The 72,089-nt window shown below is 42.6% G+C and overlaps 2 protein-coding genes, 1 long non-coding RNA gene and 1 pseudogene across 8 annotated transcripts; all 4 read right to left on the reverse strand.

The window, feature by feature from the left end:
• Nucleotides 1–3,213: 3,213 nt before the first annotated feature.
• On the reverse strand, nt 3,214–12,133 carry LOC136478321 (lysine-specific demethylase JMJ703-like). 2 transcript variants are annotated; one of them, XM_066476728.1, is made up of 12 exons: nt 11,264–12,133; nt 9,043–9,380; nt 8,864–8,944; nt 8,708–8,785; nt 8,147–8,617; nt 7,627–7,851; nt 7,357–7,518; nt 6,391–6,777; nt 4,942–6,313; nt 4,299–4,402; nt 4,027–4,224; nt 3,214–3,753 (listed from the first exon to the last, which is right to left on the reverse strand). In XM_066476728.1, the coding sequence occupies exons 2-12, from the start codon at nt 9,376–9,378 to the stop codon at nt 3,484–3,486; spliced, it is 3,684 nt and encodes a 1,227-aa protein (XP_066332825.1). In that variant the 5' UTR covers nt 9,379–9,380; nt 11,264–12,133; the 3' UTR covers nt 3,214–3,483. The 2 variants fall into 2 exon arrangements, with proteins under 2 accessions (XP_066332825.1, XP_066332826.1); XM_066476729.1 differs by having other exon boundaries at nt 6,391–6,759; nt 11,264–12,125.
• LOC136470713 (uncharacterized) lies at nt 11,481–23,917 on the reverse strand (annotated as a pseudogene).
• Nucleotides 23,918–29,209: 5,292 nt separating this feature from the next.
• LOC136475148 (uncharacterized) lies at nt 29,210–34,751 on the reverse strand. 3 transcript variants are annotated; one of them, XM_066472702.1, is made up of 5 exons: nt 33,468–34,751; nt 31,987–32,045; nt 30,792–30,876; nt 29,822–30,383; nt 29,210–29,401 (listed from the first exon to the last, which is right to left on the reverse strand). In XM_066472702.1, the coding sequence occupies exons 1-4, from the start codon at nt 33,511–33,513 to the stop codon at nt 29,824–29,826; spliced, it is 750 nt and encodes a 249-aa protein (XP_066328799.1). In that variant the 5' UTR covers nt 33,514–34,751; the 3' UTR covers nt 29,210–29,401; nt 29,822–29,823. The 3 variants fall into 3 exon arrangements, with proteins under 3 accessions (XP_066328799.1, XP_066328801.1, XP_066328798.1); XM_066472704.1 differs by lacking the exon at nt 33,468–34,751 and having other exon boundaries at nt 30,792–30,858; nt 31,987–32,155; XM_066472701.1 differs by lacking the exon at nt 33,468–34,751 and having other exon boundaries at nt 31,987–32,155.
• Nucleotides 34,752–37,796: 3,045 nt separating this feature from the next.
• Nucleotides 37,797–40,436, reverse strand: LOC136475149 (uncharacterized). Of its 3 annotated transcripts, XR_010763107.1 has the most exons (5): nt 40,085–40,436; nt 39,772–40,001; nt 39,634–39,684; nt 38,657–38,756; nt 37,797–38,162 (listed from the first exon to the last, which is right to left on the reverse strand). It is a non-coding gene; the product is annotated as an uncharacterized lncRNA (long non-coding RNA). The 3 variants fall into 3 exon arrangements; XR_010763105.1 differs by having other exon boundaries at nt 39,772–40,436; XR_010763106.1 differs by having other exon boundaries at nt 38,657–38,762; nt 39,634–40,436.
• Between the last annotated feature and the right edge of the window lie 31,653 nt (nt 40,437–72,089).

The raw sequence follows: 72,089 nt of genomic DNA on the forward strand, positions 1-72,089 counted from the left end.
GTTATTTGGAATATATAGCTACCATATATTATATTACATCAATCCCAGCAGCTAACCATTCAATTTGCATACATCAAGCCCCTAATTGATAGAATGTCTCCACATATTAAATTGTTTAAATTAACCCATAGCTGAAAGAAATTATACATTGGAAATGTTTCGACTGATCACAAGGTCCAAATAAATAAATTAAAGGCTAGCTAATAAGCAACTATATATTTTTCTTATTAATTAACTAGTTTGTCATTTGATGTGTACTCCCTTCGTCCTGTGTAATATAGCACATACCAGCATTCAAAAATTGTACTCAAATATAAGCGATTCTAGGGGACAAAAAACAGTTTTGTATTAAATACTTTTCGCTTATCAATCAATCACCATTAATCATGTCGCTGATGACGTTTGATTAGGAAATACAGTGAGGGCACATGCATCTTTTGCACGTGTTCTCTCTTATTCTGTCCTAAGATTTCTAGAATGCACTATTATCTATAGCTATAATTAGGGGCAGATCTAAAGGGGTTTATCGGGGTCTGTCGACCCCGATGAAATTTGTATATCATGTAGTAAATTACTATTCATGCTCACGAAATTTTATATCATGTAACGAAATTGACCCCGATGAGCCCAATGATGTTCTTAGCTAGATTCACCACTGCCTATAACTAATTGATTGATGTAATTAAAAGCATCACATTGCTAATAATTCAATCTTGAACTATGCGTGGGAATGATTTTATTTTGTATCACTAGTGTGCATATCTTAAGGGTAGCTAGAGCAACTCGTGATCCGATGTAATACCACCATCAGCATGACCTCAGCTATATGTGCTATATATGTGTGCACTGCAATTAGTAGCACAATGCAATTTTGGGCGATGCAAAAAGGTTTGAGGCGATCGAAAGCCCAACGACAGTATACACGCCAAAATTGGTACCGTGCCTTCTGGAATCTCTGGAGTCCGGAGATGTAGAGCCCATATATATGTTATATATGCTGATGACCTCCTTATCCTTTGTAGTAGTACGTTTAGAGCAAAAAGAAAGAAAAAAAACAGGATGCAGAAGTCAAGGAGCTCGCTACCGGTCAGGCCCAAAAACAGACAGAAGGCACGCACACAGAAAACAGGTTGAGAGAAAGCTCTAGTCTCTAACAACAATATGCATATCATCACGATCTATCCCTTCCTCATCAGCGGCAGGTCGACGGCAGCTGTGCATGCATCTTGCATGGCTGCAGAGCCAGCAGCCAATTGAGTGGATCCCAAAAGACAGGTCTCTGGTTAGTTATCGGCTGCCAGCGCACACACTGACAAGTTGCAAAAATGCAGACGCTACTGACGTATACTTGCGGGTGGACAATTTCTAGTCCAGCACAAAAAACTTAACCAGCTAAGCTCGCTTAGTTCATGATCAATGATCGATATAGATGTCCAAATGGGTGGCACGGCACGACACAACACATGAATAGAATTTTACTCGGTTCAACTCAAAGTGCGTATTGTTAAATTTAACATACACGAATAGAATTTAACTATACTAAGTTCATCGATAATCAGAGTAAAATAAAATCAAAGTACACTTTTAATAATCTTCAATATCGAAGTGAACTAAATTATAATGGATAATTATTTAATAAAATGATATGTCAAGTGAAGAAATTCAAATAAGAAACAAGTACTCCCATCATACTCAAAAATAAAGTCGTTTTGGACAGCGACATGGTCTCCAAAGTATTACTTTGACTCCTTGTTTTTATAAAAATATTTATCAAAAAGTGATATATGTATATTTTTATGAAAGTATTTTTCAAGACAAATCTATTTATATGGCTTTCACATTTCCAAACTCAACAACTTAAAAGTTATTCATGATTTATATTCCTAATGTTTAACCCAAGTCTTGTCCAAAACGACTTTATTTTTTAGTATGGATGGAGTAGTCGTTTTTCTTTTATCAATATTTTTGTAATTACAAATTTATTACACAAGTAGAGATTAAAATATGTGTATTGTATATAACGTAGACAAGGATAGCCCATCAAAAAATAACATAGTTATAAATACATATTTAATAATTAAATATATCAATTAATCAATCATTATTTATATAATATTTATCATCAAATTATAAATTACATAAAATAATTTACATCAATAAATAAATTAATTAAAGTATTAAAGGAAATTTACAATAAAAAAATATATTAGGTTTAAACTAAATTAGAAAAAACTAAAATTAATTTAATCTTTATGTACCATTAATAATATTAAAGTAATATTAAAAGTTATTTATAGATGTACTATTAAATAGTTTCAATGCATCGTTAGTAATGTTAAAATTGAATAATTAGTCACTAGTCATAGAGAGAAAACTTTTATATAGATTCATTATACCTTGCTCTTCACGAATACAGATAAATGTCGGATATTTCATAGTTTTGTCTAATTCAGATCTGGAATTGAATAGAGAAAAATACTGAAAATGAATTCGGATACATCCATTTAGTATCAACATTAAAAACGGATACAAACACGCATGTCGATATTACAAGTTTTAGCGGACACAGACGTCAGACAATTTAGATATCCATTTTCATTTTTCATCCCCTAGCCACAAGTGCAAACATTGTCAGTGCATTGGCGTGCGCTTGCATGTTGAAATCCGCTCAAGGTTGGTCCAGCTCCGTCTTTTGTAACGAGAGCCATCACATTCCATGAGCGCTCCAGGACCTAACCATGCGAAACACACGGAAGATTTTGCCTAGTAGCACCAGAAGCCAAATGCAAAGGCATTGCAAGTTTGCAACTAGTTGTGTAGCACTAGATTTTCTTGGTGGGTAGCGTTGCAGGAGTATATTATATTTACTTACATGTATGAGCAAGAACAGAGACTGACCAGGGTAAAAAGTTGGCCCACATGGCAGCGACCACTCAGATGTTCATTGGAGTACTGTTGTGTAACAGCGGTTTGCTAGCATCCATGCAGCCGAGAACCTGAAGTACATGGACTATCTCCACTCTGACCAACTCGGCATATATATTACTCCTATCTGCTAGTGTTAACAGACATTTCTGATGTACAACCTTTCAAGTAAATCTCAGGTCTCATGTTGCGTTTGCCGCCTCACTAAAAAAAGAAGGTAAATTATTTCGTTTAAAAAAAAAAGAATAACTAAACCTACTCGACAAGAACAATAGGACACCATAAGAGTTTCCAGACAGACAATATTTATTTCCCTTAACATTGAGGAAGAACAGAACGGTATGTACGCTGGTCAGTGGATGAGGTGTCAGTCATCCGATCGCATAAGAACACCCAAATGGGGGCAGGATCTCATGGCATGGAGCATGGACATGGACACAAAAATACAAAGAGTGGGCACGGGGCGCAACGGAAGGAGCAGCTCTCTCAGTGTCGAAAACTGCTTGATCCCGTCAAAGAAAATCCCATGCTTTCAAGAGATTAGAGTATTTACGCCTGTCAGCGCCACTGCTTGGCCATCTCCTCGTCGAGGATTTGGGCAGCCTGCCGCCTGGAGAAGTCGTTCAGACTGCTGTTGCTCACCAGTAGACTCCGTAGGGCTAGCAGCTCCTTGCGGTTGGCTCGCTGGAACAGCTCCCTTAGTGCATGCAGTGGACCCTGAGCCTGAAGTGGCGCCATCTGCCGACTGTCACGATCTTCAGTGACAATATGGCGCCTGGATCTCCAGAACTCTGTGCAGATGTGATCTCTGTCCCGTGCCTCGATTGCCTGAGAGGAATTAAAGGAATGATTCAGCCGCACAAATGTCAGTCACCAGTGGCCTGAGAAATTAATAGCATAGGGCAAGCTGCACAACTACACACTTAACAAGCCTAGCATGTAGCAGCAATGGCTGCTATGTGTGAACCATCATACAGTTATGCAACCCTGAAACAGGTTTCACTTCTCATGAAGTTGGTGTGTTTCAGTGTTTCTTCTCTCTTTTTCGTTTCTTGAGATGTAGTGTGTTTCAGAGTGCGGTCAAGTGAATGGTTTCCTCACCTGAACTATTGACGGTGACAACAACCCAAACATTTCAAAACCATCAACTGATCCTGGTGGCTGTAGTGCAGGAAGGTTAGCTCTTCCCATACTGAGTTGCCTCCGTATCTCCATATTCAGCCTCTCACGGACCATGCTCCAGCACTTGGTAGGTGAGACGTTGATAAAAAGTTCACCTGGACAGTTTTCCAGAGTCACCTGTAATATGCATCAAGCAACATATATCAAGATACAGAACAGATGTACAGATGGTACAAAAGGCTGAAATTTACCATAAACAGAGGTCCCTGCGGTCCGGCGTCTAATATTTCAGATATGTAGTACGCCATTTGTGTTGGATCCACGATGCTTAAGTATTTTACTCTGCTCCTGAACCCTGTGTTTACAAAGGTAAAACATGTTCAGGAAATCAGAAAAACATAAATCAAACTGTTGACAAAAATCAAATACTCCCTGTGTCCCAGAATAAATAGATTCCTGGAGTTGTCTTAAGTCAAACTTTTTAAACTTTGACCGAATTTCTAGAATAAAACATTAAGATTTATGGTATCAAATTAGTATCATTAGATTTACCATAGAATATATTTTCATAAGGTGCTCATTTTATGTTATAGATATTGTTACTCTTTTCTATAAAGTTGGTCAAACTTAAAAAAAAAATTGACTGGCGCGGATTCTAGTAATTGATTTATTTGGGGACGAAGGGAGTATATCAGTAAAGACACTCAGATAAGTAATAAACCAGTAATTAACAGCAGCAAAACATTCCTCTACCATGAATACTGCTACATATAACATAAAAATCATTCAAGGATGCAAAGCTGCAAAAGGTAGCTCCTTATAACAAAATCTCTTCTAATTAAAACAAAGCTGGAAGATGCATAGAGGCATGCCAATTGTCAGGGAAAGACGAACCTTTTGGGAAGATTGCTTGGCTTGAGGACCACAACCTCCCATATAGCACAATACCAATTTCCAAAGGTTCAACTATGCTCTTAAATCGATGCACGACGTTGGCTATCCGAGGGCCCTTGTGTGCACCTCCATTCCTATTATGATTTTCTAGAGCAGGTTGCACCAATGCAGCTGAATGACCCCTAGCTTCTGAACCAGATAGAGATTCAGATTTTCTTTGAAGGCATCCATCACTTGGTTGCTGGTTACCAAAATTTGGATGCCCAAGATGGGCACCGCATGAACTTAAACCCCCATATGTATTTTTCACAAGTGAAGGGTCTATGAGAGACTTTGAAGCAAAGACACCAGCTGATGCTTCCTGAGATACACTTTGTGCTCTTAAAACAGTTCTCGCAAAGGGCTGACTTGATGAAGCGCAAGCCCTAGTCTCTGGTGTTACGTGCATTTGGTCCTTGTAAGAGTGACACTGAGTTGCATTAGTGTTAGATGCCATCAACCTATGTGAATTGTTTGAGCTCTCCATACTAAGATTCATGTTGCTTCCTTGATCAACCATTATTGGTGGAATGTTATGATGCCCACCAAGTGAAGATATACGGTCTCCAGCCCGAGAAGATTCTCTACTCCCTTCAAATACTGCCAAGCCATATGCATTTTTCATAGATTCACCTTTAGTACTTAAGGACCTTGTCGCAAAATTGGAAGAAAACGATTGACCAGAAGGAACTGGAAAGTTTAGTGAGCCTTTGTGCCCTTCAGGACTGACACTGTTGTTTAGCGTACACGGTACCTCATTCTTCGTGCATGTCTCCTTTTGTAGTGAAATATTTCCAGATTTTATTTGCTCAGTAGAAGGACCAGAAGTATCCGTTTCCAAACTAGATGTGTCCAGCATCTTATTTCCATTATTATTCTGTTCATTGCAAACCATCGAAGGTTCCAATGATACTGTTGACGCCTGAGACATGTAGGACCTTCTGGGGCCATCAGTTACTCTGCAAAGAGTCTTCGAATCTTGGTCTTTTTCTCGTTTGACACACGAGCTCAAACTTAATCCAAGATGAGAGACACCCCATCTGTGAATTGCACTTAACTTACCACCTAAAGCATCAGCTAACAGATTTAGCTCATTGACATCATAACGGAATAGGAAAAATCTTTTGTCCCAGTCACATGAACAAAGCTCCTTTGCATGTACAAGGCAAGTATATTTCTCTGGGCAACATGGACAGCCAGAAGCAGAAAGATGCAGATCATAATAGCACAATGCACACTCCCTTTCAGTAGAATCAAATTCAGCATCCATTTTTCTAGATTGAGAAGGAGAGCATATATTTTGTCTTTGCACCAACTCCATATCGATTCTTGCCTGAGCAGGAAATTACATAAGATTTCACTGATTTTTAAATAAAAACATTATTTATAAATAGTGCAATAGGCATCTACCTTAAGCGATTTGCATATGGTGCTGTCAAGTCCACACATGCTTTTCCACCTCAAGTTATCAGCAGTATTTCTCTTGAGGAACAGGATATCCCACTGAGTTCTTATTGCTTCTCTTGCAGCCCCAAGCAACAGCTTATCATGGGAAACAGTAATTTTACGAGCTTGCTTACGATAAAGCTCTACCGCATCCTGTCCAATTGGTAACCAATCAATCGGTGCCACATTAACAGCTTCTGCACAATTGAAGCCACAATTGAAACCAGCATGGTATGCCCGTGGGAATGTTAGGACAAACTCTCCCTCATGCTGAACACATCGGTAGACTGGTACTCCTTCAGATTTAAGCAATGATGGTGAAAATTGAGTAACCTGCGAAGGAGTTACCATCTTATAAATGTACCCCCATTCATATGTATCAAAAGGAAGGCAACTCGTGCAAACATCACATGCCACAGCAGAGCCAAATCCCATATAGCCACCATCACACCATTATGCTAAATATTCATCATACATATAAATAAAAAACATAATATTTCTGGATATTCAGATGACCATATATTTACCTTGTACATGTACAGTTAAGGTGTTACTGTTTATCGCACATGCAAGTGTTTAGTTTTAATACAGGAACACTTCATGAATATATCGAAAGATGCGATACTTCAGGAGGTGACTCGGTTGCTGGCAAAAAATCTCTAATACAGAAAAGAAGACAGGTGTGAGAGAACAGGACTTTTTTTAACATTACTCAGCACCAAATCTGTTTACTATTTATAGTGATGTTACAGCATAATATAAAATATAAATGGACCACATGAGGGAGGGAGAGAGATGTGGGAAGACACGTTGTAGTAAGACACAATAAAAGAAATAGCACCTATTTTGCGTTCTGATAACTGTTAACTGATGATGCATGAATACCTGAAGCCCTAGTTTACAATAACTAGTCAAGAGAGAAACGCTTACCAGGTTGTGAAGCAAATCAGGTTGTTCCTCAAACAAGTCAGGTAGATGTTTCCTCATTGCAGCCTCCAAATTCACGGCATCCTTTCCTGGAACTCCATACCACATCTTTGGAGCACCCCAATGCATGTAGTTCAGTGAGTACAAATGATGGTCTTCAACATGCTGTCAGCAGAGACATGGAAGTGTAAAATCTCAGAACATGAATATTAAATTTGGATAATGACAACAATCTTAATTGTAAGGGAAGTAGACATCCAACGAGCATCTTACCCAGCAGAATGATGAAAAGCACATTCCAACATACACCCAAGGTACCAAAACACCAGAGATGTCACCACCCTCAAAAGATAGAACTGAACCTTGTAGTCTAGGCAAGTTGTTTAGATTCCAACCAGACTCTGTGTACTTATGCTCAACATCAGATTTTACTACGGGAGAAAACTTTGGGAAGCCACTACCAAAAGTTCCAGTCTCCAAATCGGCACCATATACTACCTGTATGAGAACGGATTTTTTGGATAAGTTAGAAGATAGCAGGACTATATGTCAAAAACAGATATTAGAACTTCGAGTATGCTATAGTTAGGCCAAAAAATATCTCATGCCCAAGTGCAAGGACTATGTTCAGGCAATCAGGAATCATATACAGAACAACAGACCTGCACTGGAAAGCTAAACCAGAAACTCTCTAACAAGTCCAGATCTAAAACGACATATTTCTTTCTAAAGTTTGAACAGAGCTACGAATTGCAAACGACATAGTTACTCTATGATAGTAGAAGTCTGATACCTCTATCTCTTCAGTAGGCCTTTCGACTATGCGCCAATACTCGCCTTCAATGTCTTCGACTGATGGCACTGAGTCCCCGGACACTTCTTTCTTAAAAAACTGTTCACTGAAGTCATCCGCATACTTCTTAAATGTCTGAAGTGTGAACTCAGGTCCAGGTTCAAATCCAAACCTCTCTTGATTTTGCTGCATCCCAGTTTGATTGTGATTAATGTTACTGTTACCTTCCAGCTCTAAAAGCTTTCTCCGCTTCTTCATCATCCCACCTCTTCTGGTCTTCTTGGATGATTTACGGTTTTGGAGCTTGTCAACCTTCTGGACCCGAGTAGAAAATTTTGAGCATTCCCATATGTTCTTCTCTTTAAGAAGGCATGGAGGTTTCCATGAAGGTGGTGGGACAATACGACAAATTCCATATGGTTCTGCCGTAGACCGTATACTCTCAATGTATTTTAAGGTGTCCTTGAATTCCTGATCCACAAGAGGGTACCATGAGATTAATGTATGTAAAAATAAACTAAGTACTTCATACTACTGCACAGTGTGATAAATATAGGATACCTCTTCGGACGGATAGAAAACAGGAGCTTCCTCAAGAACAGGCCTCCTTGCACCAGATGGATTCCATCTTGCAACAACCTGCATGATGTGATGTGTATAAGCTGACAAAAACATCTTCCTGGAAGTAACTCAGCAATTTAGCATAGTTACACAAACCTTCTGACAATCAGCACATTCTGCACATCCCCGAAGTACTCCTTTGGGTAACTGGCGTCTGCGTCTCACTGATCCCACTCCCTGTCAAGAAAATAGAACAATGTCACGGCAATTCATTAAATCATGACAAATTCAGGTAATCGCACATGCACAAAAAAATAAGGATACACAAGTGAAACCTTTTCTGCTGATTCAACATCAGACTCTTCATCCGAGATAATGTCGAACTGGCTATAGTCTATTGGAGGTCTGTTACGAAGTGACCTCCTGCAACTATGGCTTCCAGAAGTACTAGCAGGAGTGCCACTCCGACCATGCGCCGAACTGTGTTCCAAAATTTCGACATCTTTCTCCATGCACTGCACTGCTTGAGCAGAACTAGAATGAGCATCACCTGGTTTGACATTGTTTTGGATGCCCTGTAACGCGAGGGCAACAAAAGGTCCGAATCCAGGAGGAATTGAGGGTTCAGAATCCCCGCCGAGTGTGGCCATGATGCACTCTGTTCCCATCATTACTGCATCGAAGGAAGACACTTGATCAGCAAACCAAGAGATACAGTGAAACTAAGAGGATTACAGAGAGAAGAGCTAAACGTATACAAATGCCTACTGTTAATCAACCAAGGCAACCAATAAACCTCAATATATGTATATAAGCAAATTACAGTTGGGAACATTGTCGCATTCATATTGTTCCAAACCAAATCATTGAAATGATGCAACGCTTTGCATGTTGTGTTAATTGCAGACAGGGTTACAGGTCAACTGGATTTGCCACACCATCGTGCCTACACTGAATCACTCATCTTCAACACATCAGCCACTACAGGGCAGCAGGCTACAGACAGAAGAACCTATACTCGTATAGAGAAGTCATATAAAAGCACAATACGTCCGTTGCCCCTTGCTCCACAACTGGCAACGGAGCATAAACCCCCAGCACAAGCGCAACCAACGCGGCCAGCCATTTCTGCAGCACCCTGCTGATGCAGGAGAGCAAGGCCACCGCTGAAACACCACGAGCAACAATCGCACGGGGCCACGCCAGCCACGACCTCCACGGGCCCCGCACCCTGTCGTGGGCCCTCCCAACTCCATGTCGTCCACGGGAGGGAAGGGAGAGGGAGCACCGAGCAGCAGCGGCCGCGGGAAGAAGAGAGGGCGAGGCGGCAGCGACGAAGGGGAAACGAGAAGTCTCCGTCACGTGGATGGATGGGCCAGATGGCCTGCGAATAGCCGGCCCACACAGTACCCCGTCTCTCTTCACGTTAGTCGGCCCAGTCAGCCCGCTAGGCAAAAGGCCCAATGCGAGGTGACGTGGCGCAAGCTGATTGGAGCGCTGGGTCTCCCTCGCACGCATCGCTGTCCCGGCACACGGACACGGATTGCGAGCGCACACGCGGATCTTTTCTCCTCTCTTCTCGTTCTCGTCCGCCCAAATTGATCCCCTCATCGACCAACGATTTGCTTTTCCTCATCGCATATCTCTTCGGATTTACACTAGGTTTGCGAATGAATAGCGGAGGTGGGGCATGGAAATTGGAAATGAATCTCTGTCCTCTCGACGCAAATCAGAAGAGACCACGAAGGGAAAACGCAGGAGTTGAGACCTCTGTTTTTTTTAATCAACCAAACATCAACAGAGCCTTTTGTAGTCCCAAAGTTGGGCAATCAAAATGCAGAAAAATCGATCTGATCAAACAGCACGCAGACAGATCTGACTCGAATGCCACCAAACAAAGCACAAATCAAAAAGAATGAGAAGCAAACTCAAAAGCAGTCTGGTCCAAACGCCCAATCGGATTCGGATGTTCATGCTTTTCTGAGTGAAAAAAAAAGAATGCAAGAAGACGAAACAGGGCAGCCAACATGGCACCATCGTACCAGCAAGGCAGCAACGAATCCGCACCCCACGCTGCGAAATGCACGAAACGAAAAAAAAAAACCAACGAATAAAACCAAATCCATGAAGAAGACAGACACATACAGAACGGATCTGACTGAATCCTTTGGAGAGCCCTATCGCCTTGGTTGGATTGAACTTGAAGCAGGGCAATTTGCTTTCCCCAAATCTTTTCAGCGCTAATCCCTACTATGAACAGGTAAACACAATCGAGCCGCAACAGATCTGTACGGCCGTCCAACGACGAATTTCAGAACACCGATCTACGAATCTGCATCACATGTCGCTCTAACCTTCAGATCGGCTGCATACAAACTCTTGTCTTCCTATCCTCCAAAGAGAAAACATATACATATATATAACGAACAGCATGCGTATACACGGAAAAGTAAAAGGGAACAACAGCAACAGCAGCAGCAAGAATCAAGAACGACAAGATCCCCCACCCAGTCCAAACGGCTGGGGGAGGAGGAGCAAGGAAGAGAGGAGATTTACCGGCAATTTTTGCACGGACAGATCCGTCAGCTGAGCTGATGTGAGAGGGCCAGTTCAATCGTTCATATCAGAATCGTCATCGTCCTCATCGTCCCATCCCAGCCGTGCTTTTTTTTTTTTTGCCAGGCTTGTTCAGATCCAACTTGCGGCAACGAAAAAATTGTGAGATTTACCCACCCGTTCCGTTTTTGTTCTTTCTTTTGCAGAAATCGGTTTGCTACTCCCTGCCGCTGTTGCTGCTGCCGCCCTGAGAGTCTGAGACCCTGACCCTAAAAGATTTGATGCCCCCAGCACCAACCACCTCCTCCTCTTCCTTCTCCTAGGCCAGGTCAGGGTAGCAAGCAACACAGGCAGGCAGGCAGGGGTTGTTATTATTCTTGTGATGATGATTAGATAAGATCCAATCCACCGGAGAAGAAGAGAGGGGATACCAAAGTACCAACCAAATACAGGGGGCTCAGGATAAATAGTGCTGGTGGCTGCTGCTGGGTTTCTTTCTTCAGCTTTGCAGAAGAGGGAGAGGAGGAGCAAATCCTGTGGGTCAGTGGGTGGTGGTAACTGGTATTCTACATTTCTTGGGGTAACCTGGAAGAAATCCAACCAGCTGCACAGCAAAGCAGCAGAGAGAGGGAGAGAGAGAGGTGTGCAAGTGTGAAAAGGAGGAGAGCAAAGGGTGTTGCTGAAATTGTACAAGAACAGTGGGCACGCAAGCAAAGGCTGCCTTGCCCTGTGGCCTGTGCTATGGTTGCTTTTGCCTTAAACCATGGGCTGATGGGCAGCAGCACCTTTGTCCTTTGCTTGCAGTATTATAGTTAGGGCTAGTAATGGTAGTACCAGGAGTACAACTACTGATAATTAATTGATTGATTAATGCTTGGTGGGGAAAATTAGCTTGGGGAGGTTGGGAGTTGGGGCCAGCAGAGCAGAGGGTGGATGGCATGGAAGGCAGAGGGCAGAAAATGAGGTGCCCACCTCACCTTTCTTGACCATTTTCTGGCCCCTTTGTGAATGAGGGGGAAAAACAGCAGACGTGGAAGAGTAAAAAACGAGGACGTGCAGCGGTGCAGGTGCAGCTTGTGAGCTTCTTCAATACTACCTCTGTTTTTTTTAATAATCAGAGTTACCTCTATTTCCTTTGGAGCACAAATATAAAGTTTGCACAGAAGAAGAAAACAAAATGAGAGCGAATACAACTATACTACCAAAATTTTGCCATGATATGGCAATTTAAATTTAAATGAATATTTTACGTGGCCATGGAACTACTCATATAACTTTGCCACGTTATATGTGCTAGCCTTTTTGAGCTGATAATAATTTTCCACTAGTGTTGTTGACTTTATCTATCTACATATATGCTATATATAATAGTATATATGTTCCTCTAGATCCATTTGTATAGCATTTCTGTTCATAAAAGGGTCGGCTAAGCTGGATACTCCTGTAAGATAAATTATTTTCTTCTTAAATGCAATGATACGCAGATCTCATGTGTATTGGAGAAAAAAAAATTAGGTGGCTCTCAAGAAATAAAGTTTGGGTTTTTTTTTTGCAAAGATAAAAAGGCCGATGGGAGGAGCAAGAAACCGCCGCGCCCGCGAGCACACACGGGCGTGACCGCGTGAATTGGTGCCCTCATTACGCGGCTCCCACGACTCGTCGCCGCACCGTCAGATGACGCGGTCAGGCCCGGTCTCCCGGATCGGACGGGCGGGCGGCGGGGAGGAGCAGGTGGCGCGAGCACGCGGTGGCCGGTGGGTCCCTGCGGCGGCGGCGTCTTCTCGTCGCGCCGCGTCCGGTCCGGCGGTCCGGCCTCGTGTGCTGACGTTGCTTGGACGACAAGATTAGCCCGCCCAAGGAGAGAGATTAGGATCAGGATGGCCGGTGATCCGGAATGGAACGGAACGGGGCGGGAAGACGTGTGGGCCTGGCCCGTGCTTTCGTAGTGGACAGGAGGTACAGGGCGGAGGATGGCGGTATGGGCAGCGGCCTATGTGGGTCCACGCGTCTCTGACCGCTGCGCACTGGGCTTTGGGCCATGTTTAGATTGCAAAAAATTACAACCGATGAATAGTAGTATTTTCGTCTTATTTGGTAAATATTATCCAATCGTGGACCAACTAAGCTCAAAAGATTCATCTCGTGATTTCCAACTAAACTGTGCAATTAGTTATTTTTTTTACCTACATTTAATGCTCCATGCAAGCGGCTAAAAATTGATGTGATGGAGAGAGAGTAAAAAAACTTGGAATTTGGAGGTGATCTAAACAAGGCCTTGGGCTAGAGGGACTCGCCGGATGGTACTCAGGTGGAAAGTGGTCCTGATGGGAGATAGCCATGGCCTGTTCGCTTATCAGCTCGTACCGTATTAACCATAAAACAAATCCTAGAAACTTTCACAGCATGTGCAAGTCAAGGATTTCTGTAGAGTGTAAACCAAACATAAACTCAGGGAAGAATCACTATTATTCACGCATATGTTGATTCAACCACCATGACAGATATTCAGAAACATAGAGGAAAGAAGAATAAAGAAAACAGCCACCAAGTTTATCTCATTTTTTATACATACTAATAACCTTTCCCTTAGAGTTATCAGATAGGGTTTATTGCTCATTAAGGAAAATGGAACCATAAACTTAACCATGGAATCAGAAAAGTTACATAACACATGATAGGATCCTTACCTCCCAGTATATCCATGCAGCAACTTTTTGCGGCATCAGCCAGAAGAAGGTTGCCTGCCTTAGAGAATGTGTTTGAATCTGGTGACTAAAATTTAGAAGGTGTCACGTGAGGATATCGCATGGGATGATTAGATACTAATAAAAAAATAAATTACAGAATCCGTCAGTGCTCCATGAGACGAATTTATTAAGCCTAATTAAACCATTATTAGCATATGTTTACTGTAGCACTACATTGTCAAATCATGAACTAATTAGGCTTAAAAGATTCGTCTCGCAAATTAGTCGTAAGTTGTGCAATTAGTTTCGTAATTAGTCTATATTTAATACTACATGCATGTGTCCAAACATCCAATGGGACAACAACTAAAGTTTAGGAGGAGAAACAAACACCCCCCTTACTTGTCTGTCCAACCAATTTGGCATCCAACGCTGCAGTGAAATAGTCCCCAAGAGTCTAGCACCAGGGGCATCAGCGCGAAAACTCCAGTTGCTGAGCATATCCTACGAATCATGCCAACAAAAAGAAGCACACTAAGAATAAGCAACAGAGGTGAATACAGTACACAAAGTTACCAAAAATTAACTAGGCAATGCGCACAAGCAAGTATCAGAGTTCAGAAACATCCATTATACGATTGTGCAAAAGAATTTGCAACGAGATCAAAGGTGAAAGTGAATTGAGCAAATTAACATTTCAACTACCATTAGAGCAGTTTGGTAATAAAAGTGTTTAGGAGCCATCAGTTAACGCATCACATTGTCTGAATTCTGAATACACAAGGGCACATTTTTTTAGCTGGCTTATGTTGATTCTAAACTGAGGTCATACCATAAGGGGGCTGACATGCAAGGGCTTCGCGACGAGATCAGAGCCCGGTTGGAAGGTAAACATCACCCTCTCTGCCCAGGGAGTGTTTGTGACCTGACACCAAAAACAAGAGATTAGACAGTTGCAAATAATCAGCCACAAACCAATCGAGATGAATCGTATGTACACTGATATCACCTCGGCAATGCACATTCTGAGCTCTCCATCTTGTCCCTGCCCTGCAGAATCGTAGCAGTAGTAAATGCTCAGCGGGTTCTGTTAATGTTACGTGGATCGACTAGGGTAGATCTAAGCGGATGAACACTTAGATCCGTAAAGCACATGCACATCTAGATCTAGAACATTTCACCGGGAGGGAGATAGGGTAGAGAGGTGCTGGTGATAAACCTGAGCCTTCAGATGAAGTCGCGGTTGAGCTGGTCATCGCTGGTTCGGTGATGGAGGCAGCACACGGGCAGCGACGGGTGGAGTAGAGGTTGCACGGACGTCGATGCAGTGCAGACGGACGGCGTAGCAGTGACGACGGCGAGGGTCAGCGGAGCTTCCCGTCGCTGGCTGCGCGCCCTCTTAGATCGGTCTAGAGTTTGTCGGTGGGTTTGCGGCTCACGGCGAACCTCGTACTTTAAGCCGCCGGCCCCCACCTCTTTATATAGCGCAGTGCGACGGGGGCCTACCAACCATGTAGGGTTGGGCGCCCCCGATCAGGGCGCGTGACCAAGGCCCAATAGGTCGTTGGGCTTATTGGTTGGGAGATCAATCTAACATTCTCCCCCTTGATCTCACTATTACTTTTATCTTTAAACTTTAAACTTCAATCCTTTTATCCTTACTCATTTCTTCACAGATGATGCATAGAGCATGTCTCATCGTCACGGTCAATCGCCGATAGATTTAACAGCTATAATGCACGTCTCTGATCTGAAATAGTTACTTTAACTTTTAGGTCCGTTATAGTCCAGAAATCATAGGCTTTCCCTTAAACCCATGCCGGCTACATGTTCTCTGAACATATTGGGTGGTAAGCCTTTTGTAAGCGGATCCGCGAGCATCTTTTCGGTACTTATATGCTCAAGACTTATCATTTGATCCCGGACCTTATCCTTCACAACATAATACTTTATGTCAATGTGTTTGGCAGCACCACTTGACCTATTGTTGTGAGCATACTATACTGCTGGATTATTATCGCAGTATAACTTCAGTGGTCTATTGATGTCGTCAACCACCTTCAAACCGGGTATGAACTTCTTTAGCCAGTTCACCTGCCCCGTTGCCTCATAACACGCTACAAACTCGGCATACATTGTGGACGATGTAGTGACGGTTTGCTTTGAGCTTTTCCATAAAATAGCTCCCCCTGCGAGAGCGAACACATATCCAGACGTGGATTTTCTATTATCTCCCGCATAATCAGAATCTGAATATCCCACTATATGGAGTGAATCAGATCTTCTATACGTCATCATGAGGCCTTTCGTTCCTTGCAAATAACGCAAGACTTTCTTTACCAATTTCCAGTGTTCTATTTCAGGATTGCTCTGGAATCTGCCAAGTAACTCGGTAACAAATGCCAAGTCAGGGCGCGTACACACTTGAGCATATTGCAAGCTTCCGACAGCTGAAGCATATGGAACCACTTTTATTTGATCGATCTCATATTGGTTCCTGGGGCATTGAAAATCCACATATCTGTCGCCCTTGACTATAGGAGCAAGTGAGGGACTACATTTGTGCATACTGAATTTCTTTAAGACTTTTTCTATGTATGCCTTTTGTGACAGTCCTAATACCCCTTTACTTCTATCTCGGTGAATCTCGATCCCTAGAACGAACGAAGCTTCACCAAGATCTTTCATATCAAACTTTGAGGACAAAAACTTCTTTGTTTCCAGTAGTAGACTGATATCACTACTAGCAAGTAAGATATCATCCACATACAGGACAAGGAAGATAAACTTCACATTCTTAAACTTTGCATAGACACAATTGTCCTCAACATTATCTTTAAACCCAAAATTCTTTATTGTCTGATCAAACTTCAAGTACCACTGTCTTGAAGCTTGTTTTAATCCATAAATGGATTTCTTTAGGCGGCATCCCAAACGCTCTTTTCCTTCCATGACAAAACCTTTCGGTTGTGCCATGTAAACATTTTCCTCTAAGTCTCCATTGAGAAATGTCGTCTTTACATCCATCTGATGTAATTCCAAATCGTAACGTGCCACTAATGCCATTATGATTCTAAAAGAATCCTTACATGAGACTGGAGAAAATGTCTCATTGTAATCAATCCCTTCTCTTTGTGTAAAGCCTTTTACCACAAGTCGGGCTTTATATCTCTCTATATTCCCTTGAGAGTCAAGTTTTGTTTTGTAGACCCATTTACAGCCTACTGTTTTGGCTCCTTTAAGAATTATCTCTAAATCCCAAACTTTATTTGCATTCATTGATCTTATTTCATCTTCCATGGCCTCAAGCCACTTTGATGAATGATCATTTTTCATGGCTTCTTCAAATGAGGTGGGATCATCCTCCATTTGAAATTCTTCAGTGTTGTACACTTCATAATCAGCAGGAATAGCTGATTTTCTAACTTTTTGAGACCTTCTAGGGGCCTCCTCATTTGGCACATTTTCTGTTTGAGACTGTTGTTGCTCCCCCTCATGTGTGGCAATAGGTTCTATAGGATCCTGAGGCATAGGTTCCTCATCATCATTCATTGTTGCCACAGGCGGGATAACAACAGGTGCTGGCACCACAGTGTCTTGTACTGTCGGTGCAGCAACAGCAGGTAGTGAGAAAAATGACTCATGAATTATTGGAGTGGGTGCATACACCCGCTTCTCTTTGAGGTCAATTTCTCGAGCTACCATGCTCTCCCTAATCATTTCATCCTCTAGGAAGACAGCGTGTCTCGTTTCCATAAACTTTGTATGTTCGTTAGGACAGTAGAAACGAAAACCTTTTAACTTTTCTGGGTAGCCAATGAAATAGCAACTCACTGTTTTGGGATCTAGCTTCCCAATATTTGGGTTAAAAACTTTAGCCTCAGCAGGGCTCCCCCACACACGCAAGTGGTTAAGTGAGGGTACTCTTTCTGTCCACAACTCATACGGTGTTTTGGGCACCGACTTACTTGGTACTCTATTGAGAATATAAATGGCGGTTTTTAATGCCTCCATCCATAGACTCATGGGTAAAGTGGAGTAACTTATCATACTACGCACCATATCCATCAGGGTACGGTTACGCCTTTCAGCTACTCTATTCTACTGAGGTTCGTCCGGTGTTAAATACTGGGCGACTATACCATTCTCCCGTAAGAACCTTGCAAAAGGTCCAGGAACTTATTCATATGGGGTATGCCGACCGTAGTACTCTCCCCCACGGTCAGACCTGACTATCTTAATCTTTAAATCATGCTGATTTCCAACTTCTGCTTTAAATATTTTGAATTTATCCAACGCTTCTGTTCTTTCTTTAATTGGATAAATGTAGCCAAACCGAGAGTAATCGTCTGTGAATGTTATGAATGAATCATAACCATCCACACTTTTCACAGAAAAAGGACCACATATGTCTGTGTGAATAATCTATAGAATTCCTGCGCTTTGTTTGGCATCTTTCTTAATTGTTTTTACATACTTTCCTTTTATGCAATCTCTACATTGTTCTAAATCTGAGAGCTCTAATGGAGGAAGAATATTATTCTTAACTAGTCTTTCTATTCTCCCCCTCGAAATATGGCCTAAACGACAGTACCATAATTTCGACAACGCATCGTGAAGTCTCTTTCGTTTTCTGTTTCCATTGTTCGATGATGATACATTTTCATTCACATCACATACGGAATTCACAATTTCATGAAGTGATAACAAATAAAGCTCGTCTTGTCGGAAGGCAAGACCAACACATTTATTATTAAACAATATCTGACATTTGCCATTTCCAAAATGACAATCATAACCATCATGGTCCAACTTTGATACACTAATCAAGTTTCTTTGCAAAGAAGGTACATAAAGAACATCTCTAAGAAAAAGTATGAAGCCATCTGGAAGCTCTAGAGGAAGATCTCCAACGGCCTCAACATCTGCTTGTACTCCATTTGCGACTTTAATGAAACTTTCGCTTCTTTGCAAAGTTCTCATCGAACGGAATCCCTATAATGAATTAGCAACATGAATAGTTGCACCTGAATCAATCCAGCAAGTAGATTTTGAAAACTTTACATACAAGGATTCATTTACGAACGTAATAATGTTCTCACCTTTATTTTTCATTATCATCTTTAGGAAATCAGGACAATTCTTCTTATAATGTCCTGTCTTCTTACAGTGGAGACACTGATCTTTAGCCACTGGGAATTGGTTGTTCTGAGACTATTGCATGGGACCCTTTCCAGATGACTTGGAGGAAGAACTGTTATTATAGTTCTTTTTCTTATCTTTTAGGTAGTTGACAGAACCACCTTGTGAAACTTTTATTCTTTCCTTCTCCTGCACACACATGGCTATGAGCTTTTCTAAATCACATTTTTCAGGTTGTATGTTGTAATTAACAACAAAGGTGTCAAATTCTTTGGGCAAAGAAGCAAAAATCAAATGAATAAGAAACTCATCCTTGAGTGCCAAATCCATTGGTTTGAGCTTAGATGCCAGATTGCTCATTCTCAGTATGTGCTCTCTAATGCCACTGCCGCCACCAGAGTACCTTTCTGTAACCAGCTGCTTGATCAGCTGGGTTGCATATGTCTTTGAAGAGCCAGTGAACTGACTCTTTATTCTATCTAGTTACTCTGTGATCGTGTCACAGTCTGGAATTGAGCCCACAATAGCAGGCTCAATCGTGTTCTTTATCACTGCCAAACACTTCTCGTTGGCAGTGACCCATTTCCTATGCTCAAGGTCATAGGACATTTTTACGGGAGCAAAATCCCGCTCTCTGTTCTGCCATGCAGCATCAGTCTCATCTGTCTCCCTCACCGGTGCCACAGGTTCTCTGGAGCACGGTGTAGTGACAACCCAGTCCACCTCAGCGAGGATGAAAGCTAGGTCTATCTTTTTCTTCCACTCAATATAGTTATCACCTTTTAGAGTGGGGATCTCTTTGATACAACTCATCAAGTTGTATCCTCCTAAAAACACAATTCAAATAGTGTGAGAACACAAATAACAACAATAATTGCATGCCTTAGTTTAACGTTGGTCAAAATTAAAACATACAATTATTTTATACATTAAATCTATATCACCGTTGGGCAGAAATAGAAATAATGCATAATCATTAAAATTATAATATTGCTATTAACAACGTTGGTCAGAAAATAACAATATCATAATCAACTCAAAACATATTCATTTTCAAAAATTAAATTCTCCCATTGGTTCAAATTTAATAATGAAAATTGCATCTTTAAATACGCAGCAGAAAAATATTCAATTTGATGAATTTTACCCACAGGGAAAATTACTTTTTCTATTTCTTTTGAGCCAATTTCCATTTTTCAATTTTCTGGAAAAAGAAAATGCAAAAACCAGACTCAATCTTCTCTGTTTTGGCCCAAAACCGCAGAAAACGGCTCGGCCCTTTTCTTTTCGCGCGCACAGGCCGCACCCAGGCCGCAACCTGGGCCTGGGCCGGCAATGTCCCGCGCGTCCACGCGCCCGCTTGGGCCGCGACTTGGCCCACTCGCTCGTGGCCGTCCGTCTCCATCCGACGGCTGCCCGCGCGCATCGCAGGATCAAAACCCCGGCGACCGTCGCGGCGCCCTTGACCTAGCGCCATTCAGCCTTCGCGCTCTCTCTCTCTTCGCCTCACTGCTCTCTCCTCTCCACTCAGTCCCGCCGCAGCAGACACCGAGCGAGAAGCTTAGACGGCGAGAGCGAGCAGCGAGCCCGGCGCCGTCTCCGGCCTCCTCGCCGGCGTGCGCGCTCCGCGTTCCCCAGCGGGTGAGCGCGCCACCGTCGAGCGGCCTGGCCGCGGCGCCCTAGTGGCCGTTCCGGCGAGCAGTTCACCCCCCGACCGACCCTTCTTTCCCCTTTCGGTTTCTTTGATTCGGATTTCGGATTTTGCACAATTTCCCGATTAGGGTTAGGGTTAGGGTTAGGGACGGCACTGTTTTTCTTTTTCCCCGAATCACCTTCGGGTTTAATTCGGTTTCCAATTTTCATCTCTATCCCAAAACCCGATCTAGGGTTTGGATGTTCGGTTCTTCACTTTTCCCGAACCATCATCTTTTCTCAGATCCGAAGGGATCGAGTTTAGGGTTCAATCGAACCCTTTGTTGGCCGAAGCCCTTTCTACTTTCTAGATCCGCACTGGATCTCTTCATCTTTTCCTTTTCTAATCGGTACCCGTTCTAGATCAAAACCCTAGAATCCAAGATCTATACCTAAACCATGGCTCTGATACCAATGTTAATGTTCTGTGGATCGACTAGGGTAGATCTAGGCGGATGAACACTTGGATCCGTAAAGCACATGCACATCTAGACCTAGAACATTACATCGGGGGGGAGATAGGGTAGAGAGGTGATGGTGATGAACCTGAGCCTTCAGATAAAGTCACGGTTGAGCTGGCCATCGCTGGTTCGGTGATGGAGGCAGCACACGGGCAGCGACGGGTGGAGTAGAGGTTGCACAGACGTCGATGCAGTGCAGACGGACGGCGTAGCAGTGACGACGGCGAGGGTCAGCGGAGCTTCCCGTCGCTGGCTGCGCGCCCTCTTAGATCGGTCTAGGGTTTGTCGGTGGGGTTTGCGGCTCACAGCGAACCTCGTGCTTTGAGCCGTCGGCCCCCACCTCTTTATATAGCGCAGTGCGACGGGGGCCCACCAACCATGTAGGGTTGGGCGCCCCCGATCAGGGTGCGTGACCAAGGCCCAATAGGCCGTTGGGCTTATTGGTTGGGAGATCAATCTAACAGGTTCTGCTCGTATCCCATGCTCTTGGGTTGGGTATCGTCAGGAGGCGCCTTCATCGAGGAAGAACAGGGCAAGTCAGTGCTCAAGAGTCATTTCGTCAAATACACCAAACTGAAGACTGTCTAGAGCAAAAATGCAGCTCCCCTTCAAATTTTAGGGCACGACAGGTTCGATTTATTTTTGGAAGGAGGGTGCGAAACTTTCGCTGAGAAGCAGCGGGGGGGAGAGGAGGGGCTCACATGGGGCCGGAGGTGGAAGCGACGCGGCGGGCTTCGTCGGCGGAGAGGTGGTCCGGGAGCGGCAGCCGGTCGAGGTCGACGAGCGCCTAGCGCGCGGGGTACTCGAAGGCGTGCGCCGCCGGGCGCCGGCGCGAGTGCCGGACGCGGCCCTCGTAGCAGAATGGGTCAATCAAGCGTATAGGTAAGGGTTCCTACGCTATTTAAATTAATGAAGAAACAGTATGTCTGAGAATTAATCTGACATAACCGAACGAAGCCTTAAAAGTGAAAGAAACCTGTGCGATGGAGATAAGAGAGAAATAAGAAATAAGGAAAAAAGAAAAAGAAAAAGAAAGAAAGAATAGAGGCGTATTATAGACATTTCACCCTCATTATCTCCGGAGACATTGTTTACCAAACGCTTTACCAAAACAGCAACAGCTCCACCTCTAAGCCGAAACTATTTTCGATGGAGCCAGGGCCCTACGAAACAGGTCCTAAATTAGTAGGTATTGGTCTGCTTACGGAATAATAAATAATTGAATATGATGTGGATGCCAATGTGCTTTGTCCGACAGTAGCAGAAAAAAATACTCCCTTCATATTGGTAATTAAGGTTGTTTTTGACAGAATTTAGTATACCATAGAGTGATTTATATATTTTTCTCTATTTATCCTTATTAAATAGGGTTGCAGGTATCTACCCTACATCATATCTTTGTAGCGGGAGTGGTAAGCGCATCCTGGCCCGAGGCAGGTGTGTGCACTGTTCGAGCTCTCTCAAACGCGGTGTTATTTCAAGCGGCGCGTTATTTTTCCGTCGCGCAGGATTGCATGCCGTCAATTCAGTTGGAGGCGTGCGTTTTCATGGCGGGATTAGTTGGGGAGGGCTCCCAGATCCGTGCGAGCGAATGAGAGGAAGGAAAGGGGACGGCTGCGCGATTTATTTTGCTCCTTAGGCCTTGTTCGTTTAGCCCTATTTTCTCCCGGAATCATTCCCTGTGATCAAAGATAGTACAAATTAGCATAATATTTCAGGTTGGAATTGTTCTCGGTGTCTGATACTTAATACTTGATAACCGAACAGGCCCTTATACGGCGCGACGAGAACCAAAACGACAGGGGAATTCACGTCCACAACAGTACTAAAATAACCAAAACGACCTGATTTGCGCAAACAGCTAAACACCCCGATACGGAGGGAGTACTGACTTCTTTTTCAGCTCCGATCCCACTATCATCGTAGGGGTGGTCAGAAAAAGTGGAGCTCACTCAAAGCAATCAAAACTTGAGCGTTTAAGATTGTCTTTTCAAGAGCCAAAAAGTTGCAGCATCCCGAGCTGAAAACTGAAAGACCTTTTGCATAAATGTATTTATATATTGAGTTTGTGGGTGCCAGGTCATATACTCCTACAGTCCAAAAAAAATGTAATTCTCGTTTCCAAGAAGTCAAAGAATCTTTATGTCTGACTAAGTTTATACTCTCTCCGTTTTAAATTATAAGATGTTTTAGTTTTTCTAGATTCATAATTTTGCTAAACATCTAGATATATATATTATGTCTAACATAATAAAAGCTATGAATCTAGAAATGTCAAAACATCTTATAATTTAGAACAGATGAAGTAGAAGATATCACTTACATTTCAATCTCTAATTATATTTATTTATTATGAAAATATATTTCATAACTAATCCAACGATGTTTATTACACATGATAAATATCAATATATATTTATTTATATTCAGTTAAAACTAAGAATCTTTTTACTCCTCGGGATGCGAGGGTTATATTCTTTGAGACTGAAGGAGTACTAGATTACTCCCTCCATTATCTTTTATTAGGCGTTCACATGTTTTTGAAAAAAAAAAGATTTGTAAGGCGCCGTAAGTTACCGAAGCATACTTATATTAACCTGTGCTTCACGGTACTCGAAGCGACGGAAGCGCGCTTTTGCACCGTATTGGCCAGTGCTAGTTGTATCACGCATGGATGCATGCAAATGCGAAAAGCCCTCCATCCAGCTTGAGCGACGTGGCATGTAAAATGAACACGAACACAGCAACCAACGCTAGATTAATTCTCGGACGTGTAGTGCGCTGGTGCCTTGGTATCTCAAGTAGCCCTTGTAGCGCCTAATAAAAGATAATGGAGGGAGCATTATCTAGTGTCGTAATTCAGCAGCATGTGCGGTGTGCCAAGGACAGTGCCAATGAAAAAAAACTTATGCGATTTTTATAGCTACCTTCCACAGTAGAGGTGTCTTTGTGTAATAATTATTTTCTCTTTCTCTCTCTCAACTCTATCTTCTTCCTCTAATGGGAGTGTGGCACGAGCCCCCTTGAAACTGGTGGTTTCTCCCCAATGGCGATTTCATGGTTTCTTGGTGCATTGGGTCAAGAGAAGACCTGATTTCTTCATGAGGAAACCATTTCTAGAATTTTTGCTCTCTTTCTTCATTAATTACGTTGCCATGTCAGCATTTTACCTACGTGGCAAGTCATTTAATGAGGATAGAAACCATCATCAATACATCATTGGGACTGCCCTAATGGAGTTGAGAGCAACCACAGGAATGCAAGATGAGGCGGCGAAGAGAGACAGCAGACAGCCACAACACATAGGCACATATGTGCTTGTCATCTTGCCATTTGCCTGCTCAGAGGAGGATTAGGTGGTGATTCCATATCACACCAGACCATATCGTGCAGACGATTCTGTTCAGTAGCACTGCGCTTGCGTCCAGTGGCGGAGGCACAGGGTACGCCAGGTATGCACTGGCATACCCTGCGGCACAATAACAATCAAGTAATCAACGACTCTGACCAATCCGCAATGGACCGAGCGTTGGTTCGGCTTGCCTGGGCTATTGGCCCGTCCAAGAACTGGGCCTGTTCTAACTCTAAGACAGGCTGGACCAGTTTTCCCACGGGCTTCATATGCATGGTGCAGTAACTGGGTGACGATCGGGCATGTCATCAACGATACGTTGTCAGGGATCCACGGGCTTCAACAAGCTTAACTGGGTGACGATTGGATGGCCCGTGGTGAGCGCGAGCGGCCGAAGAAATTCTCGACGGACCACAAAGAGCATGGCGTAGTTAGGCGTAAGCGTAACTTTTCGGTTTTCCCTAATCTAATCTCGATAGGCAGTCATGGACGGGCGGAGCAAGAGACACGGTCACTGCGCCGACGCCGCCGGACACCCTGACGGCAGAGTCACAGAGACGCGGTGAGTACGACTACGCCACACTTTCCCAGTTCCCCTGATCTAATCTCTTGTGTTATTTGCTAACATTACAATAATAGATTGTTTCATTATTTAGCATCATGTTTTTCTAATATTCGTGCAGTTACGAAGAGAACCTCCCACCTCGTGTCCTATTTGGCCTACGCGCTGCCCTACGGGCTACGACGGCACCGGCCACCGGCGGTATCTAAGTGAATTTGTGATCACAATTGTTCTGGTGAGATTCAATCTTTATTCTTTGGCTTTTTAAAAAAATTCATGTGTACTTTAATTGCTAATTGCTTAGCGCTAAAATTATAGAATCATCTATCACGCGGCGAGGTGGAGGATTTTTCTCAACATCAGAGTCGGTCTTGATTGATCTTTTGTTCAGTACTCATATCATGTGAGTGATCCATAATCGCATCTGAGAGTTCAATCGTGCAATCGCAATTTATTTAATTATTTGACATTGTGTTCTTTGTAATATTTATGCAGTTATGAAGAGAAACGGGGACATTATATCTCTTTTTCAGAAGCATGCAGCAAAGAAGAAGGCTGCGGCAGCTGCTGCTACTTCTAATCCTGATCCGATTGAACCTGTGGTGGAAGAGTAGATTCATGAGAGAGCAGTTGAGGAAATTGTAAATCCTATGCCACCGCCACAACCGTCTTCCCTGCCATGAGTTTATGACACCAATCACCTTCCACATGATCCAGGTGAAAGACATCCTATTCTAAAATATCCTGTTAATGATCAAGATGCAATTCGAAGAGCATATATTATTAAAGGTCCATTCAAACCTTTTGCACATGATTTTCCAAAAAGAAAGATTTCAGATAGGGGTCGGGGATTCAACTATTGTTGGATGTATAATAATGATTGGCTTGAGTATAGTATTAAGAAGGATGTTGTGTTTTGCTTCATATGATATTTGTTTAAGAAGGGTACTGGGTCAGACACATTTACTGTTGATGGCTGGAAGAATTGGAATATAGGAGAGAAAGCACTTCGCAAACATATGGGTTCTAAGGCACATATTGCAGCTCAAGAGAGGTACATTGGCTTTACAAATCCCAAGGTAGCAATTGATTATAATATTGAGAAGTGGAGTGACGAGGATCTTCATCTTTATAAGAAAAGATTGACTTATTCACTTAGGTGTATCAAATTTCTTTTGCATCAAGGGTTGGCGTTTCGTGGACATGATGAAAGTGAAGAATCTAGCAACAGAGGAAACTTCATTGAACTTTTGAAATTTCTTGCCGGAAATAGTGAAGAAGTGAAGAAGTATGTTTTGGACAATGCTCCAGGTAATTGTACCTTAACTAGCCCAGACATACAAAAGCAAATTATTCATTGTTGTGCCCTAGAAACTAGAAAAAAATAATTGAAGAACTTGGTGATGAACCCTATGCAATTTTAGCTGATGAGTCTAGTGATATATCACATAAAGAACAACTAGCTCTTTGCTTGCGTTATGTTGATAAATTGGGAAGGTCATGTGAGCATTTTATTAAAGTTGTTCATGTAGATGATACTACCTCTTTATCACTTAAGGATACAATTGAAGCTTTACTTGTTAGTCATGGCTTGACTATGACTCAAATCCGTGGTCAAGGATATGATGGGGCTAGCAACATGAAAGGAGATATTAAAGGGTTGAAAACATTGATCATGCAAGAATCACCTTCTGCTTATTATATTCATTGTTTTGCTCATCAACTCCAATTGGTTCTTGTTGCTGTTACCAAGAGAAATACCGATTGCAAGACTTTTTTTTGATCAAATATCTATCTTGTTGAATATTGTTGGAGTTTCCTGTAAGCGTCATGACATGCTTAGAAATGCTAGGCTTGAGAATGTCAAGAAAGCACTTGACTGTGGTGAAATTGAATCTGGAACTGGATTACATCAAGAGATGGGTTTGCCTAGGCCTAGAGATACTCGATGGGGATCTCATTACAAAACTGTATGCAGCATCATTACTATGTATGAAGCAATCCATGATGTACTGGTTGATCTTGGGGATGATCCTGCATATAAGGATGATTGGACCAAAATACATTTTGTGACCGGAGCATTTGAGAACTTTGAGTTTGTTTTCTTTGCACATTTAATGTATATTATTCTTGGATATACAAATGAGTTATCTGAGTGTTTGCAAAGAAGGGACCAAGATATTCTTAATGCAATATCACTTGTTAATGTGGCAAAGAAAAGAATGCAAAAATTGAGGTCTGATGGTTGGGATAATTTTCTTGAGAAGGTCACTTCATTTTGCGATAAACATGGTGTTGAAGTTCCTGCTATGGATGGTGATTATGTTCCTTATGGAAAATCAACAAGGAAAGCTCGTGCCCAAAAGCAAACCAATGATGACCACTTTAGAAGAGAAATATATATTGGTGTCATTGATCAAATAAGTCAAGAACTTGATAATCGATTTGATAAGATTAATATGGAGTTGTTGTCTTGTATGTCGGCCTTCAGTCCTTCCAAGTCATTTGCTTCTTTTGATGCACAGAAGCTACGTAGACTAGCTGAGTTCTACCCAAAGGAGTTCTCAAATAATAATTTGCTCAAACTTGAGTTGCAGCTAGATAATTATATTGATGACATGAGACATGATGATAGCTTCAAAGGTCTAGACAATATTGTTGATCTCTCAGTTAAGCTTGTTGAAACAAAGAGGCACAAAGTGTACGATATGGTTTATGAGCTCCTCAAATTGGTATTGCTTCTACCTGTGGCAACGGCAAGTGTTGAAAGGGTATTTTCTGCAATAGTTTTTGTGAAAACAAAGTTAAGAAATAAGATGGGAGATAGTCTTCTGGATGACTGTCTAGTCACTTTCATTGAGCGGGATATTTTTTTTGAAGTTGATGAAGATGATATAATCAATACATTTATGTCTCTTCGAAAACGTCGAATAAAATAGTCACAAAAATAGCATTGTAAGTCTCTGGTTCTCTTTTATGCCTTATTTTAATTATTGATATGGCTTTTGAACTATTTATACTATACTTAGTGGATGGTTTGAACTTAATCCATGAATTTAAGCCTTATTGTGTTATTTAGTGCATATATACCGAATCATGTTGTCAATTTTACAATTATTACTGAATTGTTGAAATGGATTTACCGAATTATATATGAAAATTTTTTAGCGGCATACCCTGAGACAAAATCCTAGATTCGCCACTGCTTGCGTCAACATAAATGCTGCAAAATGAAAGTGGTGTGCACTTATTAAGCACAGGTGATTACCATTTTTTTTTTGGACAATGCATACGCGAGCTTTATTATAAACGAATGAAACTAGGAGGCACATTATATACAATTTGCCTTAGTTTGCATAGCTCGCCTTGCCAACTCATGCGCTACATGATTTGCATCTCTGCTGCAATGCTCAATAGAAATATCCTGAAAACCACTCCAAATATCATTACAATCGTCATAGATGGCAGCCAGAGTAAGCCGAAAATCCCTAGTCTATAATGTACTTACGCCCCTTGTTTGGAGCTCCAAAGAAAAATGAGAATTAGATCCAAACAGTCCGATTTTAAAATGAGATTTGTCTACCCCGAACCTGCTTATTTTCACTATGTAAAGACAATAATTACTTTGAGAATGGAATCCAAACATACCTCATTTCTTTTATCCAGAATTTAGATTCAACATTCATTATCTAGAATCCAAATTCCCAGTATGAAAATAAGATCTAAACTGCCCTCAGTGGTTTAAGAGAAATGACGCTGGTAACTTTTTGCGAGGGGAAATGTTATGCACATAAGGTTTCCTTATCCATTTTATGGAACTACTGCCTACCAGCACAACAGATAATCGATCATACGAGCTGTTTGGTTTGTAGAAATGTAAACACAAACGTAAATAAAATTGAACTGCCCGGCAGGAACAGATTTGAACTAGCTGGCCTTTACGTTTGCGTTACTGTGTAGGAACCAAACAGCTCGATAATTCTTGCAGCACATCCATCAAATTGGAAATTTCAAAATGGCAAAATATCATATGTATCAGATAAAGAGCTCCAGTGTTTATATTCCGTCTTATAGCATCTGTACTACTGACACTAACAAAACAAGTTCAGAACAAAACGAAAAGCCTGACAGATTGTTCGTTCCAATTACATCAGTCTGCTTGCAATAGCATTCACTCATTTCACATTGCAAAAGATTCAAGCATCGACATACAGGCTTCAGTTTGCCTATGTCAAGCTTACTCTACAGAAGATATAAGAAAAATCAAACTGTTAGAGCAATCCAATATGGTGACCGAAAGTAACAGACTGATGAAATGCTAGTCACAGGTGGTTCTCACACAAATGGTTTATAAGCATCATTATTTATAAGCAGGCCATTAAATGCAATCTCAGGTGATCAACACCAATGATGTTAGAAATGTTTAAAAATGCACTTCACAGTATCTGTATCTCCTAATTCATTAGCATTGACCAATGGAATGATTTTCAATCTTCAGTGTTTATGTACTAATATATAGAAAAAGGCATGGCCCAGATGATGATTTCAGTGATGCTAGATAAAATTTCCATATTAAGCATGAGAAATCTTTTGATTAGACATTGTAATGTCCTCAGGAAACACATTAATAAAAAACAGAAACAGCAACAGAACGAACATTACCTTTACGGATAAAACCAGACAGGCCTATCCTGCTCAGTTTCAACTTGAACAACCAATTCTTCAAGGTGATCCTTCAAGTAGTTGGGATAATCCATCTCGATTAACTCGCACAGCTCAAGGGCGATCAGTCCCTGAACTTTCTTGTTCTTCTGGAGTTGTTTTGCCAGTTTGGAAATTTTCTTTACTTTCTTCATGACCTTGGAAGTGATGCTTGTATTGCCTTTCCTATAAGCAAATCCTTTCCACGGTGACACATTGGGAAGCAGATTGGCTTTTAAGTCATCAAGTTCATCATTCGTTTCCGTCAAAGAAATGATTCTCCCAGCTTTTGGAAAGCAGCAATCTTTTGACCTCTCGTGCTTACCCTTTATCAAATCAAGAACCTCAGTGGACTCACGAAGTCTTTCCACTCCAGAAATACAAACTACCGTAGGCTTGTCCCTTTGAAGAATTGTCCTAATTTCAGGAAGGGTAAAGCAATGGAAACGGGCTGAGCAGACATTGAGGTCAATATTAAGAAGATGTGATCCATCTGCAGCAAGACTGCCGACAATTTGTTCATCTACACACAGTAAAGGGAGTATTTGTTAAACCTCCAATAGTGATAAATGTGAACATACTGCGATATTTAGAAAATCACGCAGGAATAACGTGGTCTGAAGTCTAAAATCTCTGAGAAGTATTTATTCACAAAAACACCAAACAGGAAAGATCTCTGTGAACATACTGCGATATTTAGCTATCTAGCTGCCGCTAGACGCAGCCCATTTAGCGGCTATAGCTGGCTAAAATCAGATATTACGATCACATAGTGGCTAAAAACATATATCCTAGCGGCTCCTCTACCCAGCAGCAATCTGTGTCATATGCTCATGGAAGAAAAAATCTGGAGTATCGACTAGCTGTAGGGTGACATAGCACGACACACAAACATGTAGATGGTGAGACGAGGGCAGAGGATGTGCCTTACCTTCATCAGAAAGTCCATGTTCAGAATTGTCCTTTCTCAGCTGGAGAGAATCTTCCTTCTCAGCATCCTGCAGTCGATCAGAAATCTGAGAAGCAAGCGGCATGAAAAACAAAGCACATGTAAGAATAATAACCAATTAAAAAACCTTTAAAGCAAGGAGATCAATAGCAGATATGGCCTTATGAAGACATGCGTTTCCAGGAGTTTGAGTTATCACATCCACAGCAGCCACTTAAGATTATACTCTACCACTTATGATTACAGTTCTACATGAAAGAAAACTACCAAATCCAGTTCAAAGCATATTAGCAGTTACACTATCGATCCCAGAATATGTAGTCTTCCTTGCCTCTTTTTTACCCTACCAAATTTTAAGATATTCTACAAACAGTGGATTCCAAAAAAAACACATAACCAATGACTAACCAGGTCAGTGTCGCAAGGTACAGAGGGCAGCTTGATAGAATCATGATCCAAGATACATATCTAGATACATTGTTTTTACTATTTATCTACACATAATGTATGTCCAAGTGCATTAAAAAACCTACGTATCTAGATACGCCAAAACATCTTATAATTTGGAATAGAGTATCAGTTAAACCTCCTATAAGGGTATGTAACATTCTACGGAGCTACCTAAATTATATATTATGTGATAAATGTGAACATACAAATAGATGTGGAGAGCTAATCACGCAGGAATAACTTGGTCCACTACCGATCCCAGAATATGTATTCTTCCTTGCCTCTTTTTGACCCTACCAAATTTTAACATATTCTACAAACAGTGGATTCAAAAAATCATAATGGCTACTCAATCCAAAAAAAATATACATCTGCCATCTTGATCCACGAATTGTCAGCGTCTCCAATAGCTGCTTTTTGTGTGTATGGTTGAAGAACATATAAAAACGGATGGATTGCATACATTATTAGCTGTCACAGTTCTGTAAGGTCTATGCCATACATATGATATCTTATAACAGGTAGCACAGGATGTTTTTTATAAGAAAAAGTTAAACATGCAGTTGCAAATACCCTATTGATGGATAGCCACAGACATGAACTTACACAACAAAGAAATTTTGCGTGCCAAGAGTTAGGGGAAGAGAAAGAAAATGAAGAAACCTTTAGAATTGCAGTCCAAAATGACAATGCATTTGCTGCTGAAAAAACATATCCAATGACTAACCAGTTCAGTGTCGTAAGACGCAGAGAGCAGCTTTATAGCTTCATCAGCGACTTCATCCACTGAAAATATCAAGGGAAATATATGATCCTCAAGAGACTGGAACAACAATTTCATTTAAAACATCTCTCAACAAGCCAGGAGAATTACAACAAAAAAAATGTAGACCATGATGATAATGTTATGGTTCAAACAATTCCAAGAAGCCCGTGGCCACCTCTATATATTGTTCCGCCACGACGTGCCCGGTAAGTAACCCCCACCCCAAAATAACCCGCATCTGCTCGCGCTCACCAGCTGCTCCCGAGTTCAACCAGCATATCCAGCAATGGATAACCACGCAGACGAAGACGAATGATCATCTCCACTGAAGTGTAAGGGATCTGCTTATCACTTCTGATTTGATGCTAATGTTTTTTGGGTCCGATCCCGTCTCGTGTGGTTTTTCAAATTATGTTACTTCAAATGATTTTGTGGGGTTTTAAGTCTCATATTTTTTCGGATGGGATGCCACATTTCGGGACTTCAAATGATTTTGTGCTAGGGTTCCCGATCCCGATCCTGTTCGTGGTGTTTTTCTCCGTTGGGCGTTAAGTTAGTCACTGATTTCCTTACGATTTTGTTTTTCCCGCATTATTTTCGGTGTTTCGATATTCCCCGCGTGTAGTCTTAGTTGTAGGTGGTTTTTTCGCCTACGTGAAGTTGGTCTCGTATTTGTTTACGATTTTATTGTGAGTGCGTCAATTCCAGTATTATTTCTGGTATCCCTTGCGCTTAATACATGCTATATGGGTTTTTAATCCATTCTCGCCCTCGCCCATCTCTGCTCGCTAGTTCATCTCGCATATCCAGAAATGGATACCCACCCCGACAAAGATGAATCATCATCTCCGCCGAAATATAAGCGCTCTGTCTTATCTGTTTTGATTTAATCCTAACGTTTGTGGGTTTTTTTGGTTTTGTGCTGGGTCTGATCCCGTCGTTATGTTTTTTCACATTATGGGATTTCATAGGGCTGGTGGTGTTTTCACCTTTGGCCGTGAAGTTAGTCTCGTATTTGGTTACAATTTTGATGCGAGTTCAATTTTGCATTCACTAGCCAAAAGCGTGATAACCTTCCTTAACGACGATCATCTCAGACACACCTAAGATTTTATTTTGATCCATGTTAGTTTGAACCATAACCTTCCTTAACGACTTCATAGTGAATGAAGAATCTTACTCGCATCAAAATCTTTGGTGTGTCTTAAATCATCGTCATTAAGGAAGGTTATCACGCTTTTGGTTAGTGAATGCAAAATCGAACTCTCATTAAAATCATAACCAAATACGAGACCAACTTCACAACCAAAGGAGAAAACACTATCAACCATATGAAGTCCCATAATGTGAAAACCCATAACGACAGGTCAGACCCAGCACAAAACAAAACAAAAAGCACAAAAGTTAGGATCAAATCAAAACAGATAAGACAGAGCCCTTACATTTCGGTGGAGATGATGATTCGTCTTCGTCGGGGTGGGTATACATTTTTTTGGATATACGGGATGAGCTAGCGAGCAGAGACGGACGAGGGCGAGCATGGATTAAAAACCCATATAGTTAAGAGCAGGAAATACCAAAATACCATAAATAATACGGGAATTGACGCACTCACAATAAAATCGTAAACAAATACGAGAGCAACTTCACGTAAGCGAAAAAACCACATGCAACTAAGACTAAACGCGGGGAATAACGAAAGACCGAAAATAATGCGGGAAAAACAAAATCGTAACGAAATACGTGACCAACTTAACGTCCAACGGAGAAAAACACCACGAATAGGATAGGGGGGATCGAGAACCCTAGCACAAAATCATTTGAAATTCCGAAATGTGACATCTCGTCCGAAAAAATATGAGACTTAAAATACAATAAAATCATTTGACGTATCATAATGTGGAAAACCACACAAGACGGGATCAGACCCAACAAACGATAGCATCGATTCAGAAGTGATAAGGCACGGGGATGATGATTCATCTTCGTCTGCGTAAGTATCCATTGCTAGATATACGGGTTGAACTCAAGAGCAGTTGGCGAGAGCGAGCAGAGGCGAGTTATTTTGGGTGGGGGTTTTACACTTCAGTGGGGATGATGATTCGTCTTCGTCTGCGTGAGTATCCATTGCTAGATATAAGGGTTAACCCGAGAGCAGCCGGCGAGAGAGCAGAGGCGAGTTATTTTGGGGTGGGGGGTTTACCGGGCACGCCGTGGCGGACAATATATATAGAGGTGGCCACGGGCTTCTTGGAATCGATGGCGTCGGGGAAATTAGCTAAGGCCCAGGCACAACCCACAATGGGTCGGGCCAGACGGACAAAATAACGGGCCGTGTTGGCCCGACGCACGACTGATCTACGCTATGCTGCTGGCTGCGCCGCCGCTGCGTCAGCGAGCAGGGTCCGCGACCAGGGCGAGGCCGCGCCGCTGCCGCGTCCGCGAGTAGGGCAGCAGGCTGGGAGGGCCGCGCTGCTGCCGCGTCTGCGAGCAGGCTGGGGACCGCAAGAGCTGGCCGGGGCCGGCCAGCGCCCCTCGCGTCGCCGCCCAGTGAGGCCGCGAACCGCGGCCGCCGCCCCCGTGTCGCCGCACGTGAGCTTGCCGGGGCCTCCGCCCCGCGAGCTGGGTGTGGCCGCGCCCATGTGCCGCCGGCTGGCCGTCGCCCTGGTGAAGAAGGAACGAAGAAAAGAAGGAAGCGGAGGGGCACGAGTCTATGCGGCGGCTGGGTGGAGGGATGGGGTTGGAGTTTGGCTTAGGGTTGTGATTTGATAATATTTATATATGAGATAGAGATGGCTCGGATAGGCAGCTTGTTCGGTTGGCTGGTTCGTATCGTTGGTGGTTGGTATCGTTGCTGGTTCACGGAGAAGTATTGCTGGTTGGTTTGTGTGAGAGAAAAATACTGTTTCGGCTAGAAATTTACGATTGTTTATGACAAGCCATAGCCAAATGAACAGGCCGATGGTTTCATGTTGATCGGGCCGCCACGCAGTTTCGAGGAAGCGGCCTAGTCATGGCCCATCTCTATGTGTCGGGTCATGCCTGGGGTGAACCAAAACGCTAGCCAAACCCTTCCGACAAAGCTCTCCTTGATAAACCACAGCTTCTTCATGTCACTAGCCATACGCAGATTACTTGAAACAGACTCCCTTCTCTTACAAGACACCTTACCCTATCTCCTCAAACATGTACTTGCTCATGTTCCTACGGTTCAGACACCTTTACTACTACTCGGTTGCCGCCGTATACTTGCTCCCCCACCGCTACCGAATGAGACTTGTCATACCAATAGTGCTTTTTCCACAAGACAGACTCGACTCACCCACTTTTTCCATCTACTGGCACTCCAACTCCTTTCGCTTTCACCTGTTCAACTAAGGAGAGGAATCAAATCAACGAGAAATACTATACTCAAAATTTTGAGTTGCGGAAGGAAAAGCGTGAAACAAACTCTCAACTCTACATGTTAGAGGGAGCTAAATCAATAGGTGCTAGAGCTGCTGCAATTGCTTTAGCTAGAGCTACTGTCGGGATTGGAAACGTTCTCAGTTCTTCGATTCATTCTGTGGCGTGAAATCCTTCATTGGCTAAACAATCATTCGGTTATGCCATTTTGGGCTTTGCCGTGCTCATAGGCCGCGGACCTTATGGTCATTTATAGGGTGCCCAGGTGGAACCGAACACATGCAAATGCTTGGGCTCAGGGCCGTCTCAAACCGTTTTGGATGCATCATGTCATTGGTGGATGAAAATAAAGTCGCACTCTTTTGCACCATATTTCTTCAAACTCTAAAACTTGACCTCTTGAGCGTCTCCAAGAGCTTTTCTAAATTTCACTCTCTAAATCATCATTTGGAGAGTCATTTGCATAAAAGTCGTTTTCTATATCTTTCCACTCTCCAACAGTTATTCTATATCTCATACGTACTGGCTAGCGAAAAATCCAGAATAGAAGATGTTATATTTAGATAACCATTTAGAGAAGCTCTTGGAGGGTAGGTTTTCACCAAAATCTCTATTCATAACATTTAGGAAGTATATAAAGAGTTTCTTGGAGTTGCTCTTAGAACTCCAGTAACCTCTTCGTATGATCATATCCTTCATAATAATTGGGGGCTCTTGTGTTCTTGTCCCTACTTTGACGTGAAATTGTGATTTTGCCCTCGTTTTTCTAACTTTGTGATTTTGCCCTTAACTGTAGCAAAGTCAACGCGATTTTGCCCCTGGTCAACGGTAAAAACAGGGGCAAATTCGCGTTGACTAGGGGCAAAAACGCGTTGACTTTGCTACAGTTAAGGGCAAAATCACAAAGTTAGAAAAGCAAGGGCAAAATCACAATTACACATGTGTGTAAGGGGCAAGAACACCATTTTCCCTAATTGATAACAATAGATATTTTTATTAAAAAATACATCCTGAGAACTTCTTTAATTAGATCTCCAAATATTGTTATCATTTATTCTGGATTTCTCGCTAACCAAAAATAGAGAGCGATGTTGACTCTCTAGAGTGCGCACAAGATATAGAAAAGTTTTTTTTTACAACAAGATATAGAAAAGCTATTGGATGGTGCAAAGATATATATAGAGAGCAGTTTTTTTTCTCAAATGACTCTCCACGTGATGATTTAAAAGAGTGAGTTTAAGAAATATACTTGGAGATGCTCTTAGAGCATCTCCAAGAGTTTGCTATCTCAACTTGGCATCCATATAATTTTGGCAAAACAAGAAAAAATAACCTCCAACAGTTTGGCAAAACAACTTGGCATCAATAGCAACTTGGCAAATCTTCCCTCCGCGCGCGCAAATATACGCGCGCGTATACGGCTTGGCATCCGGGGCTCTTCGTTTCTTAGCGGGGCTCTTCGTTCGCTTAGCGGGGCTCTTCGTTCGCTTAGCGGGCCTCTTCGTTTTGTTAACGGGTTTTTTTATTTTACCAAGTCAAAAATGCCAAACTCTTGGAGATGGATTGTTTTTTTACTTGGCATATAATTTTGGGAGTTGGCAAATCACAAGATTTGCCAAGTAAAATTTGGCAAACTCTTGGAGATGCTCTTAGGCCCTAAACCCTCAAAACCGTGTGAATTATCTCCATGTCTTGCTTTTGAAGTGGTTAGGTGGTATTTTTTAGTTAAAAGATTTGGTTAATATTTGACATGTTTTCTTTAAAAAAATAGAGGCTTAGAAACATTTTCTGTGGTTTAATAACCTCTTCAAGTATTTATCAATTTTTTAAGTAAAAAGGGACAGAACACCTTTGAAGAACCACTTTAAAACAAGTCAAGAAGAGAATTCGAACGGTTTTGAAGAACCACTTTAAAACAAAGTCAAGAAGATAATTCAAACGGTTTTGACTGTTAGGGGTGAGATGTTTGGTTTTAGAGTTTGAAAAGAAAAACAAAACAACGACGACAATTTGAGCTAAAATGGATTTTTCCCCCCACTAGGTGAAGTGCCCATGCGTTGCAACGGGACAATAATCCTATATACACGTGTAATATTTAGATGATGCAATTATGAATTATCTTAACAAAAAACACTTCATTCATATTTGTCGTCTTGATAAAATAGGTGTATTCATTCACTAATGCTCATGCGTTGCTACAGAGATAAAAAAAATAAACATGATAAGAGGGCATGAAAAATATATGGTGTTTTGAGACCACTTAGCACTACAATCCATCTAATATTAGCAACATGCTATTGAAACATGTTAAGATAGGTAAAATGTAGTTGTACACTGAGACTAACCTTCAGTGCGAGAGCGTGATTGAAACCACATGCACACAATGTGTGCCAAAGATGTAGGAATATTGCATAACTATTTCCAAATACATAAATTTCTAACTTACACAAATTTAGACTGTCTACTATGGGTGTTCTATCCATTACACTAAACAAATTTCTCAAACTATATAGAATTAGGTCGATGGATTATCCTGATAGACATCTATGAAGTATTCAAATACAAAATCCTGGCATTATATGTAATTTGAACTGGCCAATCAGCTGTCACCGGCTACACTTAGGCACTTCTGAAACTGAACTCCTCACAAACACAAAATGACAACATGCTCTTCCTTGTTGCAGTAGATGGGAATTTTGAGTTAGCTTATGAAGCCCTTGATGCCATCCAACCTGACATGCAACAATAGAAATTGGCCCATGCTTTGCTACGGGCTCATAAAATTTGGACAAAAAATAATATAATGCAGAACAACAGAAAAATGAATATATATCATGTGCCTAAAAAAATTGAATGTAACATATCATGTGTTAAAAATGTTCAATCAACTAATAAGTGGATAGAAGTAGGAAATGTTTTGTGCCGTAAGTCATTTGGAGTGCATTCATGATAATTAATCATAAAAGTATTTATACCGAAGAAGGCTACAGGTTCCTACATTCCAGCAGATTTGTGAGCAAACAATTATTTCATTGGAGGCAGAAGTAAGAGAGACGCTGAAGCCCTGATTGGATTCCAGGGGGGGGCACAGTGATTCAATGGACTGATGGAGGCAATAGAAAGACTAAAATTGCAGAGCTCCTAAGACTATAATCTACCTCAAATTTGAACCAAAACTAATGCTAAACTTAAAAGAGAGACAATGCAGAATGTCAATGATATATACCAGTTTGACCAATGCTGTGTAATCCCTCACATTCCCTGCAATCTGAATTGATGTCATTTGACAAAGGCATCCAAAGCGCACACCCCCTTCGATCGTATTTCTGCAACTTCAGTAAAGAGAGTTCTAAATGCCAAAAAAAAATATCAACACATGTGAAGTAAAAGTGAGTCATTAATCAGAAATGTGTGGACCCTTTATATTCAGGGCAACCTATAGGCTAACACATTTAAATTAGACAGAGAAAAATCATAACAAAATGAGTTTCGATACTACAAGAGCTTCAGAATATGGCAGACTGGTAAAGTGACATTTCAGATGGATCTATTTGGAAAAAAATCAAAGCAACATATTTGCAGAGTTATACATTCCAGCACAAACATATGTTGTATTTTCCATTTTATGGCATGGCCCACATTTCTGCGCCTCAGATCATGCAGAAAACAGAGTGTTTGTAATGGCAGCTCTACCAATCCACCAACCCAAATCAGCATAAATCAAGAATAACTCTAAACTAAAACCTAATTGCCACATCCATCAAGCATTCAAACCCTCATATTCTTTGTGTGAAGGAACATGGAAGGAAGCCAACTAACCAGCACAGCGGCAGAGGTAGCAACTTCCTTTTGGTCAGCTTCTTGTTTGTCAAGAGGAAAATGTTACTTAATGTATTTTTTAAACTACTTCTACGTCAATCTTAGCAAACCTCCTACATGCTTCAGATATACGATCAACTAAGATAAAAGCCCAAAACAGAGTCACGTGTTAGACTCCGACTATAATTTCAGTGTTACATTCTTATAAGATAGACAACGAACAGAACCCTAGGGGAAACTTACTAACCATCATTCCTAAAGAAATGTTGCTCCCACAACAAAGTCACTCTTGAATCCTAGGGACAACATACTAAGTATCATTCATAGGCAAGATGGCACGCTGCAGAACGGAAGAACTGAAACTGTACACAGCCTCGCACTCACCTTGGCGACAAACCAAGGCAGCAGCTTGCACTCGGCGATGTCTTCCCCAGTCTGTGCTAGTGGAGGCCAGCGCAACAGCAGCATCAATGAGATATATAGAGAGAGAAAATAAATCGAGGACGAAAGGAGCACATGAACCTTTGCTGCGGAGCCATAGCGACCGAATTCGCTCTTCCTCACATGAATCTACATGCAGGATCCGCGTGATGCGTAGACCTGCAATTGATTTTTGTTTTCTTAGTATGTGGTTTTGCTAGCAGTAAACAATGCTTCACCGGCAGATAACTCATTCCAATTTCAAGTCCTGATGGAGGTTGAAATAAACACCAGAAGACCGACATATTCCATCGCAGCTTGCCTCCCCTCGTCTACAGCCAGAGGGACCTGATAAGTAGTTTCAGAAATATACAGACTACAAATTTAAGATCTTGCTTCCAAGTCTCCAACTTACAATACCCCTCAATGTAACTGAACATTTGTTCATTTGTTTGGTGGGTTAGGTCCGGATTTGTGCGGTCCGAGCATAGTCCCTAATTGGGGCCCATCAACCTAACATGAATCAAACTGCCGGGGGGTGCAAGTGAATGAAAATCATTCCAATGTCTAACAGAACAGTAGCAGCAAATTGAGAAAGAAAAAAATCGATTGGAAACTCGAAGTAAAGGATCGTAGATGCTGCACCTGGTGACCCATGGGCATGACGATGCGGCAGCTACCAGCCCCACATCTACGGCCGGCGGACACAGCGGTGGGGCGGGGGCTAAAGCCCCTGTCGCAGCAGTGGAACCTAGGAGCCCCATAAATTTTTAGGCAAAGTTAGTGTTGAGGGCTGAGACTTAAGATTAAACATTAAACAACGGTGTTATTCAGCTCCCTAAAATATTTTCCGGGTCCGCCGCTTCTCGACCCGCCCGCACTCAGAGTTCGACCTCCGCGTCGACTACGCCGCCGGGTGCGCCACCGCCGAGATCGCCCAGCAACGCAGGACGGGGAGGAGCGGGGCGGCGGCAGCGCGGCCGAGGCACCGACGCAGGGTGAGCGGGACAGGGCAGCGCGCTGGTTCCGCTCCAGATGTGAGGTTAACCTCCGCGTCGACTGCGCTATCGGGTGCGCTACCGCCGAGGTTGCCCTGCTGCGGCACCGTTGCGGGGTGAGCCGGGGTAGGGCGCCGCGTCGGTTGCGTGCGATGGGCCTAGTTGCGGTGGCCTAGCGGAGTCACGGGCTCCCGACGTTGGGGACAGAGTCGCTATGGGGCGGGAGCACGACGTGTGTGGTGGGGGCGCTGATGATCGTGGCGGGGTGGGGAGGGGATTGGGGAGGCACGCGATGCAACCGCTCCCACGCGCGAAGGGAGCGGCGCCAGGCGAGGCGAGGCGCGGCGAATCGCTGCTGGCGAGGGTGATTAGCGCAGTTAATCAGGAGTGGGTGCAATTAGTTTAGCGGTGACGATGACATTTTTTAGTTGTATAATCTCCCTCTCCCACATCTCCCATCTCCTCCGCTCTCCCACAACTAAAAAGACTAAAGAGTGAATATTTTTTTAGTGCGACATATCGTCCTGCTGCGATCCTGCACACCTTGCTCCGCAAGGAAAGCCAACACAATCACCGCGGCTCCGCAAGGAATTGGCGTTCCTCCGACGTTGCTAGGCTTCAACGCAACCCCCGTGCGACGGCCTCCACTAGCCTTCCGCCCGACATCCCCAGCGTGTCGTTCGTCGGGTCGAGGTTGCCGCGAAAGCCCTGCCTCCTCTTCCTCCCTGCCGTGACGTCACCGCATCCTATCCCCGCACCGATGACATCGCCGTTCCCCGCTTGACGTTCATCAGATCATGGATTCAGGTGGGGCCAGCGATGCTGGCTCGTGGATCTGGTGTGGTGCCCTTTGAGTGTCGCCGCCGCATCCTATGCCCACGCCGATGACCTCGCCGTTCCCCACTTGATGTTCATCGGATCGTGGATTCGGGCGGGGCCAGCGATGCAGGCTCATGGATCTGGTGTGGTGCCCTTCGAGATCCGACGCTGCAAGGCTCGGCAAACTGCGGCCATAAAAGGTCCTAATATGGCTAGAAGGAGAGTGAATAGCCTATTTAAAAATTTACAAACCAACTAGAGCAATTTGATTAGTATAACAAATAGCGAAATGCAAACTTGCTCTAACTCTACAAGAGTTGTAAGCCACATATCCAACAATTCTAGTTGCTATGATCATTAAACACACAATTTCTATGTCACTACTCACTAAGAGCTCTCACACTTGCTACACTAAAGAGTTCCACTGGATAAACTTAAACTACAAAGCAAGCTCTCAATACTAGCTACACTAAAGAGCTTGCTACACCTAGTTTGCAAGAATATAAATAAGTGATGAGGGTGATTATACTGCCATGTAGAGGAGTGAACCATTCACACGATGAATACTAAATCAATCACCGGGAGAATACCAACGGGCGAGAGACAACCAATTTTTCTCTCGAGGTTCACATGCTTGCCGGTACGCTAGTCCCCGTTGTGTCGACCAACACTTGGTGGTTCGGCGGCTAAGAGGTGTTGCACGAACCTCGTCCACACAATTTGACACCGCAAGAACCTACCCACAAGTGAGATAACTCAAAGACACGAGCAATCCACTAGAGTTACCTCTAGAGTACGCACAAGATATAGAAAATGGGCTGGTTGGCGGCGGAGACGAATGGGGCCTACGTTGAGACAATAGACTCGGACGAGCCCACGCACGCATCATTGATTGTAATGTTGTGCCTTCTATTCGTCTACCCTAGTCATGGATCTAGCCTGCGGTCGGCTCGGCCGTCGATCCAGCGTGCCTCTGCCTCCATTTCTAACGTACTTGTCTAGAAAGGGAAGGGGATACGTTGGTGCCAACTGCGGAGGGCTGGACAAAAAGGTCGTTGAGCTGGCTCCGAGTCTTGTTCCAAAAATGCTCTGATTAAACTTATTTTTTTAAAATAAAAATAAGTTGACTTTGAATGACTTTCAGCTTTGGCTCAGCTCGTTAATTAAGCTCGGTTTAAAATTAGGTCTCAAACAGTTCAGGAGATAATGATAAATAGATTATGTCAATTTTTAAGAAAGCTGCAAAAAATAAAGATTATAGTTGGTTTGTTAGGCCAGTCCCAATGGATATTTTATGGAGGGTTTCATGCACGTTAAATGGGGTGACACGTCAGAAAAAGAGAATCTTTGCATGATTTGAGGAGAAAAGAGAAAGGAAAGGTTTGGTGGGGGTGAAACGTTTGGCCACTGTAACCAAGTCATTGGAAACCGAGTGAAACTCGCGTTGAGGGGGGAAAGTTTGTTTCCTCGATCCCGTGCGGCCGGGCTCGCTCCAGACGCGCGCTCCGCCCAGATCCTTCCCGGCGCCCCCTCCCGCCTCCGCCCAATCCACCTTGGCCAAGAGGTAGGAGAGGGACCAGAATTCTTCCGGTCCGAACAGTGCCAAAAATATTCCCGTGAACAGTGCCAAGCCAAATCCCGCGCTCCGTGAAATGGTGTCAGCTTTCCCGCGGCGCTGTTTCCGACGGCCCACGTAGCACCAGGTACGTTAGATTCTTTTTTTTTATTCTTCTCATTTCTTTTCTTTTCTTTTATTTTTTCTTTTTTTATTTTACTTTTTTCTGCTTCATAATTTTTTATATTTTATTTTCTTTTGTTTTATGTGATTTATTATTATTATTTTCATTTTTTAATGTTTTTTATCTTTCTTTTATTTCTTTTTCTTTTTTATTTATTTTTTCTTTTCTTTTCTTTCCTTTCCTTTTCTTAATATTTTTTCATTCCTTGCTTCAATTTACTTTTTATTTTTTGTTTTATTTTCATTTCATTTGACTTTTTCATTATTCTTTTCATTTTTATGTTTTTATTTTTTAATGTTATTATTATAATAATTATTGTGTTTGCTTTATTTTATTTTTATATTTTTAGTTCTTTTTTTGTTTTTCTTGCTTTTTCCTTTTCTCTTTTTGTCTTCATGTTTTTTTCTTTTTCTTTTTTCTTTTTCTATTTTAACCCTAATTTTTTTCTTGTTTACTCTTTTATTTTTGTATTCCATAAGATGTTACGATGTTCATGTACTATACATACGATATTCCATGATGTAATTTGTAATGTTCATGTAGTATACAAATTATGTTCTATGATGTATCGTGATGTTCATGTAGTACACATGCGATGTTTTATGATGTTTTTTGTGATGTTCTCTTAGTATACTTGTGATGTTCTATGATGTATTTTGTAATGTTCACGTAGTATACAACGATATTCTATGATGTATTGTGATGTTCATGTAGTACACATGCGATGTTTTACGATGTTTTTTGTGATCTTCATATAGTATACATGTGATGTTCACGTAATATATATGCGATGTTCTATAATGTATTTAGTGATGTTGTATGATGTACTTAGTGATATTCACTTAGTATACATGTGATGTTCTATAGTATATTTTAGGATGTTTGAATCCATGTGATGTTCTATAGTCTAGAATTTATTATTATTTTATTTGTGTTATTTTATTTATTTATTTATTTTTATATATATTATAATACTAATTCCATGAACCTAAAACTAGAATATTGTTCTTCTAAATTGAGAACATCTTTCTTATAAAGACGGAACAATGTTCTCTGAACCTAGAACATTGTCTCTGGTCAATAAAAGAAAATGTTCTATCTTAATGACATAAATGTTCGTTAATAAAATTTTATCTCAATATATCCATGTGATATCTTGTTTTGAAGGATTTATTGCAAGGAATATGATGGTTCGATTGGGTTCTAATTTGAACACTTGGTTTAGCATATATGATTTTTTTTAACTTCAAAAAGCATTATATATGTGCTGATGTCATCTACTTTGGATTTTTCTGCATGCAGCCAACCCAGAGCGGGTGTTTGTGGGTCGTATGATCGTATCACTACGCAATTGGGCCTGGTGTTTGTGGGTCGTATGATCGTATCACTACGCAATTGGGCCTGCTGACGCGCGTTCTGCATGTCCCGTGAAAATTATTAGAGCAAGTATAATAGCAGGCTGTAAGCCGACTAAATGCTGAGGTGGAGGAGAGAGGGGAGGAGAGAGAGCAGAAGCGGGCTGTAAGCTTACAGCCGGCTTGGGCACAAGAACCAAGAAAGTCTATAAGAGAGACAAGTGGGCCATGTATTAACTGTAAAAAGCTAACTACTGTATGAGTGGGCTGAGAGAAGGCTACAAGGAACCTTACAGCCAGCAAGTCGGCTGTATTATTAGCGTTGCTCTTAAGCGCTGCTGGCTGGTTGGGCAGTAAAGGGGCCGGACGGTTGTTACTGTCCGATGGAGTCCGATGGAAATGAACCTTTGAATCTCTGTCCTCTGGACGCAAATCAGAAGAGACCACGAAGGGAAAATGCAGGAGTTGAGACCTCTGTGTTTTTTAAATCAATCAAACATCAACAGAGCCTTTTGTTTTAGTCCCAAAGTAAGTTGGGCAACCAAAATGCAGAAAAATCGATCAGATCAAACAGCACGCAGGCAGATCTGACTCGAATGCCACCAAACAAAGCACAAATAAAAAAGACGGAGAAGCAAATTCAAGAGCGGTCTGATCCAAACGCCCAATCGGATTCGGATGTTCATGTTTTTCTGAGCTATCCGGTAAAAACAGAAACTCAAACAGGGTAGCCAACAGGGCACGACGAAAAGGAAAGAGATGGTACCGGCAGAGAATCCACACCCCACGCTGCGAAATCACGAAAGGGAAAAATCCAACGAATAAAACCAAATCCACCATGTTTTGAAGAAGACAAGGCAGACACATACGGAACGGATCTGGCTCTGAATCCTCTCGAGAGCCCTATCGCCTGGTTGGATTGAAGGCACTTTGCTTTCCCCAAATTTTTCCAGCGCTAATCCCTAGTTCCCTACTATGAACAGCTACACGCAATCCAGACGCAACAGATCTGTACGGCAGTCCAACGACGAATTTTAGAACACCGATCAACGAATCTGCATCACATGTCGCTCTAACCTTCAGATCGGCTGCAAACAAACTCTCGTCTTCCTATCCTCCTAAGAGAAAAACATATATCTCTATCTCTATCTCTACGACTAAAACATACGGATTGTCAACATCTACCTGGCGAAACCAAAACACTCATACGATCTATATCCGGCAGGCAAATAATCACCGTATGGAAAAACTAGAAGGCAAGTAAATAAAATAGAATAAAACTCACGAAATCACCGGTAGGCAAATAATCACAGCATGGAGACACTATTAGGCAAGTAAATAAAATGTAATAAAATGGAAAGAGAATTATGGGTAGAGAAAGAAATTTATTGGAATATCACCATGCAATGATCATGATCGTGATCCAAATCCCGTTCGTTGTCCTTCGCGTCGCGTGTTGACAACAAATACTTTTTTCCAAAAAATGAATTGTTGTCATGCCTCATACGAGCTAGGATATTATAAGTCCTAGTATACATGTTTTGGGTAAGGCAGAGCATGGATAAATTTAATTCGATGCCTAGCAATAAATTTTTAGCCTTTAAGGCAACTGATGTTTGTCGTAACTTTCGGACAACAAACTACAAGCCTAACTTTTATTTTAGATTCATTACGATAAAGAATGTGTTTCTAGATATTATCATGGTATAATACACGTGAAAAATTGAATTGATATATTCTTGATTTTAACTTGGCTAACAAACATCTCATTCAATTTATGTTGCACCCGTTGCAACGCGGGCACTTATATATCTCTATCTCTACGATTAAAACATACGGATTGTCAATATCTACCCGGCAGGACCAAAACACTCATGCGATCCATATCCGGTAGGCAAATAATCACCGCATGGAGACACTGAAAGGCAAATAAATAAAATGAAATAAAACTCACGAAATCACCGGCAGACAAATAATCACCGTATGGAGACACTGGAAGGCAAGCAAATAAAATGGAATAAAATGAAAAGAAAATTATAGGAAGAGAAAGAAATTTATTGGAATGTCACCATGCAATGATCATGATCGTGATCTAAATCTCGTTCGTCATCCTTCGCGCGTGTTGACAACAAATACTTTTTTCCCAAAAAAATAAATTGTTGCCATGCCTCATACGGGTTAGGATATTGTAAGTCTGAGTATACATGTTTTGGACAAGACAGGGCATGGATAAATTCAATTCGATGCTTAGCAATAAATTTTCAGCCTTTGAGGCAACTGATATTTGTCGTAACTTTCAGATAACAAGGTCTAAGCCTAGCTTTTATTTTAGATTCATTATGATAATGAATGTGTTTCTAGACATTATCATGGTATAATACATATGAAAAATTAAATTGATATATTCTTGATTTTGACTTGGCTAACAAACATCTCATTCAATTTATGTTGCACCCGTTACAACGCACGGGCACTTACACACACACAAGGAACGTACCCGTGCGTTGCAACGGAGAAAATTAATATCATGATAATTTAGATTTAAACGAGTGTTGCACCAGAAAAATGATTATACCTATACGTTGCAACCAAATCAAGTAAACTATGATATCATATTTCCAAGTCTTGAGAGTGCTCCTGCAATTGTTCAATAATTATCTTTGTGGTATGGTGCAGTGTTGCCTTGGAGCCATGGAGAGCCACAGACATGCTCAACAAATTAAAATGAATCGCACAAATAACCTTAGATTAAATAAACGTAGCCTCGTACATTTACATAAATTTTATAACTTCGGCTGATATCAGAATCGACAAGGACACCAACAATACTGCAAAGTATCCAATAATATACTTCCTTTTAGTTAACCTTTTTCCAGTGATTTCCTGCTCGATGAGTTGTTCATCAGAAGGGAGGCTATCCCCGTCAGTTCTATCTTGCTGGACGACGCTGCTTGTTGATGCCGGCCTGTCCGTGCATGTGAACAACATTGTCCTAGAACGTGCGCAGGCTGTGACAAGGGACAACAGAACCTGGTATATTAGCAAATATATATTATTTATCTAGTCTAAAATTTTCTTTTAAAAAATAAGAAGCATATGAATAGTGTGAAAAGAACGTAAAATTCTGCCAATTCACCATAGTACTCCAGATTCCGACAGCATGACCTGGTTTGTATATACGCTAAAACATCTTTATCCAAAATCCACACAAGGAGAAGCATAAAATGAGATAAATGAAGGCATATGTTTATTCAGGCGATAATTTTCACAGTAAAAGGCATAATGAACAGTTGTATTTCTGATAATAAGATTAGAAGTTTTAGTATTTATCTTTCTAGCTCCTGTTTGGTTATGGTTGATACATAATTCAGCTCTAAATTAAAAGTAGCATCCATTAAACTGATTAATTGAGGTGTTATACTCGGCAAAGTCTTTGTCAAGTGTTTTTTGGGCTTTGCCAAGTGGTAAATGCTCTAAAAAATCAGTAAGTAGTGCATCACTTGTTAAAAAAGTAAGATCTTTTAGCACGGTGATTGTGCGTCACATGGGGGGCGGGGCCACCACATACGCGGCTGATGGAAGGCGCGCTGGACGAGCGACGGAGTGAGCGATTTTTTGCACGAGGGTGAACGATTCCCTTGGCTTTGGTGTCGCACCTATGGACGGAATAGTTATGAATATTTTAGTTATATAGATTCGTGCCCATGCGTTGCTACAGGATAACTAAACTTTTGTACTAAAAACACACGGATCGCATGATAAGATAACAATACTATAAAATTAAATATCGACGTTAAAGTGACATTTAATCGAAAATGCAAAGTTCAAGAAATTAACATAGTCACAGAGAGCACGGTGTTGCAAGCTCACAAACTCTACTGTATATACCTTTCGTCTGGAAGAAATCTTCAATATCTATTTTTTTCGTGCATCAATAAATCCATGAATAAGTTTCGTCATATCTCCGGACCATCCTGTACACAGGTTCGAATATATATATAAATATTAATGTCTGTCACATAAGTAATACTATGTGTCTTGAAAAATCTCTCACAAAACCTTAAAACAAAGTATGTTATACTCACCGTATAAATATATGACTTTAGGCCTATTCCACACAGACATATACTATATAATAAGGTATCCACTTGAGTATATGTGGTAAAATTCACCATCAGCAATATATAGAAAATCATTGGTATTATTATTGCAAGCGATAATGACTTTGAGTTTGTCCGGTGTGGACATGTTCTTCCATGGTTTCCTACACACAGTAAATGAAGATTACATAAAGTCATCAACCTAGATCCCTGCGGCTAGCGAATCCTAGCTAGCGAATCAAATCCAAAGTATCTGCCTATTCGCTTGGTCGTATTTGGCTTATAAGCCATGGCTTATCAGCTAACGAATAGTATTTTTTTCTCATACCAAATCAGCCAACAGTACTTTCAACCATGGCTTATAAGCCAAACAAACCAAAACGAACAGGGCGTATATGTTTTAGCTTTACATTCAAAACTATAATGTGCAAAGAAGCAACTACAACAATAAAGTCGTGTCAGCTCTGAAGATGAAAATTTCTACGAGTTCTGCATAACCACTTCGTGTCAGCTCTAAAGATGAAAATTCACCAGAGAAGTGAAACATGAAGTTGGCAGATCCATATTCCAATACTGCATTTTCTCATGTCAACTACAAAAAAGGGAGATCTGAAGATAATATATTTGGTAGATTCATTCTCATATTTCTCATATAATGATTGGAAGCATTCTCGTTCTGTAGACCAAACAAGAGAAACGTCAGAGGATGACCAAATTCAATTTTGTAGGAATAGCATCACAGACCCAATCAAGAAATTTGTCTAGAAGTGATTGATAATTTCTTTCCAAATCAAGTCATAAATTTACATTGTTCTGAATGTTAAAAGGCAATCAACTATGTCGATGGAAAGCAAACAAATTTATGCATGAGAGATTGGAGAAAAAGTATTAGAATCTGTACCAGTGTTAGCATAAAAAACCACAAGAACAAGTGATTAAATCTCAACTTCTCGAGGGTCTGCTTGCTTATGTATCTTCATCTCTCCTCAAACAAGCAGCTAGTACAAGGAGCGTGCCAACTGAGTAGTCAGCTTAGAAGCAAACATAAAAGATATTGTGTTTGAGTAATGGTTGGGTAGCAGTCATTACCATTTACGAATGGCATCCTAGTATCAGGGTGCGATGCGACACACTACAGAAAACAAGTAATACACAAAAGAAGTTAAGGAAACAGAGTGATGGACAAAACCAATTCGAGGTGCATGAACTGATAAATGGCACTTTAAAATAACCCCATATTGCAGTATACTATGAAATTGACAGCTTTTTCATATTATCATGGCTAAGTTAACATATCTTGTATCCCTAATAATACTGATAGATTTTAATACCAAAATGAATTGATAGATGACGCTTTAAAGCATCTCCAGTGCCATGAGTACTTTGCTTTCTGATGTAAAAGCATACCTGGAGGAGTGCAAGCACATTGCAGACTCGAGTTGATTGGTCAAACGATAAATTTAGAGGTGAAAGAGTGATCGATAAATTGACATAGTTTCCTACATATGTTTCAAGTAGCCATACAGACTTCAATCAGAAAAGAACCCATGAAAGACTCAACTGATTTCTTATGAAATGAAACAATATATATGTACATCACACTAATGCAAACAACATACTAAGTTCATAGCTACTATGATGTCACAACTTTCCTTGAGTTAAATTCAGAAGGCCGCAAGTATTTAACGCACATGGAGTAGTGTGGCCATTGTACCATAAGAGCGCCATAGTAGTAGAGCAAGATCTTCACAGGTTTCTCGTTTCTGAAAGAAATAACCAGTATCATCACTCTAAATGAAAACTTCGGTCCCAACTTCCCAAATCAATATACTTAGGGCTGCACGATCAAATATTTAAAATATTGATTCATGGATTGTCCCCCCCCCCCCCACTTCATCTACCATATTTTAAATGTCAAATTTTCATCACAAGAAACATGTCCCAATCAAACCTTCAGGGCCTACACAATTCATTTTTCAGAGCATGCCCTATAAAGGCTCATGTCTGAACCTCACCAGTTTATTCAATCCGATATCCGAACACTACTAGACAATTGTAGTACCTGGGAACAAGCAGTGCCATTGACAAAGAGGAGAACAATGCCTAAATCCAAAAAAAGTGGACAAATCAACAAAAAAGAGAGGTAAAAAATTACCATGCAGGCATTTCATCGAACGCATGGTAGGCGTCGTCCATGTCAAGCTCGGGGCCAAAATCAAGTTCGACGCCGGCGGCGACCCTAACCTCATGTTTCACAAACGGCCGATGGCCTAGCCGTGGAGCCGCTGGGGCAAGGTGGCATGAGCCGGACTCCTGCGTCCGTGGCCGGTGTTGACCCGAGCACCTGCGAACCAGCATTTCAGCAGGTGGCATCCGGCGGAGAGATGGCGGCTCATTCTTGTCCAAGCCGAGCTCCCGCTTGCCGCCCTTAATGCATAAGGGGATGGGAGGGAGCGCAGGGTGGCCTAGGCGACGCGGTCCGAGCGAGGGCGCACGTGGCGGAGAGCGAGGAGGACCGCGCGCGTCTTCCCCGTGGCGGCACCCCCGCAGAGGAGAAGTGTAACACCCCAGGTGTTTGCCACCAGTTAAGCAATGGGTTTGAGCTAAAACATGGTATATTAAGTGATGATGAAGATGTCAAGGTCGAACCTATAGAAACGAGCCCCAACCTAGACTTGGAGATTTCACCTTTGCTCGCCTATAGACCCCTTTTCAAGATATATGCTTGGGTGGTGTTATTGGAATATATTCGTATGTCTCACATCAATAACCCCCTATATTGATCCATGGAAAAGTTTCGTGAAGTTTGGAATCAAGAAGTCACATGAAATGACGAGTTATGTCGTTGCTTGAATTATTTTATAAAGTGAAGGGAATTCTCGATCGTCAACCATTTTTTGCAACCATGCCCAAATGACTCTAGATGAACTCTACAACCAAAGTCATGAAAGGTTCATGTTGGGCAAATGCCAAGAAAATGCTCCAATGGATCAAAAAGGATAATTTAAGCTTCATCGTGATCCTACTTTGGTCAAAGTAGAACAACAGGTTCTGTACCAGTTTTGAGGTTGGACCTTAAATGAAAGTTTTAGTCCATATCATGTAGAACAAACTTTGTTTTTGGACTAAGAGCTAGAGCATCTTGGAAGTAAGTCAAATCGAGGTCACAAGATCAAAATTGCTGCTGATTTCAGCACTTAGAAATATTCTAAGTCTGAAATTCATCGACATCGGCATTGACGTCTCGTGTTCTCCAAATTTCGTTAAGTAACTTGACTTGACCCCAAAATAAAAGTTGGAGCATACATCGAGAAGAAGACCATGCAAAAGGATGGCACTCGTTGGACCTTTTTATGACCCTCAATTTTTGGAGTTTGCTAATTGCCATCAATGCATTAACAATGCCACTTTGGAGATTAATTACCCACTGTTATGTTGCTCAAATGACTAGAGTGCCTTAATGAAAAATGTAGAGCAGCTCGCGGGCTTCAAACTTTGTTTTAGGCCCAAAGTCCAATTCACACCCGAGACGGCCCAAATCGGCTTCCCACCATGTCCACTCCGTCGCCCGCCAGCTGTTCGCGGAAATGCGTCAAAGGGGCGACGCGTGGCCGTGCGTGGCAGCCATGCCCGAGCTGCGCCCCCACCTTGCTGCCGCGCGTCCCTGTGCCCTGCTCGACGTAGTGGAGCACCAGAGCACTCGCCGAGCTTCTCTCCCACTCGCCCTCACTCCCTGCTCGCTCCCTCTCGCGCTCTCCTCGCTCCCGTGCAGCTGTCCGCCATGGCCGGCGACACTCAAGCTCGTCGTCGCCGCGTTTCCTTGCCCACGGCCTCCCTCCACCCAAATAGACCATAGGACCACCTTCCTCTCACCACGCCGCGCCTCTGGACCTCCTTTACCGGCGCCTTTGGCCGCTGATGCTCCCCGCCGTCGGAGCAGCTGTCGTCGCCGCCGCGGCTACTGTGGCCGCGCCACCACAGGCCACGTCGGGCCAAGCTGAGCAGCCCAGCGTGTGCGCATGGGACCCCTGGTCTTCCCCCGCCACTCCTCCGCCGCCATCGACGCCCACAGCCGGCCGGAGCCGCGAGCCGGCCGCTCCTCTGCTCTATTTTCCGACCAGGGGCGTCATGCTAGAATTCGACGAAGTTCAGGGTCCTAACTGCGAGTCAGTGACTCATGTGAATAGTGCCGTAAGGACTGGTTTATAATTATTTTGCAGGAACTTTGGAAATTCATAGTAAATCGTAGAAAATTCGTAAAATAGTAAATGAGGACTTTTTGGAATCCTTGTGAAATTGTCTATGCAGTGGATCTATAATATGGCATGTTTTAGTTTAAATATTTTGCGGTAAAAATAGATTTGTGCAGTAAGGTTGTAATGCTAGTTGAATTTGTTATTTTTCATAACTGTAGATCTAGGGCTCCAAATGAAGTGAAATTTTTGTGGCATGCTACTCATGTGATAGTTGATATGTGGTAAAAATTTCATGAGTATTGGATGAAGTATGAGTGAGTTATTGGTTTATCTTGCTCTCACATGAATTCTTGCTTTAGCAACTTGTCTTTTTCATAGAGGTTGCTATACATATCCAAATGAAGTGAAATTTGTACAGTAGACTATTGAGAGGATATGTGAGCCACTGTAATTTTTGTAGAAGTTATTGTGCACTTTTGGTATATGTTCATTAAGTCACCTTGTTATCTAAAATAAATTAAGAAATGCATTAAAAGAATTTATTTGGTCATGGACACTAGGTTTTCTGGTGTTCTTTAGTCATGTGTGAAATGTTGGTAAAGTTGGTTTTGCCCAATTATGTGTTTGCAACGTGAGTTAATAATTATTTTCTTGCCGATGTGGTTTATGGACAGATCCGGGAACTTAGCAAAGTTCTTCATGATAATGTGCTTTGTTGTGAAACTTGTTTATACAAAAGTTGTAGATAATTCATGTATCTAGCTTCTATTAAAATTTGGTGTCATTTGGCCAAGTAGTTTAAGAGTTATAGCTGTTTAAAGTTGGGTTTCAGAAATGTCTGCTTTCTGTCAATTGTAGACCAGTTTCTGTAAATGAATATATTTGGCTTAGTTAAGTTGAGAATAATGCTAAGATGATTAAAGATGAATTGTAGAAAATTTCATAAGCTTTCCATAATGTCTTCTTGCAAGTCATTTGGATTTGTGTAACTCCAGTTATAGCTAAATCTTGTAGCTGCTGTTTGCATGTCCAGAAATTGGCAGATTCCAATTATAGTGTTTGCTTGTATATTGTTAAGTGTGACTTATGCCTTGAATGATGACTGAGTTAGAGCACCTGAGATCAGGGGAAACTTGTGTCATGATTTGTGTTGTCGTCTTCTTTGCCATCTTAGCATGATAGATTGTGTGATGTTTAAGTTAAGCATCGCAAAGTACTTAAGTGTGTTAGTGTAAACTATGCTTGTCTTGCTTGCTATTTTGTGATGTGTCTCATGGTACTATTCTTCATATTTATGCACTTGCATATTGCATCTCATATAGGTACGCTAGATGAACCATGTGAAGGACGTGATGTTGGAGCCAAACCCGAAGACGGTGTTCGATGGATCTGTCCCGAAGATGGAAGGACTAAGCGAGTGCTAGGATCTGAGATGTCACCAGGATGGTGCAAGCTAACTGAACTGACTTGTGTCGGCTCCCAGGCAAGCCCCGGAGCATTATAAGTCTCCTAATTTATAAAAGCAATTCTTTCTATATATGAGTTATATATTGTTGCATTAAGTTGTAGGAGTTGATCGAAACCGTAGATGCATTTATTACTATCCTTGCCTACCTTATTACCTTTTTACCCTGTTAGGTCAGGATCGAATAACTGCTTAGCCTTGCTTAGACCGGTAGCGATCGGTGATATCCGGTCACCTACATTATAGGTGGTTACTGGAAGAATTTAGCTATGGAAAGAATGATATCCTGGAATTAACCATGTGTGATGGATAATTGGAGACCGGACGGAAAAAGTTGGAGGCAACCAGACAGGGTTCTAGGGTGCTGTTAGTTTCCGTCTGTGTCGATTAAGGACCGACCGTTGTTGGGCCTCGAGTCATGTTGAACGCATGCCTTACATTTAGCTGGCCGGATAAAGTACCTTCCGACCGCGAAGCTGGGAGATTTTTCGAGCCGAGTAGATTGCCCGCAACGCACTGTGCCGGAGCAGGTGTGGTAGGACACGGGGGCGGGATGATAAGGCCAAAGTGCAGTCGGTCGGCCCCCGGGTACATGTGGTTCCTGGCAAACTCGAGATTCCTGGAAAGTTGACTCGGTGATCAATATCTCACTTTAGCGGGTGAGTGAGGTTTGTGTAAGGAATAAATCACCAGCTGGTTAGGAATCGATTCGAATCGCCATCGCTCCTGGATAGTGAGCACTTGACTCGAGTTACTGCATCGTAGTAATTATTATGGAACAATGATGGTTATCTGGATGGTATGGGATATGCTAAATCTAAATTGGTAACTGGATGTTATTGGTTAATCAAGTGATTGCTATAGTACAGGTGCTTACCTAGATGGATAGGCCATAATAAAGATGATGCAAAGTACTTAAAATGGTTTCTTCATGATAGCTTATGCTTTTCGCAAACAAGTCAGCTAGCCCACTAAAGAAAGCCATGCATAATCCTTGGTGTCACTTTATTTCTGGTTTACGATGGGTAAGTCTGGCTGAGTACATTCGAGTACTCAGGGTTTATCCCACCTTGTTGCAGGTGATGTTCTCGACCTGTTGATGATGGTGGCAAACCACCGGTGGGCTCGGTGATTCTATACTTACTTCTCATCTATATGCTTTTGTCGGATGATGTCACTAAGCTAGCAATATATTTGGAACTTATATTAATGTAATCATTTGAACGCTATGTTGTTTTCACTAAGCGGTTTTGAAACCCAAACTTGTACTATTATTTGTTAACCCCTTTGTAATATTATTTCCGCTGCAACCCGATGTATGTGATGTGTATTTGCTTAATCACGCGATCTTGGTTGTGATGTTGATTTACCGAGGTCTTTCGGGACACTCGGCGGACTACCGGGTTTATATGAGTGAAAGTATGGGTGTGTCAACGTGTTAGCGGGGACAACCGTACTTGATCTTGTATAAATTGGGCGGTTCTGTCACAGCTGGTATCAGAGCGAGATTAAGCATAATACTGTCAGGTACATAGTTTTAAAAGCTAAGTTTTGGTTTTAAAAGGTCTATTTTAACTAAAATTTCAGCTACAAGCAAATTTGTCAAAACTTATTCGCAAAACTATGCTAGCGACATCTTCCTTTATGCCCAGTTAAGGACTATTAGGTGGCTATCTAAGTACTAACTTTGGGGGATGTACTTTATTAAAAATTTTACTTTCGTCGTCCATACGGCGTGCTATTGTATGGATGCCATTCGTTTGAATGGTAATGTATGGATCAATTGCCTCTACGCCCAGGTAAGTGTGCGTTGTGAGAGTATGACCGTCCAACTGTCGGTCTAGGGGAGAGTTAGCTGTGGTTACTGAAATATTTACATGTTACACACATGTATATATGAAGGTACTTAATTGTGGGTATATCTGCCGGGTAGCTATGGATATCGAAGTATATACATCTGGGGATGTATATATGGAGAGTATCTTAGTTTACTGTTTTCATTGTGCGCTTATTTATCTCTTGTGGGGATGGGCTGCAATGAATTTGCCTACAGGTACGCTAACCACGAATGCGTAGATTGAATGTAGCTGACGACTAGCTATATCTCGAGAGAGTACGTGTTATGCCACCGACATAGAACGTGATTGCCACCTTAGGCTGGCAATTTCGTGAGGATGAATAGGACGAGCATGCATCATGATTGTGCTTGTGCATAAATATGCTTTCCTTCCTTTGTTCTAAGTAACTTATGATCGATGTATTGCACTATCTTCCTTGTGTGGAGTTAAACAAGAATGCCTTGTTCCATGTTGCTTGAATAGGAAGTGCTTGAGAAAAGTGTGTGCTTAGCCTTGCTAGAAATAATTGTGGTTACATGCTTAACCTATAATGTCCTCTAGTTTAGCCAAGTGGTGGGTATGTATGCTTGTTATCTAATTAGTGCCATAGTTATCACCCCTTTTGTCCTCGGTAAGCATACGAGTGTTGAAGAGCGCTATCCTAGAACCACGTCCAAGTTTTGGTAATCACTTGGTGGACACAAGACGTATATGGAAATTTGGCAAGAAGTCCCCTGCTCAGTTGTCTTTGGCAACTAAGCTATGCTCTCTTGCGTTGTGTTTTGATTTTCGGATCACCTCCTTGTTGACTCCTAACCTTGTGACTACCTTTGTTTGCTGTCCCTCCTTCGCATAGTGCTTGCTCCTATGCAACCCAATTTATGCCATGTGAGATTTCTTGCGGGCTGTATGTTTAGTAATGGTGCCACGATTAGCAATCTACGGTGCCGTGACAAAACCGAGAGCCTCCTGTGGGCGCGCACGCAAGGTTGTGCTACTCGGCACGCGCTGGTATCGAGGTTTCTAGTCATGATCCATTGCCGAACTACACCGATATGTTATTCTCACTTGAGCTCTTCCTTGGTTATCTCTCCTTATCATGTCAAGAGATATATATGTCGAACTAGATGCAATAGGACTCCCTTGTGAAGTCGTCCAATGGTTAACCTTTGAAGAATAGGTCACTAACAGGAACATAAACAGACTGCAAGAGGGTAGACAAGTGACTCTACTCGACGTGACTGTCCTTGTAATGATGTCGATCATCTAGTGAGCAACTTATGTCATTTTCATTGGATCAGAAAGGTGCACCACACTTAAGGTTGAACAAGTTATCAGTCGAAAGGTAAATGGACCAGGATATTATGTGCTGTAATAGGTCACCTGATATATATGAGTTCCTATCCAAGTTCTCAATCTTTAGGTGCATAAGGATCACGTAGACGAACCGACCTTCTTTGGTGTGACCCCTTTTCTGCTGACTTCAATGGCGACCATCTGTAGGCTTCGACCACAATTTTTATTATCAAGAGTGAAGATTTGGAACCTTTTTAGTGTTGAGGAACAACTGATTTGTTACCAGTAGAAAAGTTAGTCTTCAGTTAGGTAACAACTATTTGGTAACTATGAAGACCAGATCTCATAGGACAATGTTGATCAAGGAAACAGCAAACCTGGCCCCACGATGCAAGTGCTACTTCTTCTCCAAATGTGCTATCAAGTCAATTCCATCTTGGACAATCACGTATATAGTACAAGACGTTGTGTCGGCTAGGTAGGAGCTAGCGAAAGCACGTCCCTAGTTTTTAGTCAGCATCTTTGTGCCCCAAGGTGCCACTAACACATGTGTCCGGACTCTATTGGATGAAGTGCCGAAGGATATATAGGAATGGTTCCTTGTTAATATAGAAATGCCCTACATGTGGAATAATGTTTTGTGCCCTGCGAAAACAGCCCACAAGTCCAATGCTTATGCATAGTCAAGTTGGTATCTAGATCAATGGCGGAAATTGTTACCTAAGAAGCATGTGAGGAAAATTCTAGCCTCCATCCTCAGCTAGGGAAAGGCTGTTGCTGCTATCCAAAGAGATCGAGAGTATAGAACACACACCACAACGTATGAAGCAAAGAAAGAGAAGAACGAGAAATCTGTCTACATTTTAAGGTACAGAACCGAACATCTTCAAGCCGTCGATTAGTGACTCAAACGAAGTTGAATTGACCCCAAACTTGGTGATCTCATTCCTTGCTTAGGACCCTCCAATGTCTTAAGTTGGTTTGAGTATTGGTTGAGTAAAACATCGGATTTAAGAGATATCTTGTCGGCTCGGTTTGCTGCCATTTCAGAACACAACAGTTTTGGTAGATGAATTGTTTGGATGGTCAAACTATGTCCGTTTGAGTTGAATTTTGGTGAGTATTTAGAAGACTCATGGATCTGTATGCCTACCAAAATTCATGCATAATGGAGCTGTAGATTGTGAGTTATGAACAACAAACAAAAAGGTATAGAATCTGCAATTTCGCTGTGACTGCGATCATCATTTGCATTAGACGGTTGTGTTTGTAATTCATGCCAAGGAATTACAACTTGTAGGTATATTGCTGATTAGACAACCCTCCATACCCTTGAGAAGACTAATTGCACCCCTATGTGCCTTGCTTTTGCTCTCTTAGATCAGCAATGCGTAAGTAGTCAAAGTGTTCCAGAAGCCAAAATTGTGCCCTTGCAATTCGAAAGCAATTGGAAAGGTGTCTAACCATATATTTTCTTGGATTATGGTTTTTGAGATATTGATTGGCCTTAGAATGGAAGCCTCGACGACAAATGTAGTAAGAAAGCTGGTTTTGCTACGATGCAAGTCAACCTAACTTGCTGTGCAACTGCACCACGAAGGCAAATTGTGCTCAACCTGCTTGGTAGTGAACTAGTCCCTAGTTTTGTGATTACTTGCAACTTGTGTTGTCTTCCAAGCCTCGCTAACATCCTTCTACGTCAATGGTTCTCCAATGCTGACATGCCTTTGGTACCTTATATGTGTTTTTACCCAAGAGGTTGCATCAGATTCCACCCAGATCACTGTTGCAACTTGGATCCCAAGGCTCCCTAAGGAATGATCATCGAGAACGTTGAGCCGACAGAGTCAGCTACTATGTTTACCACTCACTCAGCAGACTCAGACCATACAATATTGTTATCAAAGAAAGAGCACTGCGTACATGGAACATTATGTAGCTTTCCATCAGTTGACATCTAAGTGATTGCACCGCTACAACCAGTTTGGATATTGGTTAACTAGCTTCTCATACCCTCAAAGGATGTTTACCCCATCTATGATCACATCCTTTATGAGAAGTTGTGCTCAAGCCACTTTAAATAGAGAACTGCTTTTCAAACCTTGGGAGCAAATATAGCACCGTTGCAAGGAATATCCGTCAACCAACTGCGGTCTAGTGCAAAGTCCATAAGGTCTGTGCTATATCCACTTGGAAAGTAGATGCTACAAGTATTTAGTCTATGTTTGTATCGCTCTTCGTACATCGAGGATGAAGTACGTAGGACATTGCTATCTTGGATTCCTCCCAAAGTAACAATACTTCATGAAGGCCAAAGAAGGAAATTCTTCAAACAACAGCTTACGACGAAGAGCAAGTATCAGAAAGTGTCATGACCAAATTAGCCTCTCTGATGCTCTGAAGTTAAGTAGCCTAATGCTATCACTGATGTTGGAAACTGGATGACATGTTTCTCTTCCCTTAAAAGTCTTTCGCATCGAATCTCGGGACGCGATTCCTTTAAGGGGGGAGGGTTGTAACACCCCAGGTGTTTGCCACCAGTTAAGCAATGGGTTTGAGCTAAAACATGGTATATTAAGTGATGATGAAGATGTCAAGGTCGAACCTATAGAAACGAGCCCCAACCTAGACTTGGAGATTTCACCTTTGCTCGCCTATAGACCCCTTTTCAAGATATATGCTTGGGTGGTGTTATTGGAATATATTCGTATGTCTCACATCAATAACCCCCTATATTGATCCATGGAAAAGTTTCGTGAAGTTTGGAATCAAGAAGTCACATGAAATGACGAGTTATATCGTTGCTTGAATTATTTTATAAAGTGAAGGGAATTCTCGATCGTCAACCAAATTTTGCAACCATGCCCAAATGACTCTAGATGAACTCTACAACCAAAGTCATGAAAGGTTCATATTGGGCAAATGCCAAGAAAATGCTCCAATGGATCAAAAAGGATAATTTAAGCTTCATCGTGATCCTACTTTGGTCAAAGTAGAACAACAGGTTCTGTACCAGTTTTGAGGTTGGACCTTAAATGAAAGTTTTAGTCCATATCATGTAGAACAAACTTTGTTTTTGGACTAAGAGCTAGAGCATCTTGGAAGTAAGTCAAATCGAGGTCACAAGATCAAAATTGCTGCTGATTTCAGCACTTAGAAATATTCTAAGTCTGAAATTCATCGACATCGGCATTGACGTCTCGTGTTCTCCAAATTTCGTTAAGTAACTTGACTTGACCCCAAAATAAAAGTTGGAGCATACATCGAGAAGAAGACCATGCAAAAGGATGGCACTCGTTGGACCTTTTTATGACCCTCAATTTTTGGAGTTTGCTAATTGCCATCAATGCATTGACAATGCCACTTTGGAGATTAATTACCCACTGTTATGTTGCTCAAATGACTAGAGTGCCTTAATGAAAAATGTAGAGCAGCTCGCGGGCTTCAAACTTTGTTTTAGGCCCAAAGTCCAATTCGCACCCGAGACGGCCCAAATCGGCTTCCCACCATGTCCACTCCGTCGCCCGCCAGCTGTTCGCGGAAATGCGTCAAAGGGGCGACGCGTGGCCGTGCGTGGCAGCCATGCCCGAGCTGCGCCCCCACCTTGCTGCCGCGCGTCCCTGTGCCCTGCTCGACGTAGTGGAGCACCAGAGCACTCGCCGAGCTTCTCTCCCACTCGCCCTCACTCCCTGCTCGCTCCCTCTCGCGCTCTCCTCGCTCCCGTGCAGCTGTCCGCCATGGCCGGCGACACTCAAGCTCGTCGCCGCCGCGTTTCCTTGCCCACGGCCTCCCTCCACCCAAATAGACCGCAGGACCACCTTCCTCTCACCACGCCGCGCCTCTGGACCTCCTTTACCGGCGCCTTTGGCCGCTGATGCTCCCCGCCGTCGGAGCAGCTGTCGTCGCCGCCGCGGCTACTGTGGCCGCGCCACCACAGGCCACGTCGGGCCAAGCTGAGCAGCCCAGCGTGTGCGCACGGGACCCCTGGTCCTCCCCCGCCACTCCTCCGCCGCCATCGACGCCCACAGCCGGCCGGAGCCGCGAGCCGGCCGCTCCTCTGCTCTGTTTTCCGACCAGGGGCGTCATGCTAGAATTCGACGAAGTTCAGGGTCCTAACTGCGAGTCAGTGACTCATGTGAATAGTGCCGTAAGGACTGGTTTGTAATTATTTTGCAGGAACTTTGGAAATTCATAGTAAATCGTAGAAAATTCGTAAAATAGTAAATGAGGACTTTTTGGAATCCTTGTGAAATTGTCTATGCAGTGGATCTATAATATGGCATGTTTTAGTTTAAATATTTTGCGGTAAAAATAGATTTGTACAGTAAGGTTGTAATGCTAGTTGAATTTGTTATTTTTCATAACTGTAGATCTAGGGCTCCAAATGAAGTGAAATTTTTGTGGCATGCTACTCATGTGATAGTTGATATATGGTAAAAATTTCATGAGTATTGGATGAAGTATGAGTGAGTTATTGGTTTATCTTGCTCTCACATGAATTATTGCTTTAGCAACTTGTCTTTTTCATAGAGGTTGCTATACATATCCAAATGAAGTGAAATTTGTACAGTAGACTATTGAGAGGATATGTGAGCCACTGTAATTTTTGTAGAAGTTATTGTGCACTTTTGGTATATGTTCATTAAGTCACCTTGTTATCTAAAATAAATTAAGAAATGCATTAAAAGAATTTATTTGGTCATGGACACTAGGTTTTCTGGTGTTCTTTAGTCATATGTGAAATGTTGGTAAAGTTGGTTTTGCCCAATTATGTGTTTGCAACGTGAGTTAATAATTATTTTCTTGCCGATGTGGTTTATGGACAGATCCGGGAACTTAGCAAAGTTCTTCATGATAATGTGCTTTGTTGTGAAACATGTTTATACAAAAGTTGTAGATAATTCATGTATCTAGCTTCTATTAAAATTTGGTGTCATTTGGCCAAGTAGTTTAAGAGTTATAGCTGTTTAAAGTTGGGTTTCAGAAATGTCTGCTTTCTGTCAATTGTAGACCAGTTTCTGTAAATGAATATATTTGGCTTAGTTAAGTTGAGAATCATGCTAAGATGATTAAAGATGAATTGTAGAAAATTTCATAAGCTTTCCATAATGTCTTCTTGCAAGTCATTTGGATTTGTATAACTCCAGTTATAGCTAAATCTTGTAGCTGCTGTTTGCATGTCCAGAAATTGGCAGATTCCAATTATAGTGTTTGCTTGTATATTGTTAAGTGTGACTTATGCCTTGAATGATGACTGAGTTAGAGCACCTGAGATCAGGGGAAACTTGTGTCATGATTTGTGTTGTCGTCTTCTTTGCCATCTTAGCATGATAGATTGTGTGATGTTTAAGTTAAGCATCGCAAAGTACTTAAGTGTGTTAGTGTAAACTATGCTTGTCTTGCTTGCTATTTTGTGATGTGTCTCATGGTACTATTCTTCATATTTATGCACTTGCATATTGCATCTCATCTAGGTACGCTAGATGAACCATGTGAAGGACGTGATGTTGGAGCCAAACCCGAAGACGGTGTTCGATGGATCTGTCCCGAAGATGGAAGGACTAAGCGACTGCTAGGATCTGAGATGTCACCAGGATGGTGCAAGCTAACTGAACTGACTTGTGTCGGCTCCCAGGCAAGCCCCGGAGCATTATAAGTCTCCTAATTTATAAAAGCAATTCTTTCTATATATGAGTTATATATTGTTGCATTAAGTTGTAGGAGTTGATCGAAACCGTTGATGCATTTATTACTATCCTTGCCTACCTTATTACCTTTTTACCCTGTTAGGTCAGGATCGAATAACTGCTTAGCCTTGCTTAGACCGGTAGCGATCGGTGATATCCGGTCACCTACATTATAGGTGGTTACTGGAAGAATTTAGCTATGGAAAGAATGATATCCTGGAATTAACCATGTGTGATGGATAATTGGAGACCGGACGGAAAAAGTTGGAGGCAACCAGACAGGGTTCTGGGGTGCTGTTAGTTTCCGTCTGTGTCGATTAAGGACCGACCGTTGTTGGGCCTCGAGTCATGTTGAACGCATGCCTTACATTTAGCTGGCCGGATAAAGTACCTTCCGACCGCGAAGCTGGGAGATTTTTCGGGCCGAGTAGATTGCCCGCAACGCACTGTGCCGGAGCAGGTGTGGTAGGACACGGGGGCGGGATGATAAGGCCAAAGTGCAGTCGGTCGGCCCCCGGGTACATGTGGTTCCTGGCAAACTCGAGATTCCTGGAAAGTTGACTCGGTGATCAATATCTCACTTTAGCGGGTGAGTGAGGTTTGTGTAAGGAATAAATCACCAGCTGGTTAGGAATCGATTCGAATCGCCATCGCTCCTGGATAGTGAGCACTTGACTCGAGTTACTGCATCGTAGTAATTATTATGGAACAATGATGGTTATCTGGATGGTATGGGATATGCTAAATCTAAATTGGTAACTGGATGTTATTGGTTAATCAAGTGATTGCTATAGTACAGGTGCTTACCTAGATGGATAGGCCATAATAAAGATGATGCAAAGTACTTAAAATGGTTTTTTCATGATAGCTTATGCTTTTCGCAAACAAGTCAGCTAGCCCACTAAAGAAAGCCATGCATAATCCTTGGTGTCACTTTATTTCTGGTTTACGACGGGTAAGTCTGGCTGAGTACATTCGAGTACTCAGGGTTTATCCCACCTTGTTGCAGGTGATGTTCTCGACCTGTTGATGATGGTGGCAAACCACCGGTGGGCTCGGTGATTCTATACTTACTTCTCATCTATATGCTTTTGTCGGATGATGTCACTAAGCTAGCAATATATTTGGAACTTATATTAATGTAATCATTTGAACGCTATGTTGTTTTCACTAAGCGGTTTTGAAACCCAAACTTGTACTATTATTTGTCAACCCCTTTGTAATATTATTTCCGCTGCAACCCGATGTATGTGATGTGTATTTGCTTAATCACGCGATCTTGGTTGTGATGTTGATTTACCGAGGTCTTTCGGGACACTCGGCGGACTACCGGGTTTATATGAGTGAAAGTATGGGTGTGTCAACGTGTTAGCGGGGACAACCGTACTTGATCTTGTATAAATTGGGCGGTTCTGTCACAAGAAGCAAGAGCGCCGCTGCGCCGCGCGCGGACACCAGGAGCCGGAGGAGTTCCGTCGCCTACACGTGGCGGCCGGGCAACACCTCGAGGAGCACGTCGACGGTACTCTGCTCATGCTCCCCTTCCTCCTCCTTCGCGACGATGGTGGGGACGTGTTGGCTATAGTGCACGACCTCCTCTAGGAAGTTCTGGAAGTACCACTCCGACGGGCACCGGTTAATCGCGCGCGCCGCATCCCTGCTCTGCATGCTCCTCCTCCACCTGGTGCAGCAACAGTGCTGGCGGGCACCGATTGAGGGTGCGGCGGGGCCCAGTAGGGTTGGGGATCTCCTCCACGGACCTGCGCCAGGGAGACTCGAGCGGGGCGATTCGGCGACGACCGTGGAAGGGTGTGGAGGCGGCGTCGAGGCGACGGGGGCAGGGCGGGGGAAGGCGGACCGACGTTTGCGGGATCGCATGGGGAGGCAGAGCGACGACCCAAAAAATTTTGATGTCGCACGCGTGAACGGAATAATTATGAATGTTTTAGTTATATATATATATATATATATATATAACGAACAGCATGCGTATACACGGAAAAGTAAAAGGAAACAACGACAGCAGCAGCAAGAATCAAGAACGACAAGATCCCCCACCCAGTCCAAACGGCTGGGGGAGCAGGAGCAAGGAAGAGAGGAGATTTACCAGCAATCAGCCCGATCGGCTGGGGCTGGCTGGCTGGGCTGACTGGCCAGCCCTCTCATATGGATACTATTTATATAAACTAGCTAGCAGTACTTTTCTCTCACATAAATAAACCAGCAACGATAAGAACCAGCCAACCGAACAGGCTGAATTTTTACACGGATAGATCCGTCAGCTGAGCTGATGTGAGAGGGCCAGTTCAATCGTTCATATCAGAATCCTCATCGTCCCATCCCAGCCGTGCTTTATTATTAATTTTTTCGCCAGGCTTGTTCAGATCCAAGAACTTGCGGCAACGAAAATATGGCCCCGTTCGCTTGTCTTAAAAATAGCTTGTTTGGCTTTTTTTTTCAGCCGGAACAATGTTTTTCTCTTACAACAATTCAGCCGTAACAATGTTTTTCAGCCAGTTTCAGCCAAATTTCAGACCAGCGAATAGGGCCATTGTGAGATTTACCCACCCGTTCTGTTTTTGTTCTTTCTTTCGCAGAAATCGATTTGCTCCTCCCCGCTGCTGCTGCCACCCTGAGACCCTGACCCGAAAAGATTTGATGCCCCCAGCACCCACCACCTCCTCCTCTTTTCCTTCTCCTAGGCCAGGTCAGGTCAGGGTAGCAAGCAACACGGGCAGGCAGGCAGGCAGGGGTTGTTATTCAGCCTGTTCGGGAGGCTGTAAACGATCGTGGATTATTTACTGCTGACTGGTTTGGTGTGAGAGAAAAACACTGTTCCTGGCTGGAAATTTACGATCGTTTACGAGCAAGCGAACAGGCTGAATTATTCTTGTGATGATGAACAGATAGATAAGCAGATACAATCCACCGGAGAAGAAGAGAGAGATACTGTAGTACCAACCAAATGCAGGGGGCTCAGCATAATTAAATAGTGCTGGTGGCTGCTGCTGGGTTTCTTTCTTTCTTCCAGCTTTGCAGAAAAAGAGGAGGAGCTAATCCTGTGGGTCAGTGGGTGGTGGTAACTGGTATATATTCTACATTTCTGGGGGTAACCTGGAAGAAATCCAACCAGCTGCACAGGCAGCACAGCAAGCACCAGAGAGACAGAGGAGGTGTGCAAGCAAAGGTTGCCTTGTGAGAGGTGTGCCGTTGTGAAAAGGTGGATAGCAAAGGGTGTTACCGAAATTGTGCAAAAACAGTGGGCAAACAAACGAAGGCTGCCTTGCCCTGTGCTATGGTCTATGGTTGCTTTTGCCTTAAACCATGGGCAGCAGCACCTTTATTTGTCCTTTGCTTGCAGTACTATATAGTTAGGGCTACTAAAGGTAGTGCCATGAGTACACTAATAATTAATCGATTGATTAATGCTTTGTGGGGAAATTAGCTTTGGGGAGGTTGGGAGTTGGGTGGATGGCACGGAAGGAAGCAAGAGGGCGGAAAAGGAGGCGCGCCGGCCCACCTCAGCTTTCTTGAGCATTTGTGAAGGGGGAGAAAACAGCAGACGTGGAAGAGTCAAACACGAGGACGTGCAGGCGCAGCATGTGAGCTTCTTCAGTATGTCCTGTTCGATCTCTTTTTTCAGTTAGAATAGTATTTTTCTCTCACAACAATTCAGTTGGAACCGTGTTTTTCAGCCAGTTTTAGCCGTTTCAGACCAACAACAGGACCCAGTGTGGGAATTTCGGAATTATCCCTATTCGCAGAGGGAAACGAATGAGTGTGAATACAATTACTAGTAATTGTTTCTGCCTATGATATGGCAACTTATATGAGTAACTTATGTGAGCATGGAACTTTATTTTGCCACGTTTATGTCCTCCAAAAATGAGTGCTAGCCTTTTTGAGCTGGTAACAATTTCCCACTAGTTTGCTTGAATTTTACTGTATCTATCTATAATATAAATATGTTTGAATTTTCAGAGAAGGGGAAATTAATTTTGGTACGTTCATCTATACTCATTTGCACTTTCACAGAAAGAAAAATAATTTTTGTTTGCTCTAAAAAAATAAATTTTGGGTTTTCCAAACCAAAGGAAAAAGGCAGGTGGGGAGGAGCAAGAAACCGCCGCGTGCACAAACCGGCGTGACCGTGTGAATCCGTGTCATCGTTACGCGGCTCCGCCGCACCGTCGGATGACGCGGTCACGCCCCGGTGTGGCGCGAGCACGTGGGCGAGCGGTGGGTCCCCGCGGCGTCGTCGTCTTCTCCTCGCGCCGCGTCCGGCCTCGTGTGTTGCTGCCGTTGCTGCACGATAAGGATCAAGATGGCGGGTGATCCGGAACGGAACGGGGTGGGATCGCGTGTGGGCCTGGCCCGTGCTTTCGACTTTGGTGGGTGGCGGTAGCGGTATGGGCAGCAGCCTATGTGGGCCCACGCATCTTTGACCTCTACGCACTGGGCTTGGGCTAGAGGGACATGGCGGGAAAGAATGCCCCGGTGGAACCGGACACACGTGCATGCTTGGGCTCATAAGAACCGGGCCGTCTCAAACCGCTTTGGATGCATCATGTCGCTGGCGGATCAAAAAAAAGTCACACTCTTTTGCACTACATTTCTTCAAACTCTAAAACTTAACCTCTTAATGGAACTCCAAGAACCCCTCCATATTCTTCACAGTTAATAAGAATAGAGATTTTAATAAAATACGTTCTCCGACAACTTTTTTTAATTAGATCTCCAAATATTGTCATCCTCTGTTCCAGATTTCTCACTAGCCAAAAATAAAGAGCGAAGATGACTATCTAGAGTGCGCACAGAATATAGAAAAATATGTAGGGTCTCCAAATGATGATTTGGAGAGTGAGTTTAAGAAAGACTCTCGGAGATACTCTTAGGCACTAAATCCCCAAAATCGTTTGAATTACCTCTCCTGCTTTTAAGTGGTTATGAACACGGTTTTAACCTTTTTAAGTTAAAAGATCCGGTAAATATTTGACATGCTCTTTTGAAAAAAAAATAGAAGCTTAGAAATTTTCTGTGGTTTAATGACCTCGTCAAGTATTTATTATTTTTTAGTAAAAAGGGACACAACACTTTTGGAAAACCACTTTAAAACAAGCTAGGAGGGTAATTTGAATGGTTTTGAGAGTTTTTTTTTTTGCGAATAGAATGGTTTTGAGAGTCTAGAGGGGTGAGATGTTTGGTTTTAGAGTTTGAGTAGAAAAATAAAACAACAACGACACTTTGAGCTAAAATGGACCTTTTCCCCATTTCAAGGCATTAGTTGCTCACATGTCAAAACCATGACAGCCCATTGGTTCTATGGGCCTGTATGGGCTCTATGCCCCAGCCTGCTTTACCTCTACTTTCTCCTGCTCCCATGCTTTTTTCAAATTTGACGAAGACACGAAGCTAGCAGCACCAGTGTTTAAAAGCTCAACGTCGACGGCTCTGAGGCAGTGAGGCTGTACCTGCCGACCTGAGATGGAGGAGCGGATTTCATTGCCGGCGCGGGGTGTGTGCGCAAGTGTGTGATAGCTTCGACCTTCGGACAGCTGCTTCGAAGCGAACGTGAACCTTCAGAAACAGAACCTGTGTGTCAGTGTGTGCATATACTCCTTTTCAAAGAGCCAGCTGACGTGTGAGAGAGAAGCAAGAAAAATAAAAAAACGAATATAACACGAGAGCCTGAGAAACACAAACTGTGAGAGGGTGACCATCGGGTTCGTGCGAGACCAGCACTTGTTATCTCGCTAACCATTTTAGGTAAGCACATGTTCTACTTTTAAGTAAGAGTTGAGTAATTAGAATTATTTCATCTTCTTTCATATTTTAGTTCTTACTACGGTGCTAGACCATAGCTAAGTCGTACCGTCACATAGAAACGGCGATTCGCAAATCAATATAGCCCAACTAGGTATCCCGAAACACACGCACCGCTTGTACCCTAGACACAAGCTAGATCAACCCACCACTCTCCTATCACGGGTCCAGGTCTCCATCCAAACTTGAATTTCAAGCCCCACACTAGAGGCCCGGCCTCAGTGCGGTGCTTAGACCTCCACCTTTCCCAGCTTCCAATCAGTCGGGCCGAAAAGAGCCAGAACCCACGACAAGAGAGCAATGAGCCTTCCCGCTCGCATAAGCAAGTATGTGCTCGGGATAATAAATCTGTGACCTGACTACCATCCACAACAACAGACGGGCCTCAATCAAAACAGACAGGGAAAACAGTGCAACCAAGCCATGCCCCATGGCCACGGGACAACCTGTTACACCCACCAATACCCATACCATATCCCTGCCCGGTCACCATTTTTCTTTCCATGTAATACTAATATCACCTACTTATGAGTAACGGTAGGTTACTCACGCTATCGATAAACTAAAGCATAGCAGCTACGCGATCCTGCACTAGTAAGACTCATATGTGTGTGTGTGTATATATATATATATATGTGTGTGTATGTGTGTGGTTTTCATAAAATTTCCTGCAACGTAAATACACAACGTATAGATATACTGTGATTATAAAAAAATAAGGGTTATGCACCGGGGTTTGCCATGGGCAGACACGGTTCAGTTGTGTCAGTCAGCTCTGGGACTACCTCCTGTATGGGGAATTCCTCCTCGTACTCCCCGACCACCTCCTCGTACTCCTCCTCGTCGGTGATCGCAAACTCCACCAACTCGTTCTCTATATGCATGCGATGCTGATGTAACATTTAGTATTTAAGCAACAACAACTCTTAAAATAAGACTACACATACTAAACTACTAAGCTAGCTCTAGTGACTAAAATACTAAGCTAACTATCATTTTCATCTATCGGGTTCAACTAACAACCTTTAACTTAGCAACTAAAGATATATCCTTATTTTCACTAATAATTTAATGTATATTGAAACAACGTGCAGCATGTTGACAGCCGGCGGAGGCTGGTCGGCGATCTAGTCGGTGAGAGGATGAACATCCCCAACCTGGTCGGCGAATTTGCCCCTTAGGGCATCTTGGTAAACGGCGGCGGTGTTGGTTAACCCGAAGGGTACGGCCGTAACCCCTGGAGTTTTCCGAGCAGCCTCTGATAGATCTGGATCGGAGGGTGGTCGGCGCTGAACCAGAGTGTCCAGGGCCGACTCGGCGATGGAGAGGCAATCGGCGAGCTTCAGACCGACCCGATCGATGGATACGATCAGATCGTCATTGTTGATCTGTCTTCTCTGGTAGTGAGGAAGCGGGCGGTGAGTCGTTGATGAAGGCGACCTCGGAGGCAGTTCCGAGATTGGATCTGCAGTCGTAGGTGTTGAGGTGATCGGCATAGTATGGATCTGCTCCGGCTCGATGAGCTCTCCGACTCCTTCAGCGTTGATGATCCATAAGATCGATCCGACCATGAAGATCTGGCGGAGTTGTGGGAGGGACAAAGAGCCTGCAGAACGTACCATCTTGTTCGACATAGAAACAACACGCACACCCCTACATGGCATGCCAACTATCGATAGAATATCGTCGGCAGTCCTCCGAGGGGTATCCCACGAAGATAGATTGATTGGTAGAGAGGCGTGCAATCAAGAACAAGAAGGCAACAGACACACACGAGTTATACAGGTTCAGAGCGTCAGTACGACGTAATACCCTACTCCTGTGGTCTGTTGGTTTGTATTGGCTATCGTATGATATTACGTGAGTTTGGTGGGGGTCCCTGCCCGCCTTATATAGTCCGGGGCAGGGTTACAAGTCGGTTAGATCTGAGAGATAATCGGAAAGTAATAACAGATTACAGGAATCTTAGGATCATATGTATCCTAACAGATCTCGTAGTATCTTCATGATATCTTTCCGGTGTCTTGCGAGAGGCGCCGAGCAGAGTCATGACCCGCAAGGCTTCATCTTGTGGATTGGGTCACCCTGGGAGCGCAGCCCACGTGATCTGTCGTGGGTATCCGAGGTCATACCCCCACAGCCTATGTAATGGAACAGGCTCATAGTGACACAACTTACTCAGAGTATAATAGAAGCACAGGTTATCGCAGGAAAAGCAAAAGGAACGCTAGCTTACATTCCAAGAACAGTGGCTGTTTCAACTGACCCAAAGTGGCCATTCAACATTAAACGGCGCCAATTCCCCGTCCGTGTTTCATATGCCATGACAATAAATAAAAGCCAGGGCCAAACATTAAGCAAGGTTGGTGTCTACCTACCAAGCCCTGTATTTTCGCACGGTCAATTATACGTTGCTTTCTCGCGTGTTACATCTCCAAGAGGCCTGCGGGTCCTCATTGAAAATAATCCCCCTGGATATGAACACAGCACCCATAATGTCGTGTACACCGAAATTTTTTAGGAGGTAAGCAATTGATGTACTCAGACTGCCGAGGCCTTCTCACAGCCCTCAATTTTGTCTGCCATCGATAACATCTATTTTTTTTTTTTTGTCTAATGCACTTCTCGCTATTTCAGGTTCACTCCATGGTTCCTGCTACGTCCATATGAAAATTACACAGGTCTTATGCCATCTCTACACTACAGCCAGTGGCGGAGCTTGCATGAATGTGTAGGGGGGCCAATTCAAAGCTATACTGCTACAGTAATTACCAATAGTAGTATAGACAATTGGAATTCTGTGAAAAATCTTTGTTTTTTCAAGTTCTATCTATATAGACTGCAATGAACAATTGAAATTCTGTCAAAGAAGAATGAACAATGTGTGGATTTACATATTTGTAAGCTGTGATCTATTCATCAGCAACATCAAGCATGGTACGAGAGAGGCATGAATTAATTACGTACATGCAGTGACATGCAAACCTTCAGAGTGATACAGCCGGAACAAGAGAGGCTAGGACCCAGTTTGACCCCACATAGCTCCGTCCGTGCTTCTAACCGCGGGCTAACGGGCTATTTGATACAGCTTCAGTAGCAGAAGT

The sequence above is a fragment of the Miscanthus floridulus genome, chromosome 8, assembly GCF_019320115.1.
Source record: "Miscanthus floridulus cultivar M001 chromosome 8, ASM1932011v1, whole genome shotgun sequence".
NCBI lineage: Eukaryota > Viridiplantae > Streptophyta > Magnoliopsida > Poales > Poaceae > Miscanthus > Miscanthus floridulus.

Coding starts and splice junctions, on each gene's coding strand:
- LOC136478321 (XM_066476728.1), bottom strand. CDS start 9,378: ATGATGGGAACAGAGTGCATCATGGCCACACTCGGCGGGGATTCTGAA. Junction 8,618..8,707: donor TTTTCTATCCGTCCGAAGAG/GTATCCTATATT, acceptor CTTGTGGATCAG/GAATTCAAGGACACCTTAAA. Junction 6,314..6,390: donor CCATATGCAAATCGCTTAAG/GTAGATGCCTAT, acceptor TTTCCTGCTCAG/GCAAGAATCGATATGGAGTT.
- LOC136475148 (XM_066472701.1), bottom strand. CDS start 32,100: ATGAAATTGTTGTTCCAGTCTCTTGAGGATCATATATTTCCCTTGATA. Junction 30,877..31,986: donor CGTCTTACGACACTGAACTG/GTTAGTCATTGG, acceptor CTTGCTTCTCAG/ATTTCTGATCGACTGCAGGA. Junction 30,384..30,791: donor ACATGGACTTTCTGATGAAG/GTAAGGCACATC, acceptor TACTGTGTGTAG/ATGAACAAATTGTCGGCAGT.